Here is a 72,089-nt window from a genome sequence, read left to right as displayed (position 1 = left end):
TCGCGAACTTCCAATCATGGATGGAGCGGTCTACATAATGAGCCACCGTGAAAATTGAATATTGTTCAAGTACTATATGTATTTACCCACCTGCATCCAAAGCTAAAAAGTCCAGGTTTAAAGCGAAGTCGATTTCCCTCTGGAGTTCGTATGAAAGTGAGTCTTTCACTGAATTCATAACGAAGATTAACTTTACTCGCCAAACACATTTCAGTAGGACATCGTAATGGAATCCTGGCTATAGAAAAAATAAAGATAAAAGTTAGTATTATACGCGTTTGCTTCGTTTATTTATGCTTCATCTGAGAATTTCCTTTATATCTAGCTTAACTCAAAAGAATCCTACTTTTCGCTGGAGAGAGAGAGAAAGAAAGACGGAGAGAGCGACTCACCTTCATACAAGTCCATGTAGAGTGTTGCAATAAAAACTACAGAGAAAAATCGAAAAGAAATCATTTCTTTGAGAGTTTTTCTATGTCTTCTTGCAATTGGCAGACCTATGTAATTCAACAACTGTTTATTTACCTTTAGATTTTATAGTATATCTACGGTTATTAAACATGGATTGTAATGAGAGAAAGTGGTCTCAGTTGATTGTTTTTCATAATTGGACAATTTGAAGGCATTTGCTGCAACTATAATTTAAGCTTTTATCCACCGCATCAACTTAAAAATGAAATATCTACTTTCATACATAGACTGATGAGAGAAGGATATGGAGATAAGGAAGAGTATTCAATATCAAAGGCCATAAAGCTTTATGATGTATATGTATCTATTTATTTGTAAGTCTAACTTTTGCTGATTCTGAAATGTGTTCAAAGTGCATGGGGGAGCGTCAATTGGACATTGTAAACCCAAGGAATCACCTTATATACATGTTTACATGTATACATGTTTAACTCTTTCATGTTTTATTTATAACAAACACCATCTTTAATGCATGTAAAATGTGTTGGCAGCATACCTCTCCGTTAAAAGTATCTCGAAAACATTTTTTAAAAATATTATTAAAAGCAAATTTCCAACAATCATGAACTGTATTTGACCCTGACGCCAAATAACTTCAATTTCACCAAATTTCTAATTATCATTATTTGAAGTCGTAAATTGGTTTTCAAATTGAAATAAAATGACCCACAATAATTTATGGTTGTACACATCAAACGAAATCCGCTTAATTAGACAGTCATTTTTTCCAAGTAGCTAAACTAAAGAAATAGAAATGGAAATATATCAAAATAGAATCCTATATGTATTTTTTCTCCAAAAATTTTCTGAATTTTTTTCTTTATTTTGGTAATTTCTAATGCAGTTTGTGTCTATGCTGTATATTGTACAGTTATTGCATGATTGTGAGGGAGACATGAAGATTTCTTCGCCCATGAAAAATCAACGCCCGAGAGGAATATGATTTTTCATGGGCGAAGAAATTTTCATTTCTCCCGAACATTCATGCAATAATTTTTTATTATACCGAATCAAGCACAATGCCGGGAATATAAAGCAAAACCATATTTGTGACCTTACTTAAAATAGAGTAAACATTTGATGAGATTAATATGAAACAGGCGAAAGTTACATGTACACCACTATATATATAGTGCTTCATAAAAAAACTCCTTCTTGACAATTCAGTCTGATTTACACAGTAGCAACATTCATTAATTCTCCACTCATTAAAACACTTTTCTAAATATTGATATTTTACAATTTTATACTGACATAATTAATCAAAGATATAAACTGACCAAATTAAGTATTAATTATCAAAGATAATCAAGTGTCTAATTTTTCGATTTTATGGAGTGATTAATCGATTGGCTTGCGTGATAATTTGCATAAACGCCGAGGGCCTTTATGCATAAAATTATCACGCAAGCCAATTGTTTACATGATCATCATTATAAAATCGAAATATCTGAAAGTTATTCTTTATAATTATATGCTCTTGATTCCACCAATCCACGTGCTGCATTTACAAGACCAACTTCCTGTCTGTATCCCCCCCCCCGCCCTGCACATGATTTTTTTCAATCTGACTAAAGCCAGACCTCTATTTACGCTATCGCATAGAGGTAGCGTAAATAGAGGTCTGGCTTTAGTCAGATTGGATTTTTTTCAACCGCGCCTATTGAAGAACCATTACATTTATGTGGAAATATTTTCAATTCTATTTTTTTCTCTGTTATAACACTTTGAACTCACTTTAAAGTTAGCGGAGTTGATTTCTTGATTATTCTACTGGAATGTAAATAAGGTAGGTCGATAGGTCGGCAGCTAAGAAGGCCTAATATGCATGCAAATCTCGTGCAGATCTGTCTCTGTGTCTGACGATAATGAGGCTAGCTAGAAAATCTCGTGCGGCTGTCTTTGTGTTTGACGTCAGTGGGTGAGGACTTTTGAAGTATTGGCATGGGAGTCCTCGTGTAATCTTAATCTTTTTCTACATTTTTAAAGTCTTAATCTACAATTTTATTTATGCAAATTACTAGTATCCCATGTTTGCCAATATTGTTGATGTCCTGGCATACTATACTATCTAGAAAGCGATTCCTGTAAAACTTAATTAAATAACTTTTTGTAATCTTATCTCGGAGAAAAACATTGGAAGGGTTAATATTTCACAATAAAATGGAATTATTAGGAATCACTGTCTAGCTAGTATAGTATGCCAGAGACATCAACAATAGTGGGAAATGTGGCGCAGTCCGTTCTGCGTCACCGTATGCAAGGGAAGAGCCTCGAATTTAGACCTATACGTGTTCTCGGCACTCATGGTCATTGAGCAGTGAGGATTCTTTAATGTGCCAACGCTTACCATGACACGTGACCTACATTTTTAAGGTCATATCCGAAAGACCCATGACTTTCACTTCCACTGCCAAGCACCTGGCGAAGGAAAATCATTACCTATGTTTACGTCTTAGATACGAGGGTTGTTCGAAAAGTTCCTGGATGATGCCAATCGTCGTTATATTACTGACTAAAAATTCAAATTTAGCACATTATAAAACGTAATATATTTGTTTTGTTGATATGTGAAGTTTCATACCATTCGGCTTAACAAAAATCGATTAACTTAATTTTAAAATCAGCATAATTTGTACCCGCAGAGCAAACTTAACGGCAATGTAACGTCAAATGATAGCGTCGAGAATTTTTGAAACCTACTATCATTATACATTTCAAACATATAATTCAATACCCATTTATAAAATCTTTTTTCCAATACTTGACATTTATTCTTTACTGCTCTTCTTGTATTATTTTCTTTGTTAAGGTTTTATTTTCTTTTATTTCGTCACTTTGCTTTCACGGATAAGCAACTCTGAAGCTCCTATGTCGATCTTGACGTTCCAACTTTTTAATTTTTTTGTTCAAATTTTTACAGATAAACCGTATCTTCACAAGTCATTCTCATCTAATACAGAGTTCCTGTCACTGAAATTTTGCCTGTACTATATGGACACAAATGCACAACTCGCTTGTGACATATTTTCTTGATTCCTTCAATTTTTTTTAGTAAAACACAAAATTGCAGCTCCATGCCGTTCTAAAACGTCATTGATTTTGTCGTTTTCATTAAGAACTACCTATCTTCTCAATTTGTTTTTTTTTTTAAAGCAAAATATAAAGCCACAATTTGGTATACGAATCGATGTAACAATTCTTAATACGCTACGTTGTTTTTTTTTTTTTTCGCTACATTTTAAGACGGCTCTCTCACAACATGGTGTATTTCCGTTGAAACGCCATTTTGGTCCCAAATGATCAAATTTAAATTTACTTAACACCGATAAATAACTGAGTATAACACACATGCGATGTTGTGTATGGATTGTAGATTGTACCACCTCAATTGATACAGTTTATTGCCCAAGACGTATATTTTCTATGAAAATTAATTGTTTGTCAACTTATTCAATTTCTAATTAGAGTAAGATTTTCAGGTGAGAAAAAATGATTTAAAAACATGGCTTGACCATATGCTAATTCATCATTACTTGTCAAAACGCCATACACTCCGAAATTTATTTTTTGTTCACTAAACATATAAATTATGCTTTCCAGCAAATTATATCCTCCCCTCCTACTGCAACAAGGCTTATACTTTAATTTGTGTTAAAATTATACAGTGTGTACTTTTATACCTATAAACATTTTGCAAAAACGTTTTTATTTAAATATTTTTGTATATGTATGAAAAAAAAGTCAATGACGTCAAAGATTTGAAATTTTTTGAAGAACCAGGTGAATTGTTATTGAGTAACATTGATTATAGTAGTAATCCACTTAATTTTTGTTTTTACGAAGATTCTTAATTTTGGAGCTTTGATTGATTAATGTAAAATTGTTTCCTGACGTCTTTTGAAAAAAAAATATTATTAATGATAAAAATGTAATGGGCAATTAAAACTATTTTATTTCATTGTAAAATAGTAATTGAAAAAGACTTAACATTTCCAATAATATTTTTTATTCAATCCTTAAATGGAAATATGATGTACAGGAATTACAAGCCGAATATTGATCTGGCGACTCGTGCGGAGTCAACGACTGGAGCTCCCCCTGTAAGGAAATTCTGGGCAGATGACGTCACTTCCAGAAATTCGTCATAGCAAATTTCTGTATACTCCGAAATATCTTGATACATTTGAAAAACATCTTGTAGCTCTTTTCCTAGCTCGGCCATGACCTGCAAAAGAGCTCGCAGACCGTCGTTGTCACAATAAGCCGACAGATTCCTAACGGTGGCAATGACTTCTGACTTCATTTCACTGAAATCAAAAATTCATTTAGAAAAAAAGTAAAATTATTTTAAGGATTATTTCAAAATCAATTGTTTGTGGGCTTTTTTTTTTTTTTTTTTTTTTTTTTTAAAATTAAAAGCTATTCAAAATAATAAGGGACTTCTTTACCTGCATACGTCTGAATCGTTTCTTTTCAGTTTGCCCATCAAAGTAATGCCATCTATCACCAGGTCTTCAAAAAACATTTTCTGCACTTTGTCATTATTCATGCAGGCAATCAACTTGTCTAGCCCTGCAAATAGTTTTGTTTACAGTATGTACCTTCAAACAATTTTTTTTAATTAGAATTTTTAAATATGGTTTTATTTAAATTACTAAAGTTACTCTTTTCTATTATATGAGTATTTATAACATTTTTTTAATATATATTCAATTTATCTCCTGCTGTGTATAATTCCAGTATTTGCAGGCATGCTTTTGAATGTTTTGAGGAAAAATTGCTTGGTTGTGAATATTAATTTTTAAAAGTGGAAGTTGAATGTTTTATAGTACAAATGGGTCATAAGAAAATCGCTTACAATAGAATTTCGGATGTAACTTTTTTCTATAAATGCATTTGAAAATTTTGTTTCCTATATTTTTATTTCATGTTATATAGAAGCAAAATTCGAAATCCAAGTGACATCATTTTACCGAATTTTTATATGTATAACTTTAATTTTGTTATACATTATATGAAAGTTTTTTTATTAATACAAAAAACATGTACATGTGTTTACTTTTTACCTTTTAATGAAAAAAACGATTACGAGAGGATCTACCTGAATTTAACAGTCTTTCACTTTTTTAGGTCACCTGAGTAAACTCAGGTGACCTATTGCTATCCGTTTTCGTCCGTCGTCGTGCGTCGTGTGTCGTGCGTCGTGTGTTAACATTTGAACATTTTCAGCTTCTTCTCTGAAACCACTGAACCAATTTCAACCAATTTTGGCATACAGCATCTATGGGTGAAGGGAAACAAAAATTGTGAATTTCATGGTCCCTGCCCCCCTGGGGCCTTGGGGGTGGGGCCAAAACCACTAAAATTAGTGCAATCTTTAAAAATCTTCTTCTTTACTCCTGGACATCCAGCAGTCAAACTGTTGATATGACTGTAATCAGCATTGAGTCCTCTACCAAAATTGTGAAATTCATGGCCCCAGGGTCAGGGGTTCTAGTGCTAGGGCGGGGCTCTATTGATTATATAGTGAAATTGCATTAATTCTTTGAAAATCTTCTTCTCTGCTCCTGCGTATCAAAAAAACAATCTAAGTACATTGTTATGATGAACTAGAGTGCCTCTTTCAGATTTGTGAATTTTATGGCCCCAGGGTCAGGGGTTCTGGTGTTAGGGCGGGGCTCTATTGATTATATAGTGAAAATGCATTAATTCTTTGAAAATCTTCTTTTCTGCTCCTGGGCATCAAATAAACAAACTAAGTACTACATAGTTATGATGAGCAAGAGTGCCTCTTTCAGATGTTTGAATTTTATGGCCCCAGAGTCAGGGGTTCTGGTGTTAGGGTGGGGCTCTATTGATTATATAGTGAAAATGCATTAACTCTTTTAAAGTCTTCTTCTCTGTTCCTGTGTATCAAATAAACTAACTTAGTACATTGTTATGATGACCAAGAGTGCCTCTTTCACAATTGTGAATTTTATAGCCCCAGGATCAGGGGTTCTGGTGTTAAGGCTGGGCTCTATTGGTTATATTATGAAAATGCATTTATTCTTTAAAAATCTTCTTCTCTGCTTCTGGGTATTAAATGAACAACACAAAGGACATAGTTATGATGAGCAAGAATGGCGCCTCAACCAGATTTGTGAATTTTTACGTCCCCTGTGTCAGGGGTTTTGCCATTTGCTTTAAGGGGAGGGGGGGCTCTTTTAATTATATAGTGAAAATACATTAATTCTTTGAAAATCTTTTCCTTTGCCCCAGGGTATTAAATTATGCCAATGATCTAAGTATAAGTTGTATATATTTTTTTTTTAATGAAAAAAAGGTGCATCTAGCAAAACAGTTAATTTCATGCCCCCCCCCCCCGGGTCAGGGGTATTGGGGGGGGGGGGGGGGTACATAGTCTGAAAATAAATTAATGCTTTGAAATCTGCTTTTTAGCTCACCTGAGCTGAAAGCTCAAGTGAGCTTTTCTGATCACATTTTGTCCGGCGTCCGTCTGTCTGTCCGTCTGTCCGCCTGTCTGTAAACTTTTCACATTTTCGACTTCTTCTCAAGAACCGCTGGGCCAATTTCAACCAAACTTGCCACAAAGCATCCTTGGGTGAAGGGGATTCAAGTTTGTTCAAATGAAGGGCCACGCCCTCATTCAAGGGGAGATAATCGGGAATTAATGAAAATTTGGTGGCATGTTTTAAAGATCTTCTTCTCAAGAACCACTGTGCCAGGAAAGATGAAACTTATGGGGAATCATCCTCAGGTAGTGTAGATTCAAGTTTGCTCAAATCATGACCCCCGGGGGTAGGGCGGGGCCAAAATGGCCGACCAAAGTTTTATATAGAAATATATAGGAATTTTTTTTTAAAATCTTCTTCTCAAGAATGACCAAGCCATAATTCATCATATTTATATGGAAGCATCCTCAGGTAGTGTAGATTCAAGTTTGTTCAAATCATGACCCCCTGGGCTAGGGCGGGGCCAAAATGGCCGACCAAAGTTTTACATAGAAATACATATAGGAAAATTCTTAAAGATCTTCTTCTCAAGAATGACCAAGCCATAATTCATCATATTTATATGGAAGCATCTTCAGGTAGTGTAGATTCAAGTTTGTTCAAATCATGACCCCCGGGGGTAGGGCGGGGCCAAAATGGCCGACCAAAGTTTTACATAGAAATATATAGGAAAATTCTTTAAAATTCTTCTTCTCAAGAATGACCAAGCCATAATTCATCATATTTATATGGAAGCATCCTCAGGTAGTGTAGATTCAAGTTTGTTCAAATCATAACCCCCGGGGGTAGGGGGGGGGCAAAATGGCTGACCAAAGTTTTACATAGAAATATATAGGAAAATTCTTTAAAAATCTTCTTCTCAAGAATGACCAAGCCGTAATTCATCATATTTATATGGAAGCATCCTCAGGTAGTGTAGATTCAAGTTTGTTCAAATCATGACCCCCAAGGGTAGGGCGGGGCCAAAATGGCTGACCAAAGTTTTACATTGAAATATATAGGAAAATTCTTTAAAAATCTTCTTCTCAAAAATGACCAAGCCATAATTCATCATATTTATATGGAAGCATCTTCAGGTAGTGTAGATTCAAGTTTGTTCAAATCATGACCCCCGGGGGAAGGGCGGGGCCAAAATGGCCGACCAAAGTTTTACATAGAAATATATAGGAAAATTCTTTAAAAATCCTCTTCTCAAGAATGACCAAGCCATAATTCATCATATTTATATGGAAGCATCTTCAGGTAGTGTAGATTCAAATTTGTTCAAATCATGACCCCCGGGGTAGGGCAGGGCCAAAATGGCAGACCAAAGTTTTACATAGAAATATATAGGAAAATTCTTTAAAAATCTTCTTCTCAAGAATGACCAAGCCATAATTCATCATATTTATATGGAAGCATCCCTAGGTAGTGTAGATTCAAGTTTGTTCAAATCATGACCCCCGGGGGTAGGGCGGGGCCAATATGGCTGACCAAAGTTTTAGATAGAAATATATAGGAAAATTCTTTAAAAATCTTCTTCTCAAAGATGGAACATCCATTTTTGTTCATGGGACTACTTTTGGATTTTACCTTTTCAATAATAAACCAATTTATACTTTTACCTCGCCACAGTGCTCAGGTGAGCGATGTGGCCCATGGGCCTCTTGTTTTTAATGAAAATGTAATTGAATTTGGACAAGAATTTTCCAATGAGGAATAAAACATCAATTAATATCAAAATTAATGACTTAAAAATATATAACTCAAGCAAATTTTCTTTTCTCTTACATAAGAATGATTAGAAAAAATCAGAATGATAATTTTCAATATTTCTTTTATTTGAAATATAACTAAGAATTTTGAATTGCGTAATTAAAATGTCAAAATACAATATTTAAAATGTCCACCTGAAATTTGCAGTCGGAACATTTTTTTTTTCATTTCTAAAACATTTTTTAACCATACCTGTCAAGTTGTATTTTCGAACTTTTCACTTAAGTACCAGGTATATGGTACTAAATATTGTTGATAAAATGAACAAATTTCACGTATTATGTGAGAGAAGTAGGTAAATATCTTAGCACAGATATTTGAATTGAAGGGGGGTGATAATTTAAGTAAAGGAGAAAGTCCGAAAACTGTCCATTCTGTGAGAGAAAGAACTGTTCGAGGCCCGAAGGGCCGAGAATAGTTTTTTCTCTCACAGAATGGACAGTTTGAGGACTTTATCCTACTTAAAACATTGTCTCTATCGTTAACTTAATAAACTGTCCCAGGTGATGGTGATGTATTTGCTATGATTACGTCATACACTTGATTCTCCAGAGAGTGAGAGGTGAAAACAATATAGCTGTATTGTTTAACTTAATTGACAGTGCCAGGTAAATTTACATCACTTGATTTCTGACCACTTCCCATGTAAAGCTTCATGAATGAGGATGTCCTCATCGGATGGAGAAAGTAATGCATATTTCTCCAAAATACAGGAAAAAGGTCGGTAAATACTCGAAAGTAGGTAGACACAAGCAGAAGCCTGTAGGTATGCAGAATTTGAAGTTAGTGTTCAAGTTTTGACAAAAAATATCGCAATCTTTGTGAACAATCAGGATTTAAGGGACACATATACGAAACAACAACACCGGCGACCCGCTTGTATGAAGCTGCGATTGAGGAACAGCTAATAACAGAGAAAACGGGACACAAATCTATTACAGTTTTATCCTACAATTGAACCAACAATGAATAGTAGCAGAGAGTAAATGAAATAATTCATGGAAATATGGGGATTCAGATAATGGCAAGTGTATGAAAAAGATGAAAATTTGTGATCCCTGTCCCAAAAATGATTCCACCTGCAGTACATCTAGTGAGGTTATCATTTCATCAAGAAATATGCCTTAATTATGTTCCCCAAACGAAGTTGGGGAACATATTGTTTTTACTCTGTTTCTTATTATTATTATTCTTATTAAGGTCTTCCGTCTTCACGGAAGACCTTATAGTGATTCTACTGTTTCTTATTATTATTATTCTTATTTTTTAGACAAATTTTGTGCACGCGATATCTCGAGAACTATTCATCGGTTTTTCATCAAACTTTCAGGGATGATGCGCTCTTATATGCCATTGTTACATTTGGAAGAATTTTGGAACAAGTCGCTTCCGGTGCCAAGTTATGGCCATTTTTCTGATTTTAAAATGAGATTTTGTCAGTTCGAGATCTAAAGAACTACTAAAGATATGAACTGGAGACTTGTTGGAGAGCATAGGGCATGACTTCTAGATATGCGGAATGTCCTTTTCGTGTGTCGTCAGTACTTCCGGTCGCTACCAGAAGCGAATTAAAAAAATCAAAATTTTCAACTTTTTTGTTTTTCATTATTTTTCTTTGATTTTTATAGGGTTAATAGAAACTCTTAAATGAATGCGGAATGTGTAATTTGTTTTAGAATTAAAAAACCCAATCTCCAGAAATTCGCATTTAAAGATTTGAAGCGCTGTTCCCGATGGCGTAATGGTTAGCGCGTTGGATTTTCACGCGGGCGACCCGGGTTCGATCCCCCGTGGGACTGATGTTTTTTTACGACTTTTTCAGCTAGATTTTTCGTTTTTTATTTCAGAATCGGACGGAAGACCTCGCAACGAGATCGTTTCTAGTTCTTATTATTATTTTTCTTCCTGGGAAAATTTTGTCCGCGAGTGATCTTGTAAACTACACATCCGACTTAGGTGAAACCTTTTTAGGGTAAGTAGGCATGTTATGTAGATTTGCGGAATCAAGGTCATTTTGCGTGCACGTGCTTGCAAGAGCGCGCACGTGCAAAACTTAAAATGACCAATATATAATGGATATAACCGTAACTTCTCTATTTTGTGACGAAATGTTTTGAAACTTATAATGTAAGGATATATTAGTAGTATGCACAAGATGACATGGTCAAAATAGCAAGATCGCACGTGCATGCACGTGTGCTTCGCTCTGATTGGCTGAAACTAAAGTATCAATATCTTTGTTGTTTTTTAATAAAATCATTTGAAATTTTGAACATAGTCATACATTAGGGAGATCTACAGCCTGTAATATAAGATTTTTCATGAAAGCATGTGCATGCACATGTGCTTGCAAGAGCTCGCACGTGCAACACGAAAAATGTCCAATATAATTGATACAGACTTAACTATTAAAATTATTGATGAAATGCTTTGAAACTCATTTTATAAGTATATATTAGAAGCATAGACAAAATGTCATGGTCAAAAAAGTAAGATCTCACGCGCATGCACGTGCGCTTCTCTCTGATTGGCTGAAACTTAAGTCTCAATATTTTTCTTGTTTCTTGTCATAATCCTTTGAAATTTTGAACATAGACCTACATTATGAAGATCTACAGCATGATATATAAGAATTTTCATGAAAGCATGCGCATACCCGCGTGCTGCAATCTGATTGGCTGAAACTTTAAATGGCTATATCTACTTTGTTTTTTGACGAAATGCTTTGAAATTTAAAACATTGTCATGCATTAGGATATCATACAATATGATATAGAAAAAAATCATGAAAGCACGCGCATGCACGTGTGCTGCAATCTAATTGGCTGAAACTTGAAATGGCTATAACTCCCTTGTTTTTCAGCCAAACAGGATGGGATTTAGAATATAGATAGATGTAAGGGACTCCTACAAGAAGGTATGGTCATCATGCACGTGCACGCACGTACGTGCATTTGGAACAAGTGAAATGAAAAATACACTTGAAAGAGTGATTTTTCATACTTTTGGACTGAATGCTTTAATATATTGTATATTAAAATATGTAGAAAGTGTAGACAAGATGATATGATCATAACGCACATGCATTCACATGCGCACGGGTGCAATGCTAAAATTTGAATATAATTGGTATCCTTCTGAGAAAACGTTGTTAAAGTCAAAATGCACAGAGTTTGTCTTATTTAACGAAGCTTACAGGGAATATGGCACCAAAAAGGAGTTGGGAAGCGTTTGGGGAACATCTGTAACGGTCCCCGTTACAATTAGCACTAGTTCTCTTTTAAAATTTAAATTGTTGTTGGATATATTTTTAAACATTCATGGAATGGATCTACTACGTCATTTACAACTGTTGTGAAGAGGATGAGACGTTTGTTTATTAAAAAAAAACTTCTGGATGTGGATGTTCTAAAATCATTATCCATCAGGATATCACATTTTTGCACTGGATTTGTCATTTCCAAAGAGGATATATACTGTTGAAGTTTTCATATACAAATGTTTGATATTTATGCATAATTGTATATTGAATTAAAAAAATTATTTGCTTGTTTTCATTACTAATGAACATGACAAAGTTCAGAAAATGTTTTGCATTTTATGTATTGTTTTCAACATTTAAAACCTGTACATTAAGTTACCTGTAATCGTACATTAAGTTGACAAAAAGCTGTAGATTAAGTTAAGAATTGAGAGTTTTGTCAACTTAATGTACAGTTACAGGTGACTTAATGTACAGGTTTTAAATATCCAAATAAATTATACTATATAATGTACTAAAAACACAAAGGATTACATAACAAAAATGTTTTAATGATTGTTTTAAAAATCATTTTTTTACATTGCGCTCTTTCAGCATAAATGCTTCCCACAGCGCTTTACAATACATTATTACCCAAGCAGACTAAACAATCCAGAGTCAGTGCAAGCAGCCGTTCAGGCGCTAGAACACTAACATTCTGACAATATCTTGCATTTTCTATAGCCAGATACCCCTTTTACACTTGGGTGTACACTTGGGCGACAAAACGTCGACTTGCTGCGGCCAGGATTCGAACTCACAACCTTTCGGTTTAGAGTCCGGCACCTTAACCACTAGACTACCGACGCTACGGTAAAATAATTCAATTATCCTTACTGATATTATATTTTCTTCCCTTATTTAGCTAAGTTCAAAAGAAGAAAAAAAATTAACCCATGTTCAACCCTACCCCCCCCCCCCCCCCCCCCGATACTTCAATTTATCTTTCAAAAAATAATCAAAGAATCTTAAGTCTTACTATAATCCTTGGTGCATGCAATCCTGTCAAATGCTTCAACAAATTCCTTCACCCTTTTTTGCAACTTCTCTGGGATACATGGGTCTAAGCCACCGGGTACACAAGCCTTGTACATGTCGAGAACACTGTTTAAAACACGTAAGGTACATGTACATAATAACCTATCAAGTAAGTTTTTGGCTAAATAAATCTGAAAGGAAATGTTAGATTTTGAATTAAGTAGTATGTAAGTACTCGTAAATTCGAACTACATTTTTGTTACACTGTAACTGTTTGAATTTACTTTATGGACAAACATTAAGAACAGTGGTGATTAATTGCAAATGGTCATTTGCTTAATTTAATAAATTTTCATGACAATTTGATTATTAAAATGACTCAACAAAGATTTAATTAAAATGAAATCGAATCAATCTTGTAAGTTCAAAAGTTGAATCTTACAGAAGATATTATTGACAATGAAATCTTCTAGAAGTTTGATTGTTTGTATGCTGTTTTACGTCCCTTTCGAGAATTTTTCACTTATATGGAGATATGCCAGTGAAAGGCTTCAAATTTTGATCTTTACTCGGCACTCAGGGCAATTGAGCAGGAACGGATCTTTATCTTGCTGGCACCTATCGTGACACAAGAACTTAGTTTTTAAAATTTCTTCCGAATTACTCGAAACCTAACTGTTAAATACCGAACGCATTACGAAGGAACAGTTGCTACATGTACCTATTTTTTTTTCATTGACTTAGATCAGTCGCTACCGTGATTCGAACTCGCGACCTTCCAATCAGGGATCGAGCGGTCTACATGATGAGCTAAGATGATGGTAATTTTCTACATGACGCATAGTGCTTAAGATTTCGGAGCCCTTTCTCATGGCAGTGATTTCTCCTTTGGACAGAGCATTTTTTTCCACAAAATACAAGAAATCAAGTTCAGTCATGCCTGTAAAAAATGGATAAGTCTAGCCGCATAAAATTTTCTTTTTATTTAATCAAATACTTTGTTAACGTACTAAAAATTGAAAAAAGGTGCAGACGTGTAGGGGTATTGGCAAAAAAGGAGAAAATTAAACATTGAAAGTCTACAATTTCTCAGTACCTTGTGTTTTTAACGTTTCAAAAATGCATCATTTACAGATTATATTAGGATAGACATTGTATACACTCATCGAGGTATATTATTTATTTGTCTAAGATTTCTCAGGAAGAACATTGGATGGTCGAAAAAAAGTGGTTTTCAAACAGTTTACATCTTTACTATTGCTAAAAACATAACATATTCTTAACTCAACTTATTCTTCTTTGAACGTGAGAGCGGCATTTATATTAGTACAAATATTTGAATTTTTCGGGGCGAATATTTTTAGCTCACCTGAGCTGAAAGCTCAAGTGAGCTTTTCCGATCACATTTTGTCCGGCGTCCGTCTGTCTGTAAACTTTTCACATTTTCGACTTCTTCTCAAGGACCGCTGGGCCAATTTCAACCAAACTTGCCACAAAGTATCCTTGGGTGAAGGGGATTCAATTTTGTTCAAATGAAGGGCCAAGTCCTCATTCAAGGGGAGATAATTGGGAATTAATGAAAATTTGGTGGCATATTTTAAAAATCTTCTTCTCAAGAACCACAGTGCCAGGAAAGATGAAAATTATGGGGAAACATCCTCAGGTAGTCTAGATTCAAATTTGTTCAAATCATGACCCCCGGGGGTAGGGAGGGGCCAAAATGGCCGACCAAAGTTTTACATAGAAATATATAGGAAAATTCTTTAAAAATCTTCTTCTCAAGAATGACAAAGCCATAATTCATCATATTTATATGAAAGCATGCTCAGGTAGTGTAGATACAAGTTTGTTCAAATTATGACCCCCGGGGGTAGGGCGGGGTTAAAATGGCTGACCAAAGTTTTACATAGAAATATATAGGAAAATTCTTTAAAAATCTTCTTCTCAAGAATGACAAAGCCATAATTCATCATATTTATATGGAAGCATGCTGAGGTAGTGTAGATTCAAGTTTGTTCAAATCATGACCCCGGGGGTACATGTAGGGTGGGGCCAAAATGGCTGACCAAAGTTTTACATAGAAATATATAGGAAAATTCTTTAAAAATCTTCTTCTCAAGAATGACAAAGCCATAATTCATCATATTTATATGGAAGCATGCTCAGGTAGTGTAGATTCAAGTTTGTTCAAATCATGACCCCCGGGGGTAGGGTGGGGCCAAAATGGCTGACCAAAGTTTTACATAGAAATATATAGGAAAATTCTTTAAAAATCTTCTTCTCAAGAATGACAAAGCCATAATTCATCATATCTATATGGAAGCATGCTCAGATAGTGTAGATTCAAGTGTGTTCAAATCATGACACACGGGGGTAGGGCGGGGCCAAAATGGCCGACCAAAGTTTTACATAGAAATATATAGGAAAATTCTTTAAAAATCTTCTTCTCAAGAATGACAAAGCCATAATTCATCACATTTATATGGAAGCATGCTCAAGTAGTGTAGATTCAAATTTGTTCAAATCATGACCCCGGGGGTAGGGCGGGGCCATAATGGCCTACCAAAGTTTTTAAAGATATATATAGGAAAATTCTTTAAAAATCATTTTCTAAAAAATAGCAAATCCATGATTGGTCATGGGAATACTTTTGGATTTAAACTTTACAATAAAAAGCCATTTTCTACTTTTTCCTACCCTTAGTGCTCAGGTGAGCGATGCGGCCCATGGGCCTCTTGTTTCTTATTTATCCCTAACGGAAAGATATATTTTCGTCCCTTCGTTCAGTTCAGGTCAAAAGGAAAAAAATCACACCTTTCAAAAATATGGAAGCACGATTTTTTTCCTCATAACATTTATCAATCTTTCTTTATTATATATATATATTTTGGTGTGTTGTATTGATTTTTTTTCAAATTGCAAGCGTATTGAACTTGGTAGAGTAAAGTAAGGTTGCTTTAATTTTAAAAAAAGTAATAAATACAGTTTGTGTTTAAACAGCAGTTGAGTCTGTACAATTTCAATTACAATAATATCCAAGTACATTTACTCACTTGCATCCAAAGCTAAAGAGCCCAGGTTTAAAGTGAAGTCGTTTTCCCTCTGGAGTTCGTATGAAGGTGATTCTTTCACTGAATTCTTTACGATAATTAACTTTACTCGCTAGGCACACTTTTGTAGGACATCGAGGAAGAATCCCAGCTAGAGATAAAATAAAGTAAATTTTAGTATTGAAAGAGTTTGTTAATGCTACATCTGAGAATTTCCCTAATATTTAACGTAACTCAAAAGAATCCTGCATTTTGCTGGAGAGAGAGAGAGAGAGAGACTTACCTTCATATAAGTCCACACAGAGTGTTGCAATAAAAAATACAGAGAAAAATCGAAAAGGAATCATTTCTAGATATTTTTATATGTCTTCTCGGCAGACCTATGTAATTTAACAACTGTTTATCTACCTTTAAATACTACAGTGTATCTAGGGTTATTAAATATGGAATGCAATGAGAAAAAGCGGCAATAACTGATTGTTCTTCATAATTGGACAATTTGAAGGCATTTGCTGCAATTATGATTGAAGCTTTTATCCCTCGCATTAGCTTGAAAATGGAATATCTACTTTCATACGTACACTGTAGTCTGATATGAAGATTTGAATATATTGTAAACTTTAAAAGCAAGTCATGCTAGAAAAAGGGTACGTTCTGTTACTACATAACATGAAAATAGGTTATCAAAATGTTTATAGTAATATTAATTAATTAATCAAAACTTCTCTAAAGATGTACTGCGCGAGCATAAATATTTCATTTTACTTAATAAAGATTTTGTATTATTTTAACAAATGACATACATGTATAATATATTGTAATGTATTAATACGATACTTTTGTACTACAAAAAACTACTTTTTTCAATATTTCGAAGAATCTCGGAAATATTCTAGCTGTAATCGGAAGGCAGCTACATGTAAATATTTCAATATTTTTGTTATGTATGATCATATAATAATATTATATGTCAAAATTTTGCTGATTCTGAAATGTGTACAGAGTGCATAGGGGAGAATCAATTGGACATTGTAAAGAAATCGCCATCTTGAAGAAAGGCTATATGTACATGTTTAACTCTTTCAAGTTTTGAGGTCACCTGAGTCACTCTGGTGACCTATTGCTATCTGTTTTCGTCCGTCGTGTGTCGTGTATCGTGTATCTTGTGTTAACATTTGAACATTTTCAGCTTCTTCTCTGAAACCACTGAACCAATTTCAACCAAATTTAGTATACAGCATCTATGGGTAAAGGGGAACAAAAATTGTGAATTTTTTGGTCCTCGCCCCCCTTGGGCCTGAGGGGTAGGGCCAAAACCACTAAAATTAATGAAATATTAAAAAATCTTCTTCTTTACTCCTGGACATCAAGCAGTCAAACTGTTGGTATGATTGTAATTAGCATTGAGTCCTCTACCAAAATTGTGAAATTCATGGCTCTGGGGTCAGGGGTTCTAGTGCTAGGGCAGGGCTATATAGATTATATAGTGAAGATGCATTAATTCTTTTAAAAAAATCTTCTTCTCTGCTCCTGGGTATTAAATAAACTAACTAAGTACATAGTTATGATGAGAAAGAATGCCTCTTCCAAAATTGTGAAATTCTTGGCCCAAGGGTTAGGGGTTCTGGTGTTAGGGCGGGGCTCTATTGATTATATATTGAAAATGCATTGAATCTGTGAAAATCTTCTTCTCTGTTCTGGGGTATTAAATAAACTAACTAAGTACATAGTCATGATGAGCAAGAGTGCCTCTTTCAAATTTGTGAATTTCATGGCCCCAGGGTCAGGGGTTCTGGTGTTAGGGCGGGGCTTTATTGATTATATAGTGAAAATGCATTAAATTTCTAAAAATCTTCTTCTCTGCTCCTGGATATTAAATAAACTAACTAAGTACATAGTTATGATGAGCAAGAGTGCCTCTTCCAAATTTGTGAATTTCTTGGCCCCAAGGTCAGGGGTTCTAGTGCTAGGGCGGGGCTATATAGAGTATACAGTGAAAATGTATTATTTTTTCAAAAATTTTCTCCTCTGATCCTGGGTATTACTTAAACTAAATAAGTACATAGTTATAATGAGCAAGAGAGCCTCTTTCAAATAAGTTAATTTCATGGCCCCTATATCAGGGGTTTAGCTATTTGGTGTAAGGAGAGGGGGGATCTACATTACATTAATTCTGTGAAAATCTTTTCCTTTGCTCCTGGGTATTATGCCAATGATCTAAGTATCTATATTTATGATGAGGAAAGGTGCATCTAGCAAAATGGTTAATTTCATGCCCCTTGGGTCAGGGGTATTGGGGGGTGGGGGTACATAGTCTGAAAATGAATGAATCCTTTGGAATCTGCTCATTAGTATTAATCAATCATATTTGATGAAATAACATTTATGATGATAAAATTTTGAAATATGTGGCCCCAGGATCTATGGTTCCTGTTGGGTGGGGTGGGGTGCACAATTGCGTGGTTTAGAATGGAAGTAATCTTTTCTCTTAGTTACTCTGATCTACTTATGGGTGTTAAGTGACTATCTAGTAAGCATTGCTAAGTGTATAATTATGATAAGCAATAGTGCCTCTTTCAGAATTGTGAATTCCATGGCCTCTGGTTTAAAACACAAACCAAATTCAATTGTTGGAAAGTTGTTACATGATACTCAGGTGACTTATAAGGCCCGTGGGCCTGTTGTATTTAAAACAAACACCATCTTTTATGCACGTAAAATCTATGTTTTCCAACATACCTCTGTTAAAAGTATCTCGAAAAAAGTTTTTAAAAATCTCTTTGAATGCAAATTTTCAACGATCATGAACTATATTTGACTCTGACGCCAAATAACTTCAATTTCACCAAATTTCAAATTATCATTATTTGTATTCGTTATAAATTGGTTTACAAATTGATATAAAATGAACCGCAATTAATTACAGTTGTACACATCAAACGAAATCTGCTTAATTACACAATCATTTGTTCATTCTTTCTCAATGGGATTTTTCCAAGTAGCTAATATACAGACGAAATAGAAATGGAAATATATCAAAATAGAATCCTATGTGTATTTTTTTTTTTCTCCAAAAACTAGATATTGCGTTTCCTTTGCATGTCAGTTCATCAAAACAACCTTCTCGTTTTTTGTAACCCTAATGCAGTTTAATTACGACAGACGATGAGCCAGATATGAAAAAGAAGACGTTGACAACTTGTCAGATTAGATTAAATGTATCAGATCAATGTTAAAGTCACGCATTCAAAGATTGAGAGGCAATATAAAAACAATCTATCCTTCTGTGTTCAATAATCCAGAAGTGAAAAAAATAATAAGATAGATAACATGATCAGTACATACTGGTCCCTGCTGACAAAGCAAGTAACAACATTGTCTTCGTTTGTAAAGCTCATCATATAAATTGTATTTTAGAAGAACTTGGATATAATTCTACAAGTAGTAATCCAACTTATACTCATAGTTCCCTTTCTAAGGAAGTTATTCTTTGAAATCATATGTCAGTTTAGAATATTTTTAACATTCCAAAGAACCAAAATGAATTTGAACTACCATATATATACTAGATTCCGAAACTTCATACGAATCCTTACAAACGAAGATATATTGCCTCTTTCGTTATTCCTCAATAAGATATTGACAGTAGTGAAGGTAAAATTTCAAGAGTACAATACATTCAAGAAGTCGTGTGAATCAAGATGTGGATACTCAAAAATTCTAAAGAACTTTTGTACAATTTGATATCACACGATTTTACCAAAATCAACAGCTTAAAAACTTACGACTTTTCAACCCTATACACAACCATTTTCCATGATAAATTAAAGTCCAGGCATTTTGATATCATTGAGAGCTGCTTTTTCAATAAAAAGGGAACTCGTAAGTTTACTTACCTGGTCATTGGTCATTTGCAATTTATTTTGTTAAAACATATTCTGATTGCACACAAAAGTACTCTGAAGTTGACATCAAAGAGATGCTTGAGTTTCTGATTGACAATATCTATGTGGTTTTTGGAGACCAAGTATTCCAACAATCTATTGTTATTCCCATGGGTACCAATTGCGCTCCATTATTTGCAGACCTATTTTTATATTCATATGAAGCAGACTTTGTGCAAAATCCTATGCGTGAAAAGAAGAAAACACTTGCTGCAGCCTTCAACTCGATATTTAGATATATCCTGGTGAGCTTGAGATAAAAAACACTACAGAGTCTGACACATCTGTTTCATACTTGGATATTTTACTTAGAAAAGACGTTAATGGTAATCTAACAACCAAGCTATATGATAAACGTGATGACTTTTACTTTTCTTTTCGTCAACTTCCCTTACTTATGCAGCAATATACCTTCATCACCTGAGTACGGAGTATATATATCTCAGTTGATTCGATACGCAAGAGCATGTTCTACGTATGAACAATTTCTAAACCGAGGTAAATTATTAACAAGCAAGTTGATGAAACAAGAATATCTGCAGTCTCGTTTAAAGTCATTTCGTAAGTTCTATGGTTGACACAATGACCTTGTCAGCAAATACAATTTATCATTGAGTCAAATGCTGACTGACGTTTTTAATACCAATAGATAGTTCATTTTTATACACTGAATTGACGACGGATTTTTCTGTTATTCCCTGAACATGACAAGGAGCACACGGCGGGTGTGACCGGTCAGCAGGGGATGCTTACTCCTCCATGGCGCCTGATCCCACCTCTTGAATATTGTTCGTTTTCTCCATACCCTTCTTCTTATCCTATCGTGGCAAAATCCGGCCTGGTTTATGACAATATATTCTTGTATGGAATTAGACTAGGCGGGTCTTAGTACAAAAGAGGGATATGCATGTCCAAGGATTCTACCTTATATGGCTATTGTTATTATTTTGCACATAGTTTGTTTACTATTACTACTACTACTATATGGTTTACTACTTGTTCACTTTTTTATCACAGACACGTGGTTTAGATCAATTTACATTTATATCTTCATCTACATTTCAAACTTTTATAATTGTTAGTCAAGTCTGTTTATACTTAAAAATGGCTGTTTCTATTTGTTTTCTGGGAGATATACTGGACAAAAAAAGTTAAGGATCATCCAATAAAATATGTTTAAAAAATACTGTATCAAAGAAAACAAAAGGCAGTTTTAATTTTAGTATCATATTTTGTATTTAAAACGTAAAAATTAAACATTGGATGTGATAAATTTATTTGAACACACGCTACAAATTGTTCATCACGGTCACTTTAGAATTCGGCGTGTTAGGAGTAGACCTGAAAATGTTTTTTTTTTTTTTTCAGAAGAGTCAAATTACATCACTAAAATGATTGCCAGTATTTTGTATGACCTCCCTGCGAGGTGCTGCAGCACAGACCGATGCTGCCCAGCAGCCGTCCAAGGTTAGTCTGAGGGATCTGTTGCCATTCCTCCTGCAATGCTGTCTGAAGCTCCCGTCGATTTTTGGGAAGTGTATGACGAACTGAAATGCGTTGCTAAAGAATGTACCAGGCATGTTCAATTAAGTTCAGGTTAAGAAAAGGACTTGGCAGGTCCTTACACTAAGTTGTTTCACTTTCCATGTACTCTTTTACGATTCGGACTCTATGAGGTCGAGCATTATCGTCCATTAAGATGAAATCCTCTCCCAGAGTACATTCAGTACGTCTAACAATAGAATGAAGAATATCATTTCGGTAGTTAAAACCTGCCAGGTTGCCTTCAATAATGTGCAGATCAGTTTTGCAGTCAATACGTATGCATTCCCAAATCATTACCAAACCTCCATTTACTCTGTATTGCTCAGATGTGACACAATCAGCATATCTTTCCCCATTTGCAATATCTAACAAGTCTTCTGTCATCATGGAAGTCAAAACAAAATCGTGACTCGTCTGAGAAGAGAACAGAACACCAATGACGTCATTGCCAATTTCTTGTGTTTTGTTGCCCACTGTTGTCGATTTCTGCGGCACTCTAATTTCCATGCAGGACATACGGCTGGTCGGCAAGCCTTGAGATCTGCTTCCTGAAGTCTGTCTCAAACTGTTTGAGTAGAAATCCACCTGTCCTTTGCTCTCTGATGCCCAGTATTAAGCTTAAGAGCACTTTGGAAGCGGTGCATCTCAGCAAAATTGGCCACATGACGATCCTCACGGACTGCCGTATACCTTGGACGTCCCGATTGTAGCCTTTTTGACAATATTCTGCCAGTAAATATCGGTCCCATAACCGTTAATTCCGCTTTGGGAAAGATAAAGTCTTTCTGCAACGTGACGTTGCGTTTTGCCAGCTTCCAGCGTCACTGTTGCCATGCAGTGTTCGTCCATGCCTCCTCATAGCGTCTTGTCAACAGTTCTGGCCAGATATATACTGAATTTTTTTTATGTTCACTATAGAAAACCCTCTTTGATACTTCTATGCTTCCACTGTTCCACTTACTTTTTCAAAGCCACGTAGTTTCTTAACCAATATGTCCCAACAGTAATTAAACATGTGTGAATTAAGTATCAAATCGTGTTAGTGACATGTTTTTAAAACTACTTAAGCTTTGTTCTCATATAACCTCATGGATATGAAAAAATTATTCTTGTGTAAAAAAAAAAAGATCCCTAACTTATTTTGCCCAGTATATAAGAATATTTTAATAAAATACAGTGACCAGCCAAAAGATAAAAATGTACCTACATGTACATGCGTCCGTTTATTTTAAGGGCTTCAAAGAGTGAAGCGGTCAAAATTCAATGGAAATTGGATGTAAACATGATACCCCTACCTAAATGAAAGATATGTATCTTTTAAATCTTTTGAATTACACATATATTTTAAGTTAAAAATCGGTGATTTCTTGCATGCAAAAATTAGAGAAAATTTTTGACATTTAATTTACCTAGGGCCATATGTCACCTTATCCTTTCGCAAAGCAATACGTCGGGGGCGAAAGAGACCTAATGCGCGTGCGCGGTGCGGTGACTATTGAAATTGACATTGGAGGCCTTGTGTAATTTATATCTATTAGTCTACTTTTTTAAAATCTAAATTTACAATTTGTTTCACATTGAAATGTAGATGTCAGGAATCGCTGTTTTGTAAGCAGAGAATATGCCAGGGGCATCAACAATAGTTTCCAACTATCGTTAATGTCCTGACATACTCTACTGACTAGACAGTGGTTCCTTAAGATAACAGAATTGTCAACGTTACTAGGTCCAGATTATAACAAACTTTTTGAAGAACGTAATTGAATCACCACGAAAACAAAAAATAAAAATTCAATTGCAAGGTTTTATTTGATCATCAATTTTGCAAGTTAAGTTTAAGTGCATAGTATTTTGTCAGTCCTGTCCATATAAGTTGTAATACTGCATGCCATTGGGTGAATAGGCCTATAGTTTGTCATCTGTGATCCCAAACTAAATTCGTTGCACGGATACAATTTAAATCTCTTATTGCAGAGGAGCAATTGAGGTATTTATATTCCGTCGATACTTCGCGGCGTCACTCGTCGAACTTCCATTTCTTGTCTCAGAAGCGCATGCGTAATTCCCGATTTGTGCTCATAGCGAACAACAACACAAATGATAAAGATCTCTATGACAACCAAAACAGCCAATAGAGCACTCAGTTTCTGTCTTCCGGTGTCCCAGAGAAAAGCCATGGCTATTTTTAGATCTGAAAAAGAGAGAAAGAAAGAGTTGACAAAATGTTTCCATCAAATCCTGCAATTTAAGAAAATAATAACCATATCATCAAAAGTATATAATTCGTATATTTTCGACAAAAAAACCTTTCCTCTCTATTCCTGATATCAACGTATTAATTCAAATTTTCAACATTCTCCAATAGTAATTTGTTTAACAAATAATTTTTGGTAAAACAAAAATTATACTGATTATTCTTTTTATAACAAATTACCAATTTGTTAATCTATCATAACAAATTAATAAAAGTTAAGATACTGCTCTGTTTGTCCTAATACACTTCCGTTTAAAGGTGAAAGTTTGTTTTGATAAGGCAACAACAGGATGTAATAAATTGTCAATTGATAAGTCGGGTTTTTTAAAGTTTAAAATTTATTGTAATTAAGTCCAAAAATATGAACTTCACAAAAGCACACTTTAGAACAAATTTCTTAGATGGAACACACTGAACTTTACAAAGACTTTAAAGTTTCCTTAAAGTGAAACAAACTGGGTTTTTTTTTAACAAATAATTGTCCAAAAATTTACTCACATACAAACCCACTCACATCTAATTTTGACAACTCCGCCCACTTTCGTACTGACCAGCTAATTAAATTAAAGATATAAAATTGGATGAACAGGGGAAAACCATATGACATTAGTGAATAATATAATTCATATACGTGTATGTATACAGTGGGCAATAATATCGATATTTCAATATGCAATACAATGACAAAAAATATCGTATCGCAATACGATTTTGTAAAATCGATATATTGGCAATATTTTTTAGATTAAGGAATTTTGTCATTAAATATTAAAATGGACTTATGAAAGTTTGCTATTAAGCCAAACAGTAAGTCAGAAGTTGTTTTGTTGTAACATTTCAGAGCATAACTTAAATGAAATCAACAAGATTTTTTTTTTTTTGGTGTTGGTTACTTACACATGTATCATAGTTATGTACATTCTGCATGTAAATTAAAGTAAATATAGTAAGAAAATGCCATTTAAATTACACTGAAAATATTGCAATACATATCGCAATACAGTTAAAAATATCGCAATATATCGCAATACAAAATCTCGGGCCAATACCCAGCCCTATATAGTATACATGTATTATATGCTATAGAAATTTTTCATGTATATTGTATATCTGTTGGTGTATATCAGTATGGGAGTCAGGCAGATGGACACTAGGGGTTCCATCCCCGCAGACTCTCACCTCTCTTCATTATGTATTTTTGTTTATATAAACTGATGAGCCGTATGGCTTAAAGTTTTTGAATAAAGAATTATATACATTAATTTACAACACTGAAATTAGGTAGAGCTAAGCATAACAAATTCAAGGAACACGATCCTAAGAACTAATCATAAAGTTGATAACAAGTATGAGTAAATGACATTGATATCTTGAAACAGGAAAGAGATGTCAAGAATTAAATATTGCTAACAATGTGCAAAAATGCCTTTCCTAAACATCAAATGAAAACAATTAACCTTCAACTACAGATGTCATGCAGACAAGACCGAAAAGTAATTAATAGAACAATTATAAAAATATTTTCATAATTAATGATTTGTCATTTAGAAACCCTTATAACACATAATCATAACGAGGAAGTGCAACCCACTCATCCACCCCCAATACAAAATGCATATCCTTCTGTTGCTGCTATAGTTTTTTTGGAAATTTTGTATTCATCCATACATGCTTATACTTTAATTTACCAAACTGTATATTAACTATCTAAGTTTTTTTAATTAGTTAATTAGATAACAACTTTTTTCAAAAGCAATTTCTTCAGTACCAAATTTTCTGCGTATTATACTATGATTCTTTATAAATTATCACTTTACTCAAAAAAGTGGGGGGGGGGGGAGACCAGCTCTTCTATTAACATTTTCAACAGTACATGTAACTTATGTTTGGAAGAAAAGTTCACCCTCCCCCACCCCCCACCCCCTTGTTCCTACGTACGTTCCTGTGTAACAAATAATTGAGAATGCGCCATCTGCAGGATCGAATTTCATTTAAATTTCTACTTTGAAATACATTTTCTTTGTAGTCGCTGTCAAATACCGGTACTTAATTTTAAAACATTGTCACGGCCTATTTGATGTTCTGCATCAATTCAGTCTGTATATATCGTGTTATCATCTTTCTTTTCTGTTCTGTATCGATTGGCGTTGTAACTCATTCCGGGAAAATCAATGGACATCAAAGATTAACGTAGAAACATCTCAACAAAATTCTTTGTATACAATCTCATTATAAGAAAACACATAATTTTGATAAATATTTACAATGTATGTCTGCATGGATTCCCACCACAGCTGAGGAAAAAAGATTTTATAAATACCACAAACAATTATTGGAATCTCCTTAATTTGAATACATATAATATTCTGTGTCTGACGTATTTAAATGTAAATGTACAAAAATACACTAAGGTCACGTAAAATATAAATGGTTTTCTTACCTACTACTACATTTCAATAATCATGTGTCAACCTGCTACCTGCTACCATTTGTTTTGATTCCATCACAGCTTACCGCATCGCAGTATTTTGTAGATCAATGGATACTTGCTTTTCAGCAGTTATGAGAGGAAAAATCGATATCATAAAATATTAAGCAGACAGCGTAGACAGACTTCATTTTGAGAGTTAAGGACAGATGTTACAAATATTTGAAAATATCAACGTAGGTCATGTTTAAATGAGTAAATTGAATAAGTTTTACGACTTAGATTTTAATATTTTTTATTCAAACTTTCACAAAAATGGCATTTGAAGTGAAAATTTTCTGTATAGATTAATAAGGATGGTTTCAGAAGGGTAGACTTTTGAACATCACAGAAGGTTTACAATTTCTTTATATTCCTGAAATTTACTATTTGCATCATTTGCAATGAAATAAGGTAAGGAGGCATCTAATTCTTGTTTCTATCATCTGTCCTTAAACACAGCTACACGTTCTGATGTTGTAGGAAATTCTAGTAAGATGAGTTTCATTCAGAAGCCCTTATGGGAACTGCATGTGGGGAGGGGGGGTCGCATTGAAATTATTTGAAGGAAGGACCCTTATGATTAAAAAAAAATTAGGAGATATACCACTTCCCCCTCCCCTCCCCTTTTTTAACGTGATTTTACCGTGATCCATCGTCGGAAACTCACGGTCGGTCTGCCGTGATCAAGACTAAAACAGCTACGTATATATAGCATCGTTTTTGAAAGTGGGGGGCCACCCAGAATTTTTTTTTTACCTGAAAAAGTTGACAAGCCAAAAAAAAGGCAGAAAAGAAAAGTTGCCCGAAATCGAAAATCCTATTGGGGTGGGGGGGGGGGGGGGGGGGAGTAGAAGCCTACTTTTTTCAATGCCAACTTCTTTTATTACCAATTTTTTTTATATTACATCTATTATACATTTTAATTCCTAATATCACAAAAAGTTGGGGGGCTAACCAGCCTTTCCATGAACATTTCATATAGTATAAGTAATGTTGGGGAAAAAAGAGGGGGCACACCCCCCCCCCCCCCCCCCCCCCGTTGCTACATGCTTGTAAATATTTTTTTTTTAATGTTAAATTAATTACAAATTTAATATACAACTTATGTAACAGGGGCGTAGCAACAGCTAGGTGGGGCCAGGGGGGGGGGGCTGCACCCCCCCCCAATTTTTTTCCCAACCTTACTGATACTATAGGAAATGTTAATTGAAAGCCTGGTTGCCCCCCCCCACTTTTAGCTATGTACAGAAAAAGTAGTATAAGAATTGGTACTAAAAGTAGTTGACACTGAAAAAAAAGTTAAACCTACCCCCCCCCCCCCCCCACCACCACCACCACCACCACGAAATAGGATTTTCGACTTTAGGCAACTTTTTCCTTTTTTTATTTTTTTATTTTTTGTTTGTTTGTTTTTTTTTTTTTTGCTTGTCAACTTTTTCAGGTAAGTAAAATTTTTTTTTTCTCTGGCTGCCCCCCCCCCCCACTTTCAAAAAAGATGCTACGCTACTGTGTTATCCTTTGGATTCTGTCATAAAGATAGTTTTTGAACACAGACAAATTCTTAATATTTAAATGATTGTACATTTTAATGTATGGACATCATAGTGCATGATTTTTTCGAGGTTAGATCGATTATTAGAGCGTTGCATAAATTAGCATTCCGGGATTATATGATGTTGGATTATATTGTTGGTTTTCTTCATTATGTTGCCCCTTACGTAATTTTATATTTTTAGAATGTCAAAAAATCCACACTTTTTTATGTCATTGTCGAAAACGTGGATAGTCTTCAATCCAAAACTGTTTTGTTTTTGGCTTTTCTTTGTATAGGTTTAATTGTATCCAAATGTGATTGTATTTTTTATGTCTTATATCGAAAGAACGAACAATAACTGCAAAAAAGTTTTGAGGAAATCATCGTTTTCGAAAATCTGAATTGTCTAAAATCCATAATTTACAATACATCAACATTTTCAGAAAACGTCGGAAAGTCCCGCAGCTATTAATAACTTGCTTGGCTGATGTCAGCATTTCATTCGAGAGCGGAACCTAGGAAGAAGTGGGTGATTATTTTGTTGGGAAATCGCTTGCTATTTCCATTGTTTTTTAAAAATACATGTTTTTGACTGCTTTTTAACGTTAGATAAACCAGCAAAATCGGAAGTAAACACACCAATCATTCCAAAGATTTTCGATCAATCTCGCGATTAGATTTCTATATAGTCTATAGATCGATATATAGATCAAGTTGTTTTTTCTCATGATGATTTTTGTACTAAAAGATAAATAATGAAATAAGTTAACCAACGTTGCAGTAAATAAATGTCCTGTTCTACATTTTTCCCCATCTGATAAAATGTGCACACATCTGTAAATTTTGTGATGGTTTAAAGAAAGAATCAATTTTAAAAATTTGTTTAAACTTAAAGTTAATTTCGCAGCTCAAATTTTCGATTTTAAAAATTTGTTTAAACTTAAAGCTAATTTCGCAGCTCAAATTTTGATGTCAGATGTAAAAATTCAATGCATTGATACCTTCCTTATTAGCTGGTCTGTGAAATACTTGTACATTTGATTTTCTATACCTACAGTGTACATAAACATGACTATAAAAATAAATCATTTATGTTCATTCATTGAAAAACTTTTTTTTTTTTTGAATCAGGACATGGCCACCAACAACTCCATTCTGAATTTACGATTTCCAGTGGAGGACCCTTGGATTGTCGGGGAATCAGACATGAGTAGTGAGGACACAACCGATAGTGAATACTTCGATCAAGATATTATAGACAAGTGTTTTGAGGACCCATACATCAAAGAACATTACACGGATTTAAAGTGTATTGGTTCTGGAGGATTTGGATCGGTCTATGAGGCCCGACATACATTAGACAATATGAAATACGCCCTGAAAGTTGTACCCATTGACTCTCAGACTTTCTGTAAGAGAGAAGTGGAATCATTGGCTTCCATGGACCATAAGAATATTGTGAGGTACCACACCTCAATGAAAATTAAACTTTGTAAACCGCTAAATTATCCTTTATCTCTTTTGGACAATGTGGAGGATTCTGATGGTGTATTGTTTGACAAAGGAGAGGAATCCAATTCAGATTGTAACAACAGTGCCTCAGGAGTGTCAGAGTCAGATTCTAAAGGCAGTGAAAAAAAGGTAGTAACTAAATTGGCAGAAAATGATGAGGATTCTGATGATGTAATATTTGAAAAAGAAAATTCATCAAACTCTAACAACAATGCTTTGGCATGCTCCAAGTCAGAATCATCAAGCTGCAAAAGAAAAACTGTGGCTTTTGATGCATGCTTGGTTGTGAAGACTGAACTATGCACAGAGAAGAACTTAAAAACTTTAATAGAGAGTGGTGAGATCTTTATCGAAGATCGAAAAAGACGTAATCTGTTCCTGGATGTCATTTTTGGACTAAAATATATCCACGACAAAGGTTTCATGCACCGCGATTTGAAACCACCCAATATATTGATTGACAATGATGGTAGAGCCAAAATTGGAGACTTTGGTTTGGCGAGGAGATATATTGTGTCTGTTGCAGACATGGGCTCTCCATCTTCTGAAAAGGATAGACTTTGTTTCACCAAGCATATAGGGACACGTGAATACGTTGCTCCAGAGGTGTTAAAAAGCAACTGTCCCTATGACAAAAAGGCCGACTTCTATAGCATGGGAGTTATTCTTTTTGAAATGTACCATAACATGGGCTCTGGGAGTGAGAGGGCTGATACTATACAAAAACTTAGAAAGCAAGATTTTTCACCATTGGATGAATTTCCAGAAAAATACAAAAATGTGGCAGTTGTGATTGAGAGCCTTTTGAACCATGAGCCATCCTTACGCATGGATCTGGAAAGAGTTCAGGATTTGATGTCACCTCTTGAACATCAACAAAGTGTGGAAAGAACTCAGGTATGCAGGAATGTCTTCCTTATGTTGAATGTCTCTAATTTGTTCAAGTTCTCAGGAGGAGTGAAACCTGAAATTCATATTATATCAATATGCATAAAAATTTTTTTTAAAATATACATTTTAATGAAATTTAACATCCCGTGTGACTAATTTATGGTGTATAATTTATAAAAATCTTGTCCACTAGGAGGCAGTGCAGCCAGTTAGTTCCCCAGAGACAGAGTATCCCGGTCCACCAAGAAGACGGTCAATGCGGCGACAGATTAGCGGTAAATTATAGATATTCTGATAGGTCAATCAGAAGATATACTAGTGATAAATGAAACAGGAAATTTCGATTGTTAAAGTATTGCATGAAAAAGGTGGCATCAAATGAATTTCTCACCAGGTTATTATACATTGAAAAAAATGTTACTACATGTATACCTAAATTCAAGATTTCGAAGTACGTAGAGTACAATGAACGTGCAGAAAACTTAAATATATTTTGAAACGATTGACCTGATCATGATGTTTTAATTAAAATCATAAAATTTAATTTTATATTGTATTGATTTTTTTAGAACCTTATCCATCCTCCACTGCTGAAGATCAAGTCGTACCAAATATTGCCAGGAACATTCTGGTCGAGAAAGAAAATTAATTTACACTGCTTCCTTCAATGAAGTTCAACATGACTTTTTGACGAGAATGATTTGGACTTCCTTCTTCATGTGCAAGGGATGAACCAAGAATCGTAATTCCAACATGGTACATGAGATGTAGTATTTTGCTGGTCACATAATAAATATATTTATTTTTCATTTTTATTTTTTGTTTTTTAAATATGTCATAATAAATGACGTTATGTTTTGGTTATATTTATTTTTATTTTGGCTGTATATTGCTTTTTGTAGATAATTTATGTTGATAAGACTTTCTTAATACACATACATATAAAATGTACAAAAACCATACCACATACATAGTAACATGTATATTTATTGCTTTATTGTTGCATAAAAAATGAATAACATATTATTTGTCACCTTTATTTTCTTAACACATTTAAGGTGGATCCTTTGTATAATAATTATATATTATATAATAATAATAAATGCAAGATAAGTATGTCCTGTACATATATATATATAGATATATGTGCATGTTACTTATTATATAATAATAATAAATGCAAGATAAGTATGTCTTGTACATATATATAGATATATGTGCATGTTACTTATCTGTTATTGTTTACTTTTTGTCATAAATATGATAAATTTATATATGTATAACCAACAAACTTATGTGCAAATTTATGTATATGATTCTTTTTGAAGTTACTGTTTTGCTATTGTGTAGAAAAGTACTGGGGTACAGGTATAAAAATGCATATTTTTTTTTAAATTGTGTTTTGTTTATAATGATAATCATTTTTCACGAGTAAACACATTTGTTCTCCTCACACATACATTATATATAAAAATGTATAAATTTGTTTTGCTTTGGTTAAGAATTGTGAATATTTATACATGTATATTTTAAAACCCATCATTAATAATATTTATATTGTATTTGGTATACCAGTATACTTTCAACTGGTATGACTGAAAATAATGATGTATATACAATGTAAAAGTTATCGTATTAAAAAATGAATATATGCTTTTTTTAAAATAATTTTAATTAAATATTACACATTTGATTAAATATGAACAAAATGATTTAATGATTTCATAAGAAATTCAATGTACTTTCTTTACTTAGAAAAATTATTTACATGTAAGTGATGTAACAACTGTTTTTTTTTCATCGTTCGAAATACAAGATCAAGAAAGCTCAATGCAACAATAGCTCTTAGAATTATCTATAGCTTCTGATAATCATTGGATTTGATATAGTTTGCTAACTAGTTTTATTGAAATATCCAGATGAGTTCATTGTTAATTTAATCAAGATGTGATAAAACATTGTATTTTTAATTTCACATCTTTCGTAGATGCATGTGTAAATGATTGTAAGATGTTTGGCTTATTTTCTTAAACCTTAGGTATTGATGATTTAAGTACAATATGTAGAAAAAATACATTTGGTAACAGTTTTGTATGATATCCTACTACTACAATGTATTTCATGTCTAAAGAAAATTAAAATTTAATTTGTTTTCTTGTAATCAGAGTTTGAATTTGATAAAAATGATGTGAATTTAGATTTGATTAAAGAAGAATTCTGTCTTAAATCAAGTTTTAGCTCGTATTTACAAGAAAGTTATTCAACGGAATATGTATTCCTGTATATAGCTTCCTGGAAGATGTGTGTCTAGTTCAGTTCAAATTAAGCATTCAGTTGCCAAAGTTTGGCATGATATATAGATAACGAACAGTATTCAACCTGAAGTTCGTTAGACAATGCAATTCAGGAGCAGAGTAAACATGGACCTCTAAAACATCAGAGGTGGGATTAGGTGCCATGGAGGAGAGAGCATCCCCTGTCGATCGGTCACACCCATGTGTGCTCCTTGTCATGATTGGGAGTTATGAAAAAAATCCGTCTACAATTCCGCGTGTAAATAATGGCCTAACAATATGTATGAAAAACGTGAGTCAGCACTTGAACTAATGATAAATTGTATTTGCGTGCTGACAAGGTCATTGTATCGACCATAGCACTTACGAAATGATGACTCTAAACGAGACTGCTGATATTCTTTTTTTCATCAACTTGTTTGTCAATAACTTTCCTCGTTTTAGACTTTATAGATACGAAGAGCACGCCTTGCGTATCAAGTCAACTGAGAGATATAAACCCTTCAGCAGTTGATAATGGTAAATTGCTGCAAAAGTAAGGGTACATGTACATGTAGTTGACGATTGAAAAGTTAACGTAAACGTAAGATTACCATGAATGTCTTTTTCCTATAAAAATTCAAATATGTAACAAGTGTTAGACAATTTAGGTTAACTATTTTGAGGAAATTAATATAAGCAAGTCTGGGTGTCGATATAGCAACAGTTTCATAAGTTAGAGTCCCAAATTGTAAGATATGTCTATGGAGCATGTATTTTGCACTGTATATTCCAAGACAATGTTGTCTCCCTATTTCTTTATTTTAGGTGAAAACTTTACATTTGTTCTTTAAATATGTTTCCTTTTTGAAATAAAATTATATAAACTCAATTCAATACTAGTATTAAATCTCTTAAATTGTGCATTTTCATAGTTTGTGTTTAAAGATGAATATCTGATGAATTAAGTTCTTGCACAAAGAGTTGCATTTCTTTTATCACTCACTGAATTGTGAATAACTGATACTTTATGAACATTATTTTAAAAGCGGCATTAATACAGCTAAAATTGAACTTAACCAGAACAACATTTCATTTTGAAATGTAAAAAAATTAATAGAACCTCAAACTATACATTTCTTTAGATATAAATATTACAAATGCTCTATAGTTGCACAGAGGGGAGCAATGATGCCTGACACCTTTGTGTTCGAATTCTAGTAATCTAGTAATTATTAGAAAGACAGAATCTATATAAACTTCATGGGTAATTGAATACTAAGGTGAGGCTTGTTTAGTGATATTTATTGAAACTTTTCATTACAAAATATTATGTAGTGTTAAAGTATTTTTATGGTGGCATCTTTCTGCCCCCCTACCTGCAAGATTAATTATGTAAACATGCAACATGATTATGTAGACATGCAACATATTTATGTCAATATGCAAATTATTTATGTTGACATGCAAGTTACCAATCTTATAGGAAAAGATAATTGAAATATGGGTTAATTTACTTATTAACGCCTGTATCTGACATCGTACGGTAGATGCAAGACGCAACATAATTATGTAGACATGCGACTTATTTATGTTAGATATGTATGTTGAAATGCAATTTATCATCTTGTATGTTGACATAAATATTTTGTATGTTGACTTATATAAGTAGCATGTTGACATAATTATATTACACGTCGACATAAATAAGTTCCATGTCTATATTTTTATCGTGCATGTTAACATAATTAATCTTGCATATAGGGACCAGAAATATACCACAATATATTTTCCCTTTTTTATTTTTAAAGGGTATAGGTATATACACTGTATATAATTTAATTTAATTCAATTCGTTATTTCCACATAGTTCCTTAAACAAAAAAATTGTCTTTTTCTTAAACACAAAATAATAAAAGATTTGCACTTTTCCGTCGTGTTTGTGATTATTTTCAAAACTTATGTACAATTTATAATTGTTTATATTAAATAGGTTTTGTGTCTAAAATTCCTTAAGTTTTAACTTTTCGGAGAGGTTACGATTTATACGAAAATACTAACTGCTTATCATTTTTATGAACCCTTAGTTTACTGTTGTCTTGCGACGTGCATTAATATTTCTATTTCAATCTTCTTCTCTGGAACCATTGAGCAAATTTCAACCAATATTAACTTATAGATATTAGAAAAGCATAGTTTTTATGAACAAGAATTCGTCTTCCAAACTTGCGAATTCCATGGACGCAGGTCAGAAGTTTCTGGTGTTAGGGCGCTGTTCCAATGATTATATATTCCCCCAGTAGCACCAGTCAAAAACTATGGCAAGGTTAAAGTTTTTGCAGACAGACAAATAAACAGATTGACATACTGATAGATAGGACAAAGCCTTTATAAAATTATATGATATATATACCCGAATTTTTGATCACGGGAGAATATACATAGAAAGCTTCTTTTTCCTTCCTTGCTTTGCACTAAATTCCTTTTTTTTTCTAAGAATGTGAACTTGATCGACTTGGGCAAAAAATATATTAGATGAAAAGGAATCCAAAATCATTGTTGTTCTTAACTTGACAAAAAACTATATTCTAGTCTTTGACTAAGAGAAGAATAATAAGAACCAATGGAATCTTGAAATTGGAGTTGTTCTGCCTCCTTTCTGAAGGTAAAACAAACAATAACAATATCTTAATAAATCAGGTTGAAACGATAAATTTTGCTTCTTCAGATATGTCTTCAAAGTTTTATGTGACACATGTAATCTTCTAGAATTGTGGTAAAAATGAAGTCTGTAAAAAGATTGATAAGTATACATTTGTACATTCAATTTTGATCGAACATTTCTTGATAGATCCAATAATGGCGGGATTTGCCGATTAACTAATTATCGTTGATCATTGAATACAGGTATAATCCCCCATCAAGTCTGTATTTAATTCCATCCCCTGAATGACTGTAGTTGGAAAGATTCTGAGAATTTATCATCTGCAAAAGTTTAACAATATTTCTTGTGATCTTAATTGTCGAACTTTCCTTTTATATTTATTTTTTCGAAATATGTAAATATAAAAAGACCAATGAAACAAAATGTTAATACTAATTGCATTCTTTTCTGATTGTAAGTTAGCATAGAAAAAAAGAAGAAGTATTAATTAGGAGTATTCCATCACATTGAACCGATTTTGTTTTTAATTGAATTTTTGAAAAATTATCACATAACAAATTCATACCATATGTAAAAAAGGAAATAATTACTTCATCTACCTAATTGCCGATAAATATTTCATTATATAAGAATTTTATTGTTCTATGAGAGTATCATTTGACTATTTCAACTCACTCAAAATAAATAATACGAATTGATTTGTTTTTATCCTATTTTTTGATGAAGTATTGAACACTGTAGAGATGTCTACAATTATTGACATTTCTTATCTGAAAATCCCAATCGTTAGTGGAAATTGTTAGTTTCCTAAAACCTATCTTCACTTTGGACACATTCGAACAAGTATGAGCATTAAAAAGAATCTCACAGCATTGCTTTTGATTTGGATCTTTGAGAGTTATGCTGTTTCTAAAAATTTTGAGGATCAACTTTTTGAAAACTATAGCTCAATGATAAAGCCAAGAAAAAATCAAAGTGAGGTGGTACATGTCAATTTCTATTTCACTATTAATGTGGTTCAGGAAGTTGAGGAACGTTTTCAATATATAATATTTTTCGGTTGGTTTATTCTTCAGTGGTATGACGATTTTCTAAATTGGAATCGCACCCAAAATCCCGGATTAGAAATGATTTCAGTTCCCTATCAAAAATTGTGGACCCCAGACATATCAATGTGGTATACTGAAAAAGGAATTCATGGAATAGAACCACATCCATACGTTACATTAAGTTCTGATGGTCAAGTGACCTGGTATCCTGGCGGGAAAGTTACTCTTTCATGTGACATCAAAGTTTCGAAATTCCCATTTGATGAGCAGCAATGTAATATGATTATCAGTGCTTGGCAGGTAACCGACTGGGTCCAAAAACTTGTACCAAAGTCAAGAACAAACGACGATTCAAAACTTATCAATCAAAACGGTGAATGGATATTTATAAAATTTAACTTTACAATAGATTACAACTCCGAATTTCATTTGACAACAGTAGAATACGTACTTCATTTCAAAAGAAGATACCTATATATCGTTCTGACAATTTTTGTTCCTATAATAATACTGGCTATTTTGAATTCCCTCACCTTTTTTGTACCAGTTGATTCCGGGGAGAGACTAACCTACAGTCTGACGCTTTTTCTGACGTTTACTGTCTTCTTAACCTTGTTCGAGCAAACAATGCCACGGAATTCCACTGATGTTCCATTCCTTGCAATATACGTGGGATTCCACTTGCTCCTTTGTGTAATAAGTATGATCATTTCTGTTTTGTTGAAACCTACCATGAAGCCAATAAGTAATCCTGATCAGACCCCAAGTTCCGAGAAACAAACAAAGAAGCAGCAAATTAAGATTGACAGGAGTGATGACAATGATGAAGCCCTCCACTTTGATGCAGTTGATGTAGAGGGAGGAAGAAATCGCCGTGGATATCCTCAGATAACGTATCGTAAAAAGATTGACAAGTGCATGATTTTGTTTAATATAACTGCATTAATTTCTTCAACTGTTATATTATTCATTTTGTATTATATCTGAAGAACGAAACACAAGAAGAGCTGCCTTTGATTTCAAACGTAAGAAAGAGTTTATACACATACATTTAATTAAAGTGAAAAAAAATACATTGGCTTTGTAATTACTTAAATAAATGTTTTTAAATATATGTTTTTAAGGTCTCACATTTAGGGAACCACGATCTTTCATCTGGTGTCGGAAATTCAAATATATTATGGATTCTGTTGAAAATTACGCCAGACGATACGCCAAATATGAAAAAGAAGTCGTTGACACTTTGTCAGATTGGATTAAATGTATCAGATCCATGTTAAAATGTTAAACTACGTATTAAAAGACTGAAAGGCAATGTGAAAACTATCTATCCTTAATTCAATAACCCAGAAGTGAAACAAGAATTAGATAGATAACATGATCAGTTCGCACTGGTCCCTGCTGACAAAGCAGGTAACAACATTGTCTTCGTTTGTAAGGTTCATTACTATATATATTGTATTTAAGAAGAACTTGGATTTAATTCTATATGTGGTTATCCAACTTACACTCATAGTTCCCTTTCTAACGAAAAGATTCTTTGAAATAATATATCAGCTTTAGAATATGTTTAATATTCCAAAGAACCAAAATAAATTTAAACTACCATATATATACTCGTATATATTTGATTTTAAAACTTCAGAAGAATCCCTACAAACAAAGATACATAGCGGGCTCCAGGAAATGTTCAGTCAAGCCTCTTTCTTTATTCGTCACTAAGATATTAGCAGTAGTGAAGGAGAAACTTCAAGAGTGTTGTGCAATAATATATTCAAGAAGTGGTGTAAATCAGATGTGGATAATTAAAAATTCCAGGGAATATTTGGACAATATAAAATCAAAAAAATTCACTATAACCAACAACTTAAAAACTTACGACTTTTCAACTTTATACACAACCATTCCCAACGAGAAATTGAAGTCCAGGCTTTTTGTTATCATTGACAGCTGTCCTTGGCCTTCAACTCGACATTTAGATATATCGACAACGTACTGTCAATTTACAATGGTAATTTCCATTCTTATGTCGATGCGATATATCCTAGTGAGCTTGAGATAAAAGATACCACAGAGTCTAACACATCTGTTTCATACTTGGATATTTTACTTGAAAAAGATGTAAATGGTAATCTAATAACCAAGCTCTATGATAAACGTGATGACTTTAACTTTTCTATCGTCAACTTTCCTTACCTATGCAGCAATAAACCCTCATCACCTGCATACGGAGTTTATGTGCATGTAACTCAGTTGATTCGATACGCCAGAGCATGCTCTACGTATGAACATTTTCTAAAACAAAATATTCCATGCATGAACATAAAGGATTTTGATGAAGTTCAAAGAGAGTTTATTAGAAAATCAAAAACCAAATCGTATGTATTAGTGTTTTTATTTGACTTTTTGCCCTTCTTTTTATTTTACCGTCTTGTTGTTGCCTGTATGCAGATAAAAGATTGGAAGTCCCTAGAAGTCAAGAAACGAAACGTTTGTGCAAAAATGCTGCGATATTTGATTTCAAAAAAACACTATGCCGTACTTGCTGTTACTTACACTTCAATCCAACTACAACTTCTTCATTCAGCACAAAACGGATAGTTGGAAAGTAATACTTCTCTTGCAATCAGGAAAAAATTGCCGAAATTTTGAAAGATATAACTAAAACTTTTAACAAACATCTTGCCTACAAAACTGGATTTACTTGCACTGAAGAACAGAATCAGCTCATTCCAATAAAGATTGATGATAATTTTATAGAAGAGAGCAGGCTGAGGACAGGCTGTGAAATGAACTGTCCTCTTCACCAAGTGGAGGATCACCATGTCATTAATCCTGATTATTTGTCTAAATTTTGGAAGTAACTTGGGATGATGAAAAACAAAAAAAACAAAAACTTAGGTACATTACATTGACTTTGTCAAGCATATTAAACCTCCCTACCTTCACTAAAATTTATCCAATGAAAGATTAAGTTCTAGCAAGTTCTTCGCGATTTTGTTAACATGTACAAAAAATTAAATTAATATATGCCACTGCAAAGGAATTTCAAAGATGTACTTTTAATAATACAACAGTTTCTTGCTCGAATATGACAATTTATTAATATTGACGTCATTTTCACATTGGGACGTCATAAACAAGGAGCAAAACAGTATTTCACATATGCTAGTTAAAAAACATTTGTGACTATATGTATGCATTTTAATCTGATCTGAATTATGGTTTGGTAAATATAGAGATAGTTCATGATCACCCCTTATACATAAAAAAGTATTTACACAATTTAATGAAACTCGTTTGCCTCCCTTGATCAAAAATGCATTTAAGATAAGGATTCTTAATTTAGGGTATTGGAGTATTACAAAGATATACTTTTTTAGTGAAATGAAAGACTTTTGTAACTGATTTATAATTTTAGATCTTATTTGGAGGGATGGTAGTTATGCTACATCGAAATGTTGTGTATCGAGTAAATCGATTTAAAAAAAAAAACAAAAGATTCAAATATATGTGTAATTTGTAAAATTTAGAAATGAGATTCTGATTTTTTTAGAAATATGAGGCTGTTATGATTTTTAATATATGTTAAATTTCAAAACCTTATGAAGACGTCTCCTTATGTAATTTATTTTAATCTGAATCTTATCATTTGGAATATGATTCATTCCTGTTCGACATTAATATCAAATTGTAATAATTTCGTGTCAATGTTTTATCGATCGTTCTTTTGAGAAAAATGTTTTTGTCTTTGCTTATTAAATACAAGAAACATATTTGTTTTTATTTAAGTTTGAGGTTTGATTGCTTTAATTTAAAAAAAAAGAAATAAGATTCGGGTGTATATAGTTTTTGGCCTGCCTGTTCGTTTATCTCTCTGTCTTTCTGTTTGTCTGTTTATTTCTTATTCGACAAAGACCATTCGTTAATATTGCAAATAACTTTTTACCTCAGCATAAGGCTCAAGTGAGCCCTTCTCTGATCGACATTTGTCTGCTGTCTGTCGCCGTTGTCTTTTTTTTCATGTCAACTTCATATTTTCATCTTCTTTTCAAGAACTTTAGGAAAATTTTAACCAATTGTGCCACAAAGTATCATTTGGTAAAGGATTAATGTTTTTAATTAAAAAGGGTCACGCCCTCTGCCAAGAGAAGACAATTACGATTTTGTGACAAATATATGGCATGTATATTTACTGTCATGAGACCTTTTATCCACCTGATCACAACCGTGATGTTTTTTAGGTCTCTTTTTGCTTTGCTCCTATTTTGTATTGTTTTTATGGACTTTGATATTGAATACTGTTCGTTATATTTATCATCCACCTGTATTTTTTAATTTTGTTTTAAAATATTTTTAAATTCAGTGTTCATGTTTATATTTTTTCTTCCTTTTATCCTGAGCCAGAAGAGGGTAAATAAACTTTATTCAAAAGATAGTCCTGCTGAAAAAAAACCCTGAGATCTCCAATACCATTATTATATCTTTGATATTCTTCAGAAGAGTATTTTTTTTAACGAAGCTCTCCTCTGCATTCCTCTTTCAATGTTTAATTGTCTGTAGCAGCCCCAACTATCACGGTTGGTCATACTTTATACAAAATGAGTTGGATTGATCAATTCCGTAATTATCCTAGGTGATTTTTAATGATAAATCAACGTTAAAATCATTAATCGTAGTCTAGACCAGGACCCCTGAACTGAATCTAATAATCAACAAAAACTGATAACATATTTTACATATGATACCCATGAAGGCAATTGAAACACAAAAAGTAAGTGTAGTTTAATCCATACAGCAAATTATATCTATGACCATATAAGTTTAGGACACAAAATATCACGAACAAAAAAATGTGCATGGATTGATGAATATTTTTGATTGATTTTGAATAAGAATTAATAAAAAATAAATATCTCAAATCTTTAGAAATCGTCGGTTTTCTGCAGTGCATAAATATGTGATTTTGTGTCTTCTACAACGTAATTCTTTATTATCTTTGCACCCCTTTTTAACATTTGTGGAAATCTTTGTGAAAGTCTTATAAAATTATTCCATCTTATCTGGCAAACATTATTCAGAGTACCCTTTTAAATATAAATCTTTGAGAAAATTTTTGATTTCTGAAATAAAAACGTTTGTTTTATTTTTTCTTAACAGTCTTTAAAAATGTCAAAATGACAGGATTTGCTATTTTTAAACTACATCAAAACTTACAACGTTTTTTGCCTTTTGCTAAGTCCTTCAAAGTATGGTAGGAACGATTTAGTGTTTACGATGTATTTGCCGATTGTAATGTTGAAGAGGACACACGTAGATGAGCATGATACGTCATGATCAACATATTATAAGAGTTTGAACCCATTTTTATTAAGACACCCAATTTTGTAACATACAAATACTTCACCTGATAAAATCAATATTTCTATTGTTGGAGGAGAATGATGCATAATAAAAAGTTAAATAGAAGTTAATTCATTTCATTAATTTTAAAATTAAATTAAAAACCTGTGAAATTGATTATTATGAAAATACAACATGTATTTTATATGAACATTGCAAATTAGTTTCTTTCTGAAAACAAATATTTTACTTTTTATCATATTTTTTTTCAAAAATGATTAATAAAATGATCAAGTTCATTGTTTATGTAACGAAAAAAATGCTCCTAGTAATTACATGAGCCTGACTGCAATCACGAAATATCTTAATTGAAAACAGATATGTAGAATATGGACAAAAAATATTTAAATTGTATTGATATTAAAGTTAAAAACTTTTGTAGAAGAGCTCTTTAACTGGATAAACAGAGAACGGATCAAAAATAAATGTAATATACTTAGAATTATTATTCTCACAAAGGATATTTTTTGTTCAATCTGAATCAATATTGATATTTAATTTCAAGATCCAAAAGTGGCATATACTCTCATAAGTCAGGGTTCTTTTTTTACATTTATCTACGAATGTTGAATTGTGGAATTAAGCTGAATAAAAGACCTATTTAACGAGGCCGAGTCTAATTATTTCTGCCCTAGGGATTTAGATAATTTTTTAATAATTAATTTTTACTGTTATATTTATTATTTTAGGATTAAAAAATCGAATGTTTACCACCCCAATTTCTTAGGGGGCCATCTCAAATGTTGTCAAACTTTACTATTGGGCCCTATGGGAATTTGTTTGAAAATCGCCAAATTATGACATTTTTTCCATATTTTTTGTACTTCTGCCCTAGGGATTTCTTTTTCATTCAAGTAAATGAAAGTTAATGTAAAAAGTCACCAAACTGTGAAATTTCAAAAAAGTTCACCATCTCGATTGGTCTAGGTAGTACATGTAATTACTAAGTTTATTTTTTCGAAGCCAATTACCACTAAAATTTACATATTACGGTACAAATTCATATCTTTGCAGATGAATTTTCGGAGCTTACAATTTCATTCGGCAAAAATAGCAATATTTAATATGTTTCTTGGGAAGTTATGTCATCAGTTTTTAGTATAATATCCATGGACGTCTTGAACATACAAACGAGTCATGCGTCATTCTTCACTCAGCGTCATGCATTGCTTACAAAATCCGAAAATGGTGACGTCGTTAGAGCCATTTCAACGTTCTTTTTCCAATTATTGTCGTAAAATCACATTTTCAGATCAGCAGGAGTTACAAATAATGTTAATTTTGTATTAAAATAATTTTCAAAGGTGAACTGTCACAAAAATGACTGCATGAAATTATAAAGCTGCGCAAATTGATGCGCACTCGAATTAGACTCGGCCTCGTTAAATTGAACAATCTTCATATTGTTTTAAAAATTCAAAAATTTCTCAATTTTTACAAGATCATTAAACCAAAGAAATATTCTTTTATGATTAATTTTTGCAAGAGGAAAAGGTTAATGATATAACACTTTTCTATTGATTGTCTTCTTTTATGATTGTCAGCTAACATAGAAAATTAAAGGATTGTAATTATTAATGAGTTTTCAATTACATTTCGCAGATTTTCTTTTTCATTTGAACTTTTGAAATAATATCACGTAATTAACCGACTCTTCTGTAAAATGAAATTATCACGCTATTTCCCAAAGGGCTATTAAACAATGCAACTATTTCGCAATAATAACATTTTACTCAACACAAGCGTCATTCGACTAGTTGAACGTTACTTACAGTCACGGCAAAATAAATAATTCGTAAAGGTTTTCTTTGTTTAAGTAATTAATACAGCGGTGTCCAAAGAATGCATCAAGTCAAATATGTATCCGTGTATTGACATTTCGAAATGGAAATCCCAATCGCTCGATCGCAGGTATATTTCCAAAAATTTATGTTGATGCTTATAATTACTTTGGAATTTGAAAAGATCGTTTTGTCGATCAAAATACTGCAAACAGATTCAAGCTATCCTTCAATGTTTCGTAAATAACACCATTATTGAGGCATTAGGGAAAAGAATGGCAATCAAAATGAATCTCCGCGCCTTGCTTTTCATGTGGATATTAGTAAGTTTTGCCGTTTCTGAGAATTTTGTGGATCACCTTTTTGAAAACTATAGCTCTATGATAAAACCACTAAAAAACCAAAGTGACGTGGTACATGTCAATTTCTATTTTACCATCAATGCGGTTCAGGAAGTTGATGAACGTATGCAGTATATATCATTTTTCGGTTGGTTCAATGTTCAGTGGTATGACGAATTTCTAACTTGGAATCGCACTCAGAATTCCGGATTAGAAACAATTGCAGTACCTTATCAAAAACTTTGGACTCCAGATATATCAATGTGGTATACTGAAAAAGGAATTCATGGGTTGGAACCACACCCATACGTTACAGTGAATTCTGATGGTCACGTGACTTGGTATCCTGGCGGGAAAATGATACTTTCATGTGACATCAAAGTTTCGAGATTCCCATTTGATGAGCAGCGGTGTAAAATAATTGTTAGCGCTTGGCAAGTAAATGACTGGGTCCAAAAACTTGTCCCAAAATCAAGAACAAGTGATGATTCAAAACTTATCACTGAAAATGGTGAATGGATATTTATTAAATTTACCTACACTATAGAGTACTTCCCCGAATTTCATTTGACAACTGTGGGTTACGTCCTTCATTTTAAAAGAAGATACCTATATATCGTTCTGACAATTTTTGTTCCCATAGTCATTCTGGCTGTTTTGAATTCGCTAACTTTCTTTGTACCAGTTGATTCCGGGGAAAGAATAACCTATAGTCTGACGCTTTTTCTGACGTTTACTGTCTTCTTAACCTTATTTGAGCAAACGATGCCACGAAATTCTACGGATGTACCATATCTCACAATATTCGTTGGATTTCATTTGGTCCTTTGTGTTTTAAGTACGATCATTTCTGTTTTGTTGAAACCTATCATTAAACCAAGCGTTAATTATGACCAATCCCGAAAATCCGAGAAACAAACAAGGGAGCAACACATTGGGAATGAAAAGATTGATGAGAATGATAAATCCCTCGAATTTGAAGCAAATGATACACATAGAAGCAGAGCATCTTGTGGTTCCCAGATAACGTCATGTAAAAGGAAAGTTGACATGTGCGTGATTTTGTTTAATATAATCGCGTTAATTTCTTCAACGGTAACTTTATTCATTTTCTATTATATATGATTAATGTAATTAGTCATCTTCTTCTAATGTCATTAAAAATCCATAATTCATACGTTGCTTTGTTTATCTTTTTTAATTTAAATTGATGATAAAATGTAGGTGTTTTTTCGAAACATATCTAATATAATCAAATACCTTACAAAGTGGTTTAGAGAGTCTGCTCTAAAGTAACAAAATAAGGAGTTGATCCTTTCGTTTCGGGTCCGAATCCCACTGTTGTACTTGGGGACAGGTCCTTCAGATGAGACTGTATAAAACCAGGTCATGTGCTGCCGTAAATGCTGACAAGAAAAAGATACCTTGCTGCTCAAGGGGCCTTAGTGCCGAGTATCAGTGAAAAGTTCTGAAGAGGGATGTTCCTTAACAAATAAACAAACAAAAACAGATAGTTTCATAATGATGAATTTAAGAAACAAACAAGAGAACATGTTTTAAAGAAATTGTCATTCAGATTTTCAATTTAACAATATCAAGGTGATTACCAGTTAACCAGTGTACAGCTCGGCGCAATTCACCCCTACTAATGTATTCTGAACCTCTTCTTTTGCGGTGTTCTGCAAATTATAAAATCCGAGGAGTTTTAAGTAGGTCTGGCAGTAGCTTTAGATCTGGCCAGAGTTAGCAAGAATACAGCGAGATAAGACTAATTATTTATGAAACTATGGCTAGGAAGTGACAAGCACGCGGATACATTGTAATTTAAAAAAAATATATATGTTGCGTTTCAATTTTCACCACTCTGTACAAATGTACTTCAAGTTATCTTGAATTCCTTCAAATTTTTTTAAAAGAATCTCTCTATGATATGATTTTCTTCAGTCATGAATTAAAATTTTTTCAAGGACAAATATATATATGGGAATCGAGAATATATTTTTTGCGTAAGATTAGGAAATGAGGCACTAATGCTTTAACTGACAAATCAACTGAATGAGAATTGCATTATGAGTTACAGGAATTTTACGCTGAAAAAAAAAACTCTTCTGACGAGCGGAAAGGCAAAAAGAATATTTTCCCTGTCCATTTCGCAATTAAAAAGCAATGCTTATTCTATTATTTCCATACTCACAGCTTCAAATAATTCATTTGTTCTATATTCTTGGATTTCTTGTTGCTCAATGCCATACTGCAAGCGATTTGCGCCTGTATGAATTCCTTTGAACACATTGTACTATCGGTAAATACAATTTTCAGGTGGATTTTGTGGCCAACAACACTTCATCACGAGTATTCTTATGTAAAAATATGTTTTGTCCACTTAGATATATCTAAATGCTGCTCGTTTTCCATACCCCTGAAGCACAACAAATCAAAATGGCCCGTGATATCTTTCATATTTCTGATCTTTTTTTCTTTCCATCAGAACATTTTCTTTTTATTTATTTCTCCATTAATATTGATCAATGATGACCTAAACAACGTGTTCGAAGTAAAATGTAAATATGTATTTGGTGTAAACGTTGCTATTCATTCAACGATTGGTTAATGGCTCGCAAGATCCGCTGTGCGCATAAATTACAATAGCCTTATAAGGCAAACAAAGATTTGTCAATGTAGATGATATTACACATTTTTACAAGCTTATCGAGCTAATTTGGAAACAACTGTGAGCTCCAATTTTCAGCGTAAATTATCCAAAAAGCAAAGATAAAGTATATTGTTATTACATTTTACACTGGACGTTTTCAAAAGAAACAAACTTTAGCAAATTTCTGTTTACTGCCAATTTCATTTATAAAACCTGTTCTGCCCTATAACATTTGAATGGGTCAATCTAAACTACGTGTCTTGAATTTAAATCACTCTGCAAGAAAACGGAGCATTTTTGAACTTCAGTACGAGGTATAACCTCAATATGTATTTAATATCTTGTGAAGGGTACATATTATCAATAATTAATAACTTAAGGAACTCTTTTAAAAGTCTATGTTTTAATATACAGTTAAAGAATATCATTGAGGAAATTGGCAAGATTCCAGTTCCCCAAGACCAGGACTATTTCCTGAGGCGCAGAGCGTCGAAGGAATTAGTTCTGGTCGCGGGGAACTGGAATTTTGCGAACTCCCTCAATGATATACTTGTTAACTGTTTTATTATACCGATACAGATAGAGAATAACGAATGGCGGGGAATTATTTTCAAGACTAACGCACGGGGACTTAGTCCATTAACATATTAGACCGATACAAAAGTAAAATCTAGAGGATTACAGATAACCGGGGAATAAGCTTCCAAAGCAGGGATTAGCTTGTTTAACTAACGCACGGGGAATAAGTCCATTCACTGAGATTTCTAGGCAATTATTCGCATTTTACTGTCTTACTTTAATATAGGAAAAAATTCAGTAGATGTTAATAAAGGTGATTATTACACCTCTATTGATTTTTCTTTTATAAGAATAATTATGTAGTAAAATGTCAATAATTCCCTACAAACCACAGTGAGTGGACTAATCCCCGTGTGTTAGTCCAATGAGCCAATGCCAGCTGTGGAAGCTAATTACCAGTTATTCGTAATCTTCCAGATTTTTCTTTTGCATCGGTATCATTCTTACTGAATCAAGTGAGCTAATCCCGCCCCAGAAGGTAATTCCCCGCCATTCGTTATTTCTTTATAGGTATAATAAAACAATTAAAAAGTACATCATTGAGGGAGTTGTAAAGATTCCAGTTCCTCTCAACCAGACCTATTTCCCTCAGCTCCGCCTCGAGAAATACTCCAAGCCTTGGAGAACTGGAATCATGCTAACTCCCTTAATGATATAATTTAACTGTATACTCTATCAACAAATGGAATGATGTTACATCTGTATGATTCTACCATAGCAATTTACAAATTAAATTATTCGAGCTTTCTTTCATACAGTTAAGTTGAAATTTTTAAATTGACTTCTAAAAGATGAGTATTTTAAAAAGTACTTTGCACATTTTCGATACTCGTCTTGTTTTTGTCTACATGTAGAGCCGAAAAATGACAATGCTGCATAAGGAAATCATATAAACGGATAGGATAATAAAATACTGTTTATCTTTTAAAAAAGGAAATTATTACTATTTGAAAAGATTCTTTTTACATTTACGGTCTTAAACTAAAACTTAAACTGAAATTATAGGGTTAGAAGTATCTTTCATGATACATATACTAGAGTTCCGAAAGTAACCCTGAAAATGCCAGTTTTTTAATATGGAAAGCTGTAAGACAAATGAGATATATTGTTATCATCTTGCACATTAAAGTCCTTTTTTATATACAGAAAATACAGAGGTTACATGAAACTGCACTGTGTCTAGTGTCTAGTGTTTCTATGTTTAGACAACGTAAAGGGCTGCTTTAAAAAGAATGGATATAAAGGTGTTGCATTAGAAAAGAACGCATGAAAAAAAATACCCACTGGGATCTGCCATTATTTATCAGCCAAGAATGCGTCAAAATCCTACCAATAATATGTGTGAACTATGTTAAAAGTTAGTGGAATTAAATTATAAATCACTTATAAAATATATTTTGTTGCTTCGTTACAGAATTTCGCATTATATCAATGTGACGTTAATTTGCGCGAAAAACCATTAAGATTAAAATTGTACAGAGCTGTATATACATGTATCCGTTTTAGCCAGTTTTAATCATATTTGCCTACGGGACAGTCATTTATACAAGTTATATTTTTGTATCCTTAAAATTATGAATAAAGTAAATATAAGCAATTATGTTCGAATTCTTTCCAAAATATGACAGGACAAATAGAAAATATTTTAAATCAGATATGTGAGTTTTTTCACATTTGTTAAACACACAACGTGTTTTACAGTATCACCCAGACCCCACCTGACAACCAAGCAGTCCGTGGGACTGCTTTGGGACCGCTGTGGGACTGCTCTAAAACGGTTGTTGAATTGCTCTTGGCTCTGTTATACTACTTTATAAAGCAGACGAAACACTTCCAGCAGTATCTGGGACTGCTTTGTTTAACCATGTGTGAAAAAGGTTCTGAGTAACATGATATCTGTGCTCTTTGTGTATTCTGACTTTGTGGACTCCTTGTAGTTGCTTTGATTAATTTTAGCAGACAGGTGTTTAAATTGTTAACAAAAGCAAGGACTTCTTACAAATGTTTAAGAAAAATAGATCATTACAATTATTTAATGTCTTCAGGGCCTGTAAATTTACACAAAAGTAGTCTAATTGTTTTCTAATTAACGTAATTAAAAAGGAATACAGGATATAATTTTATCCCTTGCATAATTAAATACAGGTTTTTCAAAAAAAAAGCTGGGCCTATTTAATGCATTGATGCTGTAAAATTATTTAAAATTATGTAAAATTATATACTCAAAGTTTTTATGTATTATCACTATAAACCTTTATATATAACCTTTTCATTACACAAGATTCAAGTTTTTTTTTATTGATAAAGTAAATAATTACCATACTATAAAGGAGCATTCCACAAGCCTTCAAATTAAACCTAGCAATTTATTAAATAACCATGAAATAAAATTATTCTAGCATTCTTCCGTCACATAAACAATGTGAACAATTATTGTTCAATTATATAATACATGTAATTATTCCTTTGCTGGCATATTGTAGTTTAAGGAAAAAACGGATTGTTTTAGCTGCTTTTTCTTTTGTAAAACGTAGCAGTTTAAAAGCCCATGGTTTGCAGTATCTATAACAGATCCTGTTTTCAAGTAGTCTATTTAAAAGGGATCCGGACAAAGTAAAGTTTGGTAAGGGTGTGATTAGGACCTAACTGTTGTTAAACAAAGTAGTCATGAATCAAAAGAGACATCGTGTATAAAAGCTTTATCGGAAGACCGAAACACATAACTACACTTACGTCCCTGATTAAAAAGTCCCATTACATTTACATTGTTACACTACGTCCATAGAGAAAGGAGGTCCCAAGTTTTTTAATCCAGATTTTTTCTCTTGTCTACATAGTAGTGTACTCAGTGATCGACTACTGGAGTTTTATGAAGAGACTTACTTTTACAATCGACGACTGACTTTTACAGTTTAAACAGAGACAAACTCCTATCACTAAAATGTAAAAGTCAGCCGTCAAATGTAAAAGTAAGTCTCTTCATAAAACTCCGTTAGTATAATAGTAAATCCTTTCTACAATTCTAACTTCCATTGACAAAATAGACAAAAATCAATGCAAAATGTATAGATTAATGATACAGAATTTCTAATGTATATATTGATTGCCTTCATTGCTGAAAATTAAAGAATAATTATTATTTATGAGTTTTCATTTATATTTCTCTGATTTTGTTTTAATTGAACTTTTGAAATAAAATCACTTAACACACTCTACTGTAAAAGGAAATCAACACGTTATTTCAGAAATGACATATAAACAACGTAAATATTTTGCAATAACGTATTTTTTGTTCCATACAAGCGTAAATTGACCAGTTAAGTTTACTTAAAACATTGCTGTGACGTCATGCCTTTGTTCTTGCAGTCTAAAAATTTACCTGTATCCGTCCGATAATGATAATTACCGGTCTGATAATATATTATCAGACGGCAATGATAACAAAATCGGACGGTATTTAAAAACAAAAAGAAGAGTGGAATAAGTTAATTATTTCCACCAATCCCCGACCACCCCCCCCCCCCTCTCCAAAAAAAGGAAAAAAATTAGGGAAAGCAATCGCAAGGAAATTAAGTTGCTACAAACTAGAAAATCCATGAAAAAATCGAGTTTAAACCATCTTCAAAATTGATAATTCCCATCTTTTAAGTGTTTTTGATACAGCACTTTGTATAATCGAATTTAAATCCATTTATGAGAAAAAATCAGCAAATTTATTTTTTTTATAAGGATTGTTTCCAAATGGCTGCACTTGTAAAAGCTGAGAATTTCCATTCTTTAAACTAAAACTCCAGGATGAAAATTAGCATGTTACTTTCCATGGTGACGGTGGTAATTTCAGCCAAAAAAATTTATGCACAAAATAAATAAAAATGTTCCAAAATAAAAAGGAAATCCTTCCCCAACGGACCCCTGTCCTGCTTATCTAAACGACTGCCATTGAATGAATGAAATGAAACAACAGTTCACCCACTCTTTATCTGTCTCTTTTCTTTTGTCCACTTAATAGACGGGTAAAATACAATTGATGCCTAAACTCCCATTGTGTTATTATCGAACTCCTACAGGTAATTTTTGGACATTTAAATGGCAATGTTTTAAGTAAGATATATGCCTCATACTATTCTATATGTAAAATTATCAGACAGTTTTCGGCCCTAACGGGCCTCAAACAGTCTGATAATTTTACATATAGAACAGTATTCGGCGTATATCCATTACTCACATTCAATGCAAAAGAGAATTCGTAATGGATTGCTTTGTTCCTTTTAATTGAGGTAACATTGAATGATGCTCATTGAATTCATCATGTTGAGTATATCTCCGTTTATTGACATTTTATTAATGGAAATCCTAATTGTTAATAGGAATATTTCTAAACAAAATATCTTGACGCTCAAAATTCTTTAGGGATTCAAACAGTTGGCTTTGATTGCAAACAACTGTACAAACAGATTCAAGAAGTCGTGTAATATTTTCTAAATATTTTCATTATGGAGACGTTAGGTACAACTATGACAATCAAAATGAATCTCACTGCTTTGCTTTTGATTTGGATCTTTGTAAGTTATGCCGATTCTGAAAATTTTGTGGATCACCTTTTTGAAAACTATAGCTCTATGATAAAACCAAGGAAAAATCAAAGTGATGTGGTACATGTCAATTTTTATTTTACCATTGAGGCGGTTCAGGAGGTCGAAGAACGTATGCAATATATATCATTTTTCGGCTGGTGTGATGTTCAGTGGTATGACGAATTTCTCACTTGGAATCGCACTCAAAATCTCGGATTAGAAATGATTACAATCCCATATCAAAAAGTGTGGACTCCGGATATATCAATGTGGTATACAGAAAATGGTATCCACGGATTGGAACCACATCCATACGTTACAGTGAGTTCTAATGGTCACATGACATGATATCCTGGCGGGAAATTCATACTTTTATGTGACATCAAAGTTTCGAGATTTCCATTTGATGAGCAGCAATGTAAATTTATCGTTAGTGCTTGGCAAGTAACTGACTGGGTCAAAAAACTTGTTCCAAAGTCCAGAAACTAATCACTAAAAATGGTGAATGGATTTTTACTAAATTTACATATGTAGTACAGTACAACCTTGAATTTCATATGACAACAGTAGTCTATGTGTTTCATTTCAAAAGAGGATACCTTTATATCGTATTAACTATTTTTATTCCTATACTTATGCTGTTTTGAATTCGCTTACATTCTTTGTAGCAGTTAATTCCGGGGAGAGATTAACCTACAGTCTGACGCTTTTTCTGACATTTACCGTCTTCTTAACCTTATTCGAGCAAACAATGCCACGAAATTCCACTGATGTACCATACCTCACAATATTCGTTGGATGCCATTTGCTCCTTTGTGTAATAAGTACGATCACTTCTGTTTTGTTGAATTCTATTGTGAAACGAATTACATATATTAATCATGCACAAGCCTCTAACTCAGAGAAACAGCACATTGAGAATGAGAATAGTGACGAGAATGAAAAAAACATTGAATTTGATCCAAATAATGAGGATGTAGGCAGAGAATCTGGTGGATATTCCCAGGTAACGTCGTGTAAAAAGAATGTCGACATGTGCATGATTTTCTTTAATGTATTTGCATTAATTTCTTCAACAATAATATCATTGATGTTGTACTATCTCTGACGAATGAAATTTATCTTTTAAATTCATTTCGCTTAGTTTATTTACTAACATCCAAATTTGTAATAAAATGTTCTCGCTTTTTCTAACCATATTAAATGTATACAAATCTCTTGTACTGCTACTTTTCTCGCCCGCTTACGAAGTTGTAAAGAGTCTGCTTTAAACAACAACCAAGCGAAACACAGACAGTTTCTTATTTATGCATTTAAAATATATCACTCGTCAACTTTTTAGAAAAGTTCACGCAGAGCCTTTTACTTCAAAACTATTCATTTAATTACAATTTTTATAACATATTTTAATTCATCAATGTTAATGTTTAAACATTTAACGAAAAAACTACTCAAAAAGATACATCGAAGCAATATTTATGACGGACTATTTCTTATGGTGGAAGGATATTAAGCAGATTATTCTGCAAATCTGCACATTAATTATATTGAATATCCTGGAACTTTGGCCTCACTTACTTTTACACGGAGAATATTTTCCGTTATGATATTGCTAAGAATAATTAATATAGGTCTTAATTTATATTTTTAGAAAAAGTTTTACACCTTTCCTTCAACAAACTTTGCCAAAGAATGAAGATATGTCAAATAATTCAAGATAAAATTTACACTTTTTTCTTCACCCGAAAATGACATATTTTGACCAATATTTCAAAATTAACATCACTGACCCCAACTTTCTCTCTATTCTTTCTTTCTTTCTTTTTTTTTTTTTTTTGAGTATGTACTCGATACTTGTGATGATCAGCACTAAAGTTGTAAAAAGCTTGATTTAGGAAAATATAATACCCTAAATATATTACTTTTTTGGTGCGAAAAGTCACACAATAATTTATGCGCATTAAATTGCAAGTTTTGTTCAATGATAAATATCATTCAAACTATTTTACGTAAAATAAAAAGGTATTTATTGCCATAGTTATATCTGATAAAATATAATTAAGATTAAAGTGATTTACCAAAGAGTTTAAATTTAAGTGCAAAAAAGTCAACTTAACTGTAAAGTAGATCAGTAAAATACACACTGACCCCCTATTTTTTCTGCGATTTTGAGTCACATTATATGAGTACTTTCTCAAAAAATCCTTGATTTAACAAAGTTTACGATTAAGGATTAAGAAATAAAAAATTGTCGTTCGGATTCCCAGTTTAATAACATCAAGGTAATTCACAAGTTTAAGCGCCTTTATATCCAATTTTATCAGTTTTTATAATATTTTCCATGGGAATATTTACAGATTTATCGTCATTTATAAACTATATTTTTCTATCCTTTAAAAATAAGAAAAAATTAAAAATGAGCAATAATATTCTATCCAAAATATGACAGGTCAAAAATAAAGTTACTGTAATTTCTTCACATTTGTCAAACACGCTCCATATTTTATGCATCGACTAACATTATTCACCCTGAATTTACAAACATAGTTAGCGTAATAATGAAATAATAAGAAAATTATTTGCATTCCATGCTTATTATACACTTTTTTAATGTTCAACAGTTTCTTCTCTAGTTATTTTATTCCCTCTTAATGCGATAAGTCATAACGGATTTCGCTTGAAAAAAAATGTTAATCCACCAGAACTTGAATATTTGTGCCGAGAAATATGAATAACCACAAAGTCCGAAATATCTGATGTTTTTTAAGCCTCTTCTGGAGTTTGATATTTTATATGCCAAGAAAACGTCAGAACCGGCGCAGGATTACGAAAACTGGAATTTTCGCCTTTCTCCACAAGAGTAAATTATCGATATGTGCGAACCGATGTTAATACCAAGCTCATGAGTTTTCGATAACACAATGCTTTTTGTACTCACCGATGTCGATGAAAAGGAAACACCACTTAACATTTCAATAGAAGACTTCAAGGGTTTTTAAATGCACAAATGAGAAAAATCTATATAATATTAACATCGAATTGTATAATTATTTAATTAACCTTAAAAGGATTTTGGTGAGTACTTAAAGTATTGTACTGTTCATAAGTTGAGTTTGACATTTAATTAGGTTCGCAAGTATCGAAAATCAACCTTAGAATGCCGCCTACTGTTGGAGATGGCGACCAGTTTTCGTCATGTCATTGCTAGAAGCCTGGAAAATGGCATTTAATTCGGACTAATAAACACTAATCGCTCAGGTTTGATACCGATTTAGTTTGTCCGACGCGAAATGTGATTGTTTCATTGTTATTAGTTAATTTTATGATCAAGATACTTTACTAACTGAAAAATGTTCATTTAAGAATGTAAGAGACGGCCATACGTTTTTGGTGCCGCACCAGACAAAAGATGTGTTTGATATTGGAAGTGACGCTTATATTGCAATTTGACGACCTAAGATAGAATCATCGTTGAGTAGATTCTATGGTTGATGCTATAACCTTGTCAGCAAATCATGAATTCTCAAACATGAAATAGTGTTTCAGAAAATGATTTCGTTATGACGTTAAATATGACGTCGACTTTTCCGCCTGATTTCCGCAATGCATTTAAATCTAGTTTCAGTTTGACGGTCATCAATTACATTTAGAGTTAATACAAGATAAAGATAACACACATAGATAACGGGATGAAAAAAATCGGACGGCTTTCCCCATGAAAAAAATAATCGGATAAGGAATAGCTCACATCATTTTTTATCAATTCTTATAGACATGTAGCTATTCAGCATAGTTAAATCATCATTTTAAAGATTAGTTATTGTGTATATCACTATTGTCTTTTAATTTGCTATGGATTTGTGTCACAATGCACAACGTCTAACACCTCTGTAGAAGTATAATGTTAAAACAAGATGTCTCTGCATGGGAAGGTGTGGTCAATGATAAGTTCCCTAAATAAAATTGCAATTCACTACATCCTCTGTTATTAATTTTATAACCATTGTAATCCTATTTAATTCAAGGATGATACATTTATAAGAAAACATACTTAATAGTTAATGTACCAGAGATGTTTAAAACGATTTTACTGACAAAAAAAAGTCTTTTTAAGCGAACGATGTTATATTAAAGTAGGTTAATGATTGATATATTAACAAAATACGAGTTTGAAGCGGGGTTGCCTGAGATGGAGTTAGATACCTGTGGTAAAAATGAGAAGGGGGTGCCCCGTATACGTGACAAGTGTCTGTGACTCTGATACTGAAATTGTGGAAAGTAATAACAAAAATGCCTATGGCTATTTAGGAGTCGTGTTTAGCTTTATTTTATAGCATGATTTATACCTTTAACCGTTTTTACGTTTTAAAATTATCTTTAATTCAATTGGTTTACCATGTAGACAGTATTTCCTGCAAACTGGTACAGGAAGTTATGATTTCAAAATATCCCTAATTTTATTATTTCTTTTCCCTCTTATTTCCCACTTGATTAGTAATTTATGATGCTATAAAATATAATTTGAGTTAGCAGTCTTTTATATTTGAGTTTTAAAATGTGCGCTATTTGTTTCTGATCACCGAGGTGCAAAGAAAATTAAAAGGAAATGTCTTCAAGATTTGTCTTAAATTTTAATATAATTACCAGCATTTTGATTTTGTGTTCCATTTCTTTGAAAGAAACTTATAGCCAAAGCCAAAACTGTTCGTCAGAAGAGGGATGCGTTTGTAAACAGCAAGGGCAATATTACAAAGCTTACTGTGCCGATATTTCCTTGCAGCAAATTCCCGATTTCTATGTGAAAGTGAACTGGATCGACTTGAGCAAAAATAAAATATGTTCATTCAATTCGAACGACTCGGAAAGAATTCCACCAAACATTATTGTTCTGAACCTGACAAACAATTGCATAAAAACTCTTCAGGGATATCCATTTTATAGATTTAAAGAACTGAAGATTCTTAAATTAGACTACAACAATGGAATTAGTTATACAAAGCATAATTTTTATGAAGGGGTTTTCAGAAACATGACATCGTTGCAGGAATTGGATATTAAGAACAGTCCAGCTTCAACTGATCATTGGAAATTTCCAGGAACGATTATTCCTGAGCTAGTTTCTTTGCGAGTTTTAAAAATAAATGGCCTTCCAAACATGACATTCTCTCAGAAGTTAGAGGAATTGCAATATCTTGATATATCTGGAAGGACTGGCAGTTTTTGCTCCATAAGGTATGTGACGAAAAGCTTCTTCGAAAACCTTCCTGCGTTGAAACATGTAGACATAAGTCATTGCCATATCCGTTACATCGAGAAAGGAGTGTTCAGCAAACACCCAAATCTGTCATTTCTTAATATATCAAGTAACCGCGAGATGGGATTTAGCGTTTTACCAAATGTCACGGATTCGTTCGACACAACAAACATCAAAACTTTCATATTTGATTCCATAACCTGCAGCACGGGAGTAGGAACAATACTCAGACATTGCCATTTGCAGAATCTCTACAATACATCTCTCGTAGAACTTTCTGGAGCATTTAATAGACTCGAACAATTCCAGGTAGGTGTGCTGAGAAGTCTTCCAAGGTCACTGAAAGCGATGAAATTGGAAATGAATAGATTTACTCCAGGAAAATACTTATTTGAACTGAGCCAGCTTTCAGGGCTAGAAGTAGTGGATATATCTAGACAATACGAAGGGTTAACTTACCCAACTGTTTGGGCAGATCCTTGTGAAGAAAATGCAGACACTGTTTTGGAAAATGAGTGTACCAGAAATATCCAATATGATCATTTTCTATACAACATTTATAATAATTCAATTGAAAGTATAAATGGCCACTTTAACATATCCAAAACATTCGTAACAATTTTTTTACCTCCGAAACTGAATGAAATTTTTATGTACTCAACTCACATTTATGGTAAATTACGAATGTTTGGTATTCACGGAGAAAATTTGAGGAAAGTTCATCTGCATGATAATAGCTTCTTCGATTGGGAAGGGTCTGTGTTAGGTGTAGATAATATAACATATCTAGACATTTCTAGTAATCATTGTTATAAAGTAACATGTTATTTTTTCATCAATTTGCATTCCCTCCTCACTCTGAATTTATCGAACAATATCTTGGGTCTGTCCTTTGCTGATGATTTAAAGGGAAATATTTTCCAAAGTCAACAAAAACTGAATATCCTCAATATTTCAAATAATCAAATTGAATATCTACCAAGAGAATTTTTTAAACACACAGTTCAAATGATATCCTTGATTATTCGAAACAATAAACTTTCCGATTTTCACTTAAACGTAAATCATATGAGGAATTTGAAGTTCCTAGACTTGGCAAACAACAGGATAAGCTCTTTGTCTCAGGCAGCAATGAACTCACTTCAACAACTTTTAGACAACAAACAAGGCTCACTTACGATTGATCTTTCGGGAAATGTGTTCACATGTTCGTGTCAGTCTCTTAAGTTTTTAAAGTGGATTGCCAAATATAAATATACGTTTAAGAATCTTGAAAATTACAAATGTTCCGAAAACGATTTCGGTTTTCAATTTTCCAAATTAGATGATTCTCTCGAAAAACTCACTAGACTATGTAAGTCTTACCTTTCAATATATTTGTCAACAGCAATTGCTTTAACACTCATTATTTGCATATCATGCGGAGTTGGCGTTTATAAAAACAGGTGGAATTTGCGATATATCATATACAAAACCAAAAAGAGATTTCGTAATCGTGGAAATTTTAATGGAAACATTCAATCAACCGTACATTACGAATATGACGCATATATTTCATACTGTGGAAGTGATAGAAGTTTTGTGTTATCGGAAATGCATCAACAACTTGAAAATGTCCGGGGTTTAAGGCTACTTATTCGTGACAAAATTTTTCTTCCTGGAGAGTCCAAGTCCATCTCTATTATGGAAGGCTTACAAGATAGCTCAAAAGCAGTTTGTGTTGTTTCAAAGCGGTATCTGACATCCAAGTGGCGCGATTATGAACTGAACATGGCAAAAGTTGAAGGCGTCAAAGACAGAGGGAGCATTCGTTTTGTTATTGTTATTTTAATGCCCGATGTGTATAATGGGACTTACCCAAGTAAACTAGCGGATTTGCTGAAACAGGATTGCTACCTGGAATACCCAGAAAACGAACGGGATTATGAAGAATTCTGGGAAAAACTAATACAGAAAATTTCTCAGGATATCTCAGATCTCTAAAGGAAATAGACATTACAAACATTTTAAAACAACATCTTTTACTATGAATTTTTCTTTGACTATAAAAAATAAAGTTCTGGAAAAAATGTACTGAAGGTATTGGGTTTTTTATAATGTTACACCCATGTAATTATTGACCTTTGTTATGTTAAATATATTACTTTTACCAAATCCTAGTTTCCTCCTATAATCAAGAATAGTTTATCACACATCCTTTCTTTTTTCTTTGACAAAATATTGTTCAAGGGCGTTTTCATCAATGTGCATGCACATTTTACGACAATTTGATATTTGAGACCATCTTTAGAAAATTGTTTTGTTGCCCTCTCCCGACAGACTGACTAAAATCGGCCCGACTCAATGCGTTTTTAAATTTTCTGAAAAAAAAATCCTCAACTATCCACCGACCCAATTACTTTACCCTGAGTGGGAAGAGGGCAAGCAAACATTTTTGATTCATTCTAAAGATGGTCTGGGTTCTTTTTAGTAAATGCTTAGTGGCGTTTTACATGTAATTGTTAGACCATAATTTACACACTGAATTGCCGACGGATTCTTTCCGCTATTTCCCTATCATGACAAGATACACACAGTGGGTGTGTTTGATCCGCAGGGGATGCTTACTTCTCTATGGCACCTGATCCAAGCTCTGGTATTTTGGATGGGAAATCTACATCATTTTTAACTTTTTCTTGTTGTATCTTTCTTGCAGATAATGTTTCTTAGCATGTGTGTGCTATTAATAAAAGATCGGAATTTACATTTTTTGATTGTAAAAAGAATGAATAATAAAATTGATCAATCAAAAACCACTGTCTTCCTTATCAGTGACGCCATGATGTAATGATAAAATATTGCAAAAACCTTCTCATGCTATTCTTCACACTTTCTGATTTAACGTGGAAATAAATATTAGACGTCATTATTTGAAGCATGCCTTTATTATAATATTTTGATAGTTAAAATTTTACCAGTGTAACTTTAAAAAGCGTACAATTATCAAATATTATAAGTATTTATAATATAAAATTTAATATTAAATTGAAAAATGTATGTTTTTATCAATTCCTGCTTTTTTTATTTAAATGATTCTGAAGTATTTAAATGAGCGTCGATTACTTGCTTTCATAAGCATTTTAGTTAACAAAAATTGGCAAAAGCAAACTTTATATCATGAGGCTATTTCTAACACTTACAAATCATATGTTATTTTATGAGATGTAATTTGCGACCTGGTGTGGAAAAAAAGTTTAATGGGTTTTACATGTTAAAAAGCTGGCATTTTTAAAAGTTGCTTTCTGAAATCTAGTATCATGAAACATACGCCATATCGAAAAATTTGAAAGTTTCAGACCGTTAATGGAAAATAATTTTCTGTTCAATAGTAACAGTTTGCTATTTTAAGAGATAAAATCATACTGTGATATCCCATCTTTTGGCATAATTTCTTTAAGCAGCATTGTTATTTTTCAATGCCACGTTTCAAGAAATCCAAGACGAGTAGGGTAAAGATGCAAAGTACTCAGAAATATATTGACATATAATCTGTAAAAAGTCTAATTGAAAATTTCAGATAGATAGTTTCAAAGAAAGAACAATAAATTTAATTGGTGAATTTTTTATGGTAGAATTATACAGATGAAACATCATACGATTAATACATGTAATGTCAACTTTGAAACATCTACTTTGAAAACTTGAGATGCTGACTTTACAGAACCTGTACCATTGCATAAGATAATCAATATATATTAGGCTAATGTCTTGAAATAAAGTTTGATAATATAAAGTTTTATTTCTAGAAGAATATGACCTTAATGTGTGCGAAAAATTATGTGAGCTTAAAATGTGTGCGGAGCTGTATGTACTGTGAAGAAATTTTGCACATTTAGTTGTCAATGTATCGATTTAAAGAATATTTTCTTCTACAAAGAATCCAATCACTTGGATTATATATTCGATTTTTCATTTACTCATGTACTGCTATACATATGATACATTATAAGGTTTGGCAGCGACTTTGTTTTAGTAACTTTTTTACAGTCCAAAGAGACTATTTCTACAATCCATTGTCTTGTTTTTAAATCATTATCATTATCGTCGAAAGGTTAAAGTTTTGCTAGGACTTAAAATGAATGCAAATAGAAAATCCAATAATTTTTTATTGCTTTTACCAGTTATCAAATCACACAAACTACAAGACGTTTTCTTTTTTCAATTATACTGCAGAGCTTTTCTAAATCGAATTTATGTTTTCAGTTACAGGTTTTTTGTGAAAAAAGGATGATGTATATATTTTTTGATATCTCATGCATAGAAATATAAAGAATCATGTAAATTTTATTTTGATATAATTGTGTTATTTTTTAAGCTTTTTACAAAATCTCCGAATTATGTCGATAATGAAAATTATAAAACATTACAGGAATTTTATTGATAATGAAAAAATAAAAAACAGTACAGTGCAGCATATATCAAAATCACTTGCTGCATATTTAGGTTGGCAAATTCTTTGGTTTACCTGATGTCGTCAAACTGACTGAGGTAATTTAAAGCGCCCGTTATCTTAAATATTTCCATGTAATCGATTTCTGAACACCCAAACAAAATGGCGCTGTTTAGCGCATCGTTACTCGTAGGTTTGACATTTATTCATTGTACATGGAGTTTGCACTGGTAAGATTTTATTTAATTAATTACAGGCTAATATCTTATTTTTACAAATGTAATAGTTTTCCTAAGAAATGATAAGTATAATTATACTAATATCATACATATATATATTGTGGGACTATTTAAAGATCTAAAGTGAGCTTTTTAAAACATCCACATAAGTTGATAACTTAATATATTATCTATTAAACTTGCGTTAACGTTTGGATCACCAAACTTTCCAAGACAGATAGGAAATAGATTTTGCTATTCAGCATATTTCATTTCATTTCTACAGCGATTAGCTTCGTATTTAATTATCATCTTTTATAAATTGTTTATTTTAAATATGATCATATAATATTTTTTTAATTTCTTACACATATCATAGTCACCCTAACAATGATCACTTCGTACTTTATTTGTTTTATTGAGATCGATAGGGTCATGTTTGTTACATTACTGCGTTCCTAGTCTTCCTGGTACTTGCTGATCGTGAGGGTTATTTACCTTAATTTTCTACTGTCCTTATATATACCACCCTGTGTCACACAGTGACTGGCGTTGATAGACGTAATAAAAATGCTCAATCAGGTTTATAACCGTCCGCTTGTATTATTCAAGAACTGAAAGCAAATACTAAAAAACTTCCTTACACTTTTATGACTAGCCCTCGAAAAAGCCAAATATTACCTTGTTGGATAAGATATCGATCTCAAATAGATTTTTTTGTCAAAACTTCGACGGTATAAGATAAGCTTATTTAAAATATGCATCATTTTCCGATAACAATTTTTATGAATACATGTTTTAAAGTGTTTGAATAGACGTTTAAGACAGTGATTTGAAGGAGAAAGGAAGTATATAATATGTGTAATACAGAAAACAATTTGGATCAAATACTTCATTTTTTTTTTTTTATTATTTTGTCGTAGGACAAATAATTACTATAAAAAAGAAATCATTGATAAATTAGAGGAATACAATAAAAAAAAATGCAACTTGTTTCATATCTTTTATTTTGTCTAAGAACCTAGTAAAACTTTACTTTAAGAAAGAGATGCAGAAAAGTATATTGAATGAACTTTTTTCGTCCAATTAAGGGTACTTACCACAAACAAAAAATAGATGCTCGGGTTGATATATATTTTTTGACTGATTTTGATTTGTAATGACATAAATAATAAATCCCGGAAATAAAAAGAAATCGTAGGTTTTCCTTGGTGCTTAGATTTGAGATTTTATTTTGCCTTCTATATAATTCCATACAAAATTTTGCACAATTTTTGAATTTTATGACAAAATCTTATATAATTCTCTCACTCTACTTGGTAAACATTATTCAGGATGTCAATTTAAATGTAAATCCATGAAAAATAATGCTGATATCTGAAAAGAGTTTGTTTGTGTTATTTATCCTTAAATGCATTTATAACAATTCAAAAATAAAGCAAATTCAGTTACACAAAATATGTATTAGATAATGTTTTTTTCTCCTATTTTTTAATTCAAAACGTAAAAAGCTTTACTTTGGTCTGAAAAACCCTTTTGTAATATTTAATTAGAAGTTCGAATGTTGGATACATATCGGATATACAGTTGCTTTCAACCTTTGTAGTACCATATAATGTATAAACTCCATATTTCCTCACCAGTTTACAATTACAGGTATCAAACTTTGGCACCCCTGGGATTAAATCACTGCCCAGAATCAGGGGGAGAGGGAAATTTCTGCTATGATCTGATCCAGTCCAGTAACAACTGTTCCTATATCTGTGAATACGCCAGACCTCTGGAATTCTTCTTCCGAGACATGTGAGTATTTAACATGATTATGAGTATTTAATCAGAGTATGACTAAGTACAAAAATACAAAAATTTGAATAATGAACGAAGAAACATTTGAACAAATAAAGAAAAAAAATCATAAAAAGAATATGATAGGACAATAAAATGGCAGAAGTAAACTTAATTCACACGCTCTCATTAGAGATTTGATAAAGTCTTCAATTCAGAATGATTTATGGTATCCTATAACCCGTGAATAGTAGCCAATAAAATAGTCAGAATTGCTCTTCAAATACGAATTAAGTTAAAAGTTACAAATAATCTGTCATGTCTTTTTCTCTGTTCAAAATAACAAAATAAATAACTCTTTTTGTTACTTATATTGGTTTTTAAAGAGATAAGTTACCATGCAAGATATAAATTAAGAAAAATAGAGTGATATATGTGTAAGAGGTAACAGAGGTACAGTGAGCACTGAGCTCACTAATTGATACCCCCGCCTCTCATATGGTTATAAACGCAAAGTCCATATTTTTCTCTGTGAGACACGGAATAATAGTTAGATCAAAAAGTAAAATAGATGGAACGCAACGCCACTATGTAGTAAGAATCTGTAAAAGTATCTTTTAATTTCATTAAGTGGTATAGGAGGAGTTGCGGGTAAGAGATGGGTACAGTGCTCGACCAGTGATGTCCATTGGTCGCCGATTGCATTTTTAAAGTGACGAAATGAAATTTAAAAGTGAATTTTTTTTCTAAATATACCATCCAAGAGTGTGCTTTCCTGGCTGGTTAGCTTCTTTGTATTCAATAAATACAGTTTAGTCCCTTTTTTATTTAATGCAAGCAGAGGTGTGAATTTGGGGTGCGAAAACTGAAAACAACATGTATAGGAACGCACACAGCTGGCTAAGTAACTAGATTGGATCATAAAAGGGATAAAATATTGCTTGAAATGATATGATATTGATTATACAAGAAGAGGCAAAGTGTGTTTAATGAAGATATATAAATAGATAATTTTAAAAAACTTTTAATCAGTTAAATTTGGATCTAAATACAAGAATTTTTAAAACATAAAGTATGGAAACGAAGAAAATTGCAGAGCATGGCTTCTATTTTTACCTGATTAAAATTGAAAATAATGCGTACAATATGCCGTAAAACGACAAGGAGTGAAATGATATTGCTTGGAAACTAAAGTATATCTTTCAATTACACTTATTATTAAGTCTATTAATTCACATGCATACACTTAGTCTGTCAGGGACAGATGATGCAAAAAAATGGATGCATGCATTGTTGTGTTTAAGGTCATTTTTGTTGCAAATGGTGCAAATAAGATCAGAATTCGTTTTAACCGTAAAATTTTACAAAGATTTGTTAAGAATTTTGCCGGGGACCCAGAAGAACTTCGTTATATCCGTGAATTCGCTATGTCCGTGTTCGTACTAAACGAGATTTACTGTGCTTTTTTTATTTAAAGAAAAAAAAGAAAAAAACAAAATACTACTTAACAATTTTAAAACAATGTTTAAGATACAAATTAAAATAAAGAAAATTTTAGAAAATTATCTTTTAAGAGTAATGAAGTTATGGTGTTAGCGCGCGTTAGCTAATGGAAGATGTTTACTTGATAAAAATGAAAAAAAAAAGAAACACTTTCAAAAATGAAGCATGCAACTCTGTTTTTAAAACAATTTCCAATTACCCAAAAATGATATTCTACAACTTATGTTTAATCAAAATTTTATGACTCTATATTTATGAATATTAGTTCTACCTCTTACTCATACATTATAACATATGCCATTGTATGTCAGATATAATCTTTGCGAACATCCCGATTGGGCATCGTCTAAGAATGTTCGGTGCCATTACTACCAGTGCCAGAGAAAGTGTTGCAGTGGCTGGGCGCTGGATGACTATGGAAGATGCACAGTCGGTAAGACTTCAAATATTGCAATGACGTAATATATATGCATTTATACATGTATGAAGTGATGGTTTGCTTTATCGTGACCGAAGACCATACCGAGGACAGATTTCAGTCAATAATTTGATTCTGAATATCTTAATTTTTATTCGCAACAAGAATATCAACAGTTTCGTTTAAAGTCATCATTTTGCAAGTTCTATGGTCGATACAATGACCTTGGCAGCAAATACAGTTTATCATTGAGTCAAATCCTGACTAAAGTTTTTCATGCTAATTGTTAGTCCATTATTTATACACTGAATTGACGACCCGTTATTTCCTGATAATGACAAGGAGCACACGGCGGGTGTGACCGGTCAGTAGGGGATGCTCATTCCTCCATGGCACCTGATCTCACCTCTGATGTTTCCGAGGTCTGTGTTTGCTCGGCTCTTATTTTGTATTGTTTTCTAGATCGAATACTGTTCGTTATCTCCATATCCTTCTTCGACGTATTTGTTAAAACATTTCTTGCTTTCTGCATTTTTTTAATTTTAAACGATTGTTTATCAGTATTTTTCAAAAGTTTTTAATGAAATTTTCATATGTTTTTAGCCTGTTTATAATCTTAAGACAAGGAGTATCATTCAAATGCTAAATTAAACATTTTTAAACAAATTTTCATTTTATGCGTCAAATGATACACTGTAAAAATTCAATCTTTCAATCAAATAAAAACACGATGATTCGTATTTGCATATTTTTCTGTGTTTCAGAAAGTAGTGGAATCGAATGTCTTAATGGTGGGACACCATTTGGTGATCAGTGTCTCTGTCCAACTCATTTCTCGGGCAAACAATGCGAAACAGGTAAAAATCTAATCACTTCAGAATATGATTATGATATGAAATCTTTTTTTTTTAATTATATATTTATGAGTTTTAAATATATCATCTTTTTATGTAGATATTTTGATTTTTAGAAATAAAGTTAAACAAAATTAGCAATGTTTAATTAAAATTATCAATATTAAGCCATCTGTGGAGGAGAATGTTTGAATGGCGGGGAATGTAGGCAAGTCGATCCCCTGTCAACTCCGAAGTGTATCTGCACCGCCAATTTTACGGGACATTTCTGCGAAAAAGGTTAGTAATATTTCAAGCATATTTTTTGGAAAAGAAATGAAAACTATGAATGTTTTCATGAAGATATATTTTATATATTCATGTATAAGCCTCAGCAAATATCTAATTAGTGACATAATACTTTGCCCAAAAATTGTGAATCCACTAAATTTATTTGATTTTCATTTCAAAATGAATGTAGTATGGAATATTCTTTTTACATCAGTATCTTGAAAAAAATAAATATTAATATTTAAACCCTAAGGATTTCATAGAAGATTCTGTAATTAGGAATTACTTTTTATGGAAGGTTCAATGTCTTTGTTGGGTACAAAGTTAAACTTTTCCTAATACATGATTTAAGTCTATGATTATTATTATTTGTTTCACTCACGTTCAGCTGTGTGTGGTGACGGTTGTCTAAATGGCGGTTCCTGTATTTCTCAGTATTATGGAGTAGTTTGTAAATGTCAACATGGCTTCCTTGGACCTCGATGTGAAAAAAGTAAGCATTATAGTGATCATTAATAAAATATGCTCCTATGTGTTTTATAACACATGTATATTTATAAAATGTTTGCTGTTTCGGTTGTAAGGCGTTCCATCTTCCCTGGCCATTCACTTTATACAGACTTTTCCATACAGCTCTATTCCCCTTTAAAGTCTATTATAAATTAAATCTTCATTTGTTTAGTTAAGAAGATTTTAATTCCATATCAGTCATAGAATTAAATGATTATAATTACTCTTAAATCTTTTTCCAGTTTTGAGTTTTTTACCTTTAATATAACTGGTTGTAATATTTGATAGGGCGTTGTGATAAATGCCATTTTGTCCACGAACATTATGACACTTCATGCTTGCATACCTGCAAGACCGATTTTGACTGTCAGAAAGAGGAAACATGCTGTGAACATGAAGGAAGGAATGTCTGTGTAGTTAAAAGAGAGGTATACATATGTACAAACAACATGAACAACTTAAATGTCTCGTTTATATGATATATTTGAATATTTTACCTTTTCTGTTATCGCCTTTTATTTCAGTCTTTTTAATCTTAAATCATAAACAATGCTTATACAATAAATTTGCTAATCTTAAGACGCAATAGCCTATACCTCTGCTATTCTTTTTACAATGTGAAAACACGATGTATTCAACTGAAACTGTCTATCTTTTAGAAAGCCTACCAAAAATGTTACCATGGGGATAAATCCGGTTATGTCGGTGAAATTGTAAATATATTTGGTAAAAAGTGTCGCTGCATGCCGGGGCGTTTTTGGGGTCATTTTCATTGTGGTGAAGACGTTTGTGAGGATGATAATGATAAAGAAGAGAACACGTGTCTCAAAAATGGGGATGGAATATTGCCAGATAATGACAAGATTGAAGAAGATATTTCTGGTAATCTTTCTATTTTCTGAAATCACAGGTTTATCTTTTGATCTCTGTATTAGTTTTCTATTTCATAATAATAGAAAGGAAAGATGTTTAAATGCTCTTTTGTTATGGCCATTAAACATAATGAGTAATTAATCTTCATAGAATTCTGTTATTTTTTAATTTAAGATGGCGGCTTGCTCTATGAACGTAAGTGAAATATAAACATAAGTCGCTGATTAACATTTAATTACTGAAATCATGTTAGGTTTTTACAAACAATTCACAAGAATGAAGATTTATCAGTAGTTTCAGAATGTTGAGCTTTGACATTTCCTTAAGAATATTCTAGCTTTGGTAAATGACTTCAAAAATCTTCATCTGTCTATTATCTTTTATATTTTTTGACTATGTAGGTCCCCGAATTTATAATTGTCCACCAGAATATTCAAGAGTATTGGTAGAAGTGCAGGAGAATTCCAATGTAGCTCTTATGTATCACCAATTCAAAGCAAAGGATTATCTTGGAGAAGATCTTCAAGTTTATGTTAGCCAACAGAAGTTCTACGCCTTGAACTGTTCTTGTGGTCAAAGGGTTAGGGCCAATGCAACTGCAGTTGATCGACATGGTGGCAAAACAACCTGTTGTTTCACAGTGCAGATTGTTGGTGAGATTGAGCGCATGTTTCATTAAAGCATCTGGACTTTGATCATAAATTTGTTTTAAAGTAAAGCCCTGACAGAAGTGCAAGAGATTTTCGGCTTTACATTTATAATTCAGTAATATTTTGTTAAGAACATTTACCGATGCTTTACTTAAAAACTCACTCGTATCAATAGTATACTACTTTATAAGATAATTATGTGTGACCTATTTTATCTAATTTTAGACCATCATCCTCCAAAACTTTCTCACTGCCCCGCGGATATATACGCCATAGCAGGTGAAAGGATATCCTGGACGATTCCCAAGGCCACAGACAACGTGGGTATAAGGGACCTCTGGATAGAGCCTAGAGTCCATAACGGATCGCGTATTGACGCGGGTGATCACATGTTTCGTTATGTTGCTGAAGATTGGCATGGCAACAAGGCAGAATGCAGGTTCCTTGTCAGTATAAAGGGCGCTGGTATGTAAATGAGATACGATAGTTATCTTAAGCTTACGAACAACATTTTCAAATGCTTAGTTGAAAATGGACTACACAACATAAAATTGTTATATTTGACCGAGATAACTTTTTTAATGCAATATATGTGAAGAAAAGTGAAACTGTATCTAATTTACATTGTATCAAAATATTTACCTGATTGTAAAATTTAGCATATAAAATATAGATTTAATTTACGATTGACGTAAATACAGTATTCCTCATGAAAAGCATAGTTAACCATTTCTTGGTACATTTTGTACCATATTTATTTAAGTTCTTAGCTTTTCAAACCAATGGTGATTTTCAGACTCCTCTGAGAGCGGATGGTCTTCTGAATTAAAGTCCAGAGTTACAACAAACACTCCTGTTATAATAGGTATGTTGGAATCTCTACAATAATCAATTTTATCCTTATATTTCATTGCATTGTTTAAAAAAATTGTATTAAATCAGTTAAACAGAAGAATTTTTTTTTTGTAAAATTACTTAGCAAATTGAGAGCTAGTACAAATCATACATTATAAGCAATAATTATTAAATTGATAATTTTTTCCTAAATAGAAATTTTAAGAAATTTAAAAAAAGAAATGAAAAAAAAATTCAATCTTTATATATAAATGGATTCCTGCAAACGTTTTAAAATGCAGTACATGTCAGGAAGGTGTTACGAACTCTTTATCATCTTTATTTTAGGAGCAAGTGTTGTTTGCATCATGGCTATCGCTCTTTTGGTCATACTTGTGGTGGTTTTTCGCCTCTGTAGAAGAGCCGCGGTTCTAAGGAATCGACCATCAAGGACTCGTGGTACAGTTATCGCCACCGCTTCATCACAGCAGTTTGACGCATGCTTATCCGAACCTCCGCCGTATGAGGTCGCTGCAATAGATAAACTTCCGGATTACAAACCACGTGATGACCCACCTGTATATGAAGACATTTGCGATGACAAGAAAAACAGTGACGAAATCGGTGGATGTACCAATCCAATCTACACAATATCGGGATCAAATGAGAATATCCACGGAGTCTCGGTGAATCCGAATTCTACTGTTACTGATGTTTAGCATGCTCGGTGAAATAATTTTGTTTTCCCTTCTTTTGTAGCATAATATATAACCTCTGTGTATTCTGTGATTTCAGATTACTTTTTCATAAGTTGAAATGATTGATTCCTTATTTTAATAGTTTTTATTGTTGCATTTTCTGACATTATTATGTGTCATTGTGTCTTTTAAAAATATCAAACTTGATGAGCTAATAAGTGGCAGATTTTGATTACTTTACCAAAACGATTTTGAATAAGGCAACACAAATTTAACATCATATGCAATCAACAATTGTATATATATATTTAAATATTAATCTAAATTTGAATTATTTTTAGAGCTTAAAATAAAATCTTATTCCTTTTGTAAAATTGTTACTTTGTTAATTTTCTTTTAAGATTAAATAAAATTCAATCTATCAAGTGTTTTCATGTTTTACACAATTTTTATTTTCATCTTGCGAATAGAAGTTTTAAAAATATGCTTTGGGCACGGATAAAAAAAATGACATAGATCTAAGGTAGTGAATCAAAATTTTATTTCACTTTGATGCTAGTTATAAACTGAAATTCTTAACATGAAATGTACTGTACATCTACAAGATAATATAATGCGACAAAATCTACCTTGGAAAGATGCATCATGAATGTATAAACCTCTATGGTTTTCAAACATTCTTCATAAATTTGATGAATTATTCTTATCATATCTCTGTCTATATTATTCAAATTCCTTCTAAAAATTTAATAAGCTGAATAGGTATGTATCGTATTTGATTACCACAATTGATAATTCGATAAATTGAATGCAAAAACATTGTCATTTCAATGAATTATGCAGACACATCAAACTTTACGTACTGCGAAACATGAGGTCAAATAAAACAGAATATTCTGAGACAAGTAAAAAAAAAAAGGCTTTTATTATAAGAAGCTATCTGACCATAAAAACCATAAAATTAAAAGCAAAATGATTAGCTTTCTCCTCCACAGCAGCTGATACCACCTTATGTTTTCAGAGGTGCATCTTTTCTCTACTCAAACTTGAGAATAGGTAAACTTTTCAGAGTTTTTAGGATCCTTACTGTTCGTTTTATATGATCATTTCAACCAGTTTACCAGTTTATTAACATCTCTTTGGTTGTTATTTAACAACACAGAGATCAATACATATTATTATAACATATATACATACATGCGTGAGCATAACATATAACATATATACAAAGTGTGCTTATAATCAAGTATTTCCATATATGTTTACATTGATGTTAACCTGGAGGTTTGACTCTCTCGTTTAAAATTTTAATAAAAGAACAGAGTTTACTCAATAGTCCAACATTTTTTGAAGAAAACAATTCATTAAATTTGATAATATTTGGTCTTGTAAAATAATATTTCGGAATGTACAATTTCCTTTCATCTTTTAATTTTTCACAACATAAAATATAGTGGAATTCATCACCAAGATCATTTTTACATAAAAGACATATTCTATTAATTCTTTCAATACCTTCCCATCTTCCTGTTTCAATGAGTAATTTATGGTTTGCTGTTCTAAATCTAGCTAAAATTTGTTTCTTATTATACAGTTAAAGTATACCATTGAGGGAGTTAGCAAGATTCCAGTTCCCCAAGACCAGGACTATTTCCCGAGGCGCAGCGCGCCGAGGGAAATGGTCCTGGTCGAGGGGAACTGGAATCTTGCTAACTCCCTCAATGATATATACTTTAACTGTTTTATTATACCGATACAAATTTAAATTGTAAAGATCACCTTTTTAAAAAATATATTCATTTATAGATTAACTAATCATTTTTTGTCGCAAATATCAAATTAGAAGACAGTTAACCCCTTATTTTAATATAATCATTGCATTCTTTTTGTTGTTTACGTCTTATTTTGTTGTGTTTTGTTACATGAAATACGTCACGAAGCATTGTGTTTTTGCGTCGCTCTATTATGACGTCACAATGAAAAGCTATAACCGCGAATTAGGATGACTAGCTTTCGACCGAGGGATTAGCTCATAAAAACTAACGCACGGCGATTAGCCGATTCACAGCGATTTCTAGGGAATTGTTCAGATCTAATCATTTAATTTTATATAGGGAAAAATCAGTAGAGGTATAATAAAATTATTTAACCTGCTATCTACATAAAATTGACATCCAAAGTGTAAATTTGTAAATAGATTATATGTCACACCTTTTGAAGAATCTTTACAGGTTGAATTCCAATTTTGTTGA

At 32.5% G+C, this 72,089-nt stretch overlaps 6 protein-coding genes across 6 annotated transcripts in view; 4 read left to right on the top strand and 2 right to left on the bottom strand.

The window, feature by feature from the left end:
• Positions 1 to 496, bottom strand: part of LOC134269034 (uncharacterized) — a 3,568-nt gene extending 3,072 nt beyond the window's left edge. Inside the window, exons 1-2 of the mRNA XM_062751256.1 lie at positions 393 to 496; positions 91 to 238 (exon numbers count right to left, since the gene is read on the bottom strand). Of these exons, the coding sequence (XP_062607240.1) occupies positions 91 to 238; positions 393 to 456 (212 nt within the window). The 5' untranslated portion in view covers positions 457 to 496. The remainder of the gene's footprint in view (positions 1 to 90; positions 239 to 392) is intronic.
• Positions 497 to 4,463: 3,967 nt separating this feature from the next.
• Positions 4,464 to 16,428, bottom strand: LOC134269033 (uncharacterized). Its single transcript, XM_062751255.1, has 5 exons — positions 16,357 to 16,428; positions 16,077 to 16,224; positions 13,025 to 13,149; positions 4,923 to 5,046; positions 4,464 to 4,781 (listed from the first exon to the last, which is right to left on the bottom strand). Exons 1-5 carry the CDS (start codon positions 16,418 to 16,420, stop codon positions 4,517 to 4,519), a joined length of 726 nt encoding a protein of 241 aa, XP_062607239.1. The 5' UTR covers positions 16,421 to 16,428; the 3' UTR covers positions 4,464 to 4,516.
• A 12,519-nt stretch (positions 16,429 to 28,947) lies between these two features.
• On the top strand, positions 28,948 to 32,437 carry LOC134269032 (eukaryotic translation initiation factor 2-alpha kinase 3-like). The gene is made up of 3 exons (XM_062751254.1): positions 28,948 to 30,229; positions 30,417 to 30,498; positions 30,793 to 32,437. The coding sequence occupies exons 1-3, from the start codon at positions 28,955 to 28,957 to the stop codon at positions 30,870 to 30,872; spliced, it is 1,437 nt and encodes a 478-aa protein (XP_062607238.1). The 5' UTR covers positions 28,948 to 28,954; the 3' UTR covers positions 30,873 to 32,437.
• Positions 32,438 to 43,669: 11,232 nt separating this feature from the next.
• LOC134269025 (acetylcholine receptor subunit alpha-like) lies at positions 43,670 to 54,771 on the top strand. The gene is made up of 3 exons (XM_062751248.1): positions 43,670 to 44,768; positions 52,432 to 52,547; positions 54,670 to 54,771. The coding sequence occupies exons 1-3, from the start codon at positions 43,670 to 43,672 to the stop codon at positions 54,769 to 54,771; spliced, it is 1,317 nt and encodes a 438-aa protein (XP_062607232.1).
• Positions 54,772 to 57,863: 3,092 nt separating this feature from the next.
• On the top strand, positions 57,864 to 58,804 carry LOC134269024 (toll-like receptor 4). The gene is made up of 2 exons (XM_062751247.1): positions 57,864 to 58,008; positions 58,183 to 58,804. The coding sequence occupies exons 1-2, from the start codon at positions 57,864 to 57,866 to the stop codon at positions 58,776 to 58,778; spliced, it is 741 nt and encodes a 246-aa protein (XP_062607231.1). The 3' UTR covers positions 58,779 to 58,804.
• Positions 58,805 to 61,315: 2,511 nt separating this feature from the next.
• LOC134269030 (uncharacterized) lies at positions 61,316 to 70,258 on the top strand. Its single transcript, XM_062751253.1, has 13 exons — positions 61,316 to 61,454; positions 63,099 to 63,245; positions 65,042 to 65,163; positions 65,913 to 66,005; positions 66,171 to 66,281; positions 66,661 to 66,765; positions 67,071 to 67,210; positions 67,442 to 67,664; positions 67,830 to 67,850; positions 68,057 to 68,308; positions 68,531 to 68,770; positions 69,102 to 69,170; positions 69,488 to 70,258. The coding sequence occupies exons 1-13, from the start codon at positions 61,387 to 61,389 to the stop codon at positions 69,856 to 69,858; spliced, it is 1,962 nt and encodes a 653-aa protein (XP_062607237.1). The 5' UTR covers positions 61,316 to 61,386; the 3' UTR covers positions 69,859 to 70,258.
• The last annotated feature ends 1,831 nt before the right edge of the window (positions 70,259 to 72,089 follow it).

This window comes from Saccostrea cucullata, unplaced genomic scaffold (assembly GCF_032062105.1).
Source record: "Saccostrea cucullata isolate Sc308-1 unplaced genomic scaffold, CSIRO_AGI_Scuc_v1 ctg2293, whole genome shotgun sequence".
NCBI lineage: Eukaryota > Metazoa > Mollusca > Bivalvia > Ostreida > Ostreidae > Saccostrea > Saccostrea cuccullata.
Note: the sequence above shows the minus strand (reverse complement) of the source record. Positions and strands in the feature narration are given on the sequence as shown.

Excerpts from the sequence above, each read along its gene's own strand:
- LOC134269033 (XM_062751255.1), bottom strand. The coding sequence starts at position 16,420 with ATGATTCCTTTTCGATTTTTCTCTGTATTTTTTATTGCAACACTCTGT. Across the intron at positions 5,047-13,024 it reads TGCATGCACCAAGGATTATA|GGCTAGACAAGTTGATTGCC; the intron begins GTAAGACTTAAG and ends AACTATTTGCAG. Across the intron at positions 4,782-4,922 it reads AACGATTCAGACGTATGCAG|TGAAATGAAGTCAGAAGTCA; the intron begins GTAAAGAAGTCC and ends TTTTGATTTCAG.
- LOC134269032 (XM_062751254.1), top strand. The coding sequence starts at position 28,955 with ATGGCCACCAACAACTCCATTCTGAATTTACGATTTCCAGTGGAGGAC. Across the intron at positions 30,230-30,416 it reads AAAGTGTGGAAAGAACTCAG|GAGGCAGTGCAGCCAGTTAG; the intron begins GTATGCAGGAAT and ends CTTGTCCACTAG. Across the intron at positions 30,499-30,792 it reads AATGCGGCGACAGATTAGCG|AACCTTATCCATCCTCCACT; the intron begins GTAAATTATAGA and ends TGATTTTTTTAG.
- LOC134269025 (XM_062751248.1), top strand. The coding sequence starts at position 43,670 with ATGGCAATCAAAATGAATCTCCGCGCCTTGCTTTTCATGTGGATATTA. Across the intron at positions 44,769-52,431 it reads TGGTTCCCAGATAACGTCAT|CCTCTAACTCAGAGAAACAG; the intron begins GTAAAAGGAAAG and ends ATCATGCACAAG. Across the intron at positions 52,548-54,669 it reads AATCTGGTGGATATTCCCAG|GTTCGCAAGTATCGAAAATC; the intron begins GTAACGTCGTGT and ends ACATTTAATTAG.
- LOC134269024 (XM_062751247.1), top strand. The coding sequence starts at position 57,864 with ATGAGGAATTTGAAGTTCCTAGACTTGGCAAACAACAGGATAAGCTCT. Across the intron at positions 58,009-58,182 it reads AAATGTGTTCACATGTTCGT|CAATTGCTTTAACACTCATT; the intron begins GTCAGTCTCTTA and ends ATTTGTCAACAG.
- LOC134269030 (XM_062751253.1), top strand. The coding sequence starts at position 61,387 with ATGGCGCTGTTTAGCGCATCGTTACTCGTAGGTTTGACATTTATTCAT. Across the intron at positions 65,164-65,912 it reads CTATGGAAGATGCACAGTCG|AAAGTAGTGGAATCGAATGT; the intron begins GTAAGACTTCAA and ends TCTGTGTTTCAG. Across the intron at positions 66,766-67,070 it reads TGGACCTCGATGTGAAAAAA|GGCGTTGTGATAAATGCCAT; the intron begins GTAAGCATTATA and ends AATATTTGATAG.